The sequence below is a fragment of the Oryctolagus cuniculus genome, chromosome 1 (assembly GCF_051225735.1).
Source record: "Oryctolagus cuniculus isolate XC-2025 breed Fujian yellow rabbit chromosome 1, ASM5122573v1, whole genome shotgun sequence".
In the NCBI taxonomy this organism is placed as follows: Eukaryota; Metazoa; Chordata; class Mammalia; order Lagomorpha; family Leporidae; genus Oryctolagus; species Oryctolagus cuniculus.
This window is the reverse complement of record NC_142867.1, coordinates 163,596,997-163,669,085: the sequence shown is the minus strand read 5'-3', so window position 1 is coordinate 163,669,085 and position 72,089 is coordinate 163,596,997.

Below are 72,089 nucleotides of genomic sequence, written 5' to 3'. Positions count from 1 at the left end.
TTCCTGAATGTGTGGGGGTCATGAAAGAATCTTAATCCCAAAGATGAGAAGATCTGTAGGTTTTAGGTAAGTTGCTGTGACTGTGTGAGAAGGAGAAATTAAATGCATCCAGAGCAAAGGCCTTGAGCCTGAAGGCTTAATCCTGCCATTTTCCAAGCCATGATGAAATGATGTGTGCGTGAGCTGAAAGTGTGGATGCTGACGAGGGGGAGGAAGACGGAGGAGATGACTGTGGTGCTCACATGCCCTGGTCTTTCCTAGCCATCTGCCTTGGGTAATTGGACAGAGTCCTGGCAACAAGACAGTCTTTTTTTAGTAGTGTGACATGCTTATGGAAGATCCATGTCATGTTAGGAAGGCAGCTCATGCACATTTTTATCAGCGTGTATACTGACTCTCTAGGCTGTGTCAGGGATGACTGTTGATGGTAGTATCAGTTACAAGAAAGTACAAATCCTGACTTGTGCAGACTGCATTCTTTGTAGAGGGGAGAAAAGAAACCAATCCATTCATTGTAGTAATAGTCTAGTAGGTTGGACACTGCCGTTCCCTTGCCCACAAAGGAACAACGATACTCGCAGCTAATCGGTCTTCAGTAGACTTTTACTGAGAAAATAACAGCAACAGAGAAAGCATGAAAGGAGGAAGAGAGGAGAGAGAAAAAAGCCCCCTCCTTCCTGAACACACAGCTTATATACAAAATTCAACCAATCGCAAGCGGACTCTAGTCCATGCACGGAACACTCCAATCCGCTCCTTGTTCACGTGGTGTGCACGCGTCCTCAGGCCAATCAGATGAAGTGTCAAGCAGCAGGCAGGCTCACTGCACAGTCCTTGGCGCCATCTTATTGTTTACGAGACAGGCTCAACTTCTCTGGAAAGTCCCGACCGTTGGAAAGCATTGCCCTAACCGAAACTAGCAATATCCGCCTTGCAATAAAGACACAACAACAGCTATCAGACCAAGCCCTGACATGGGGACCCCATGGCTGGCCAGCCCATGGGGCCCCACAGGACACTCACAGATGGTTCGGCAGTCAAGTAGCTTGTGGAGGATTGAGACGGTGGGTGTGAGGGGCAGGAGTTTCTGTTAGAACTGTGGACCAGACAAAAAACCTCACTGGAAGGAAAGCTTTCAACAAAATCCAGAGAGGCTGTATGGAATCAGTCACAGGCTGATTCTAACAACTGGCATCGGGAGCCTCTGGTGTTTGGGGTTCACAGTCCTTGGCCACAGCCACCACTTTCCCTGCCTTTCACCACAGCTGCTCTCTTATGCTGAAAACTGCAGTCAACAGGCAAAATCAGAGTATCTGATGTTTGTGGAGCACTGAATGTTGGCTGTTCCAAAGATGTGTGCATGTCCTAAGGCTTTGACCTCATTTGTCAAAAAAATAGTGTTAGTAGATGTCATTATGTTAAGGATCTTGAGATGAGATTTCACCTTGGATTACCTGGATTAAGCCCTAACATGCCTATTATCCTTTATTTAGAAATGTAAAGAAGATAATGGATACCCAGAAGAGGAGGTCATGTGAAGACAGAGATTGGAGTAATGACACCACAAGACAAGGGAGCTGCAAACAATGGAAGTGAAAAGAATTAAACAGATTCCCATCCAGAGCCTCTGTAGGGGACGGGGTCCTGCTGACATTGGGATTTCAGATTTCTCTTCTCCAGATAGGTAAGAGAGCAAATTCCCATTGTTTGAAGCCATCACATGTGTGTTAAATTTCTGTAGAAAAACAGAACTCAATATGGCAAGTAGGAAAACCTTCCTTGGCCTTTAGTAGTTTCCAGCATGAAGCTGCCTGGCCTACTATTTTGTAAGGTGTTAGGGCCAAACTGTCCCACCACCCATTAAGCCTCAAGCAGAAAACTATCTTCCTTGGCAGTTCCTACACACTTTTGTTGTGGATGTTTTCTCCAAAATTTTACACCTTTCATTGTATTTTTCAGTGATCCCACTAAATGAACGAAACATTCAGTTATATTGTTGGCCCTACAGTAAGTACAAGACCATTATTTCTTCAACCAGATGACCTCACAGCTGAAGGCAATATTGGGTGGGTTTACCAACCAGTGATACACAGGATGGCAGAACTCATTATTCAACTCACATTAAGGGGAAATAAGGGAATCGGGGAAGCTAAGGCTCTCCAGTGAATTTATTTGAAAATTTCAAGATATGTCTCACTAGGCTAATCCTCTGCCTTGCGGTGCCGGCACACCGGGTTCTAGTCCCGGTCAGGGCGCCGGATTCTGTCCCGGTTGCCCCTCTTCCAGGTCAGCTCTCTGCTGTGGCCTGGGAGTGCAGTGGAGGATGGCCCAAGTGCTTGGGTCCTGCACCCCATGGGAGACCAGGAGAAGCACCTGGCTCCTGCCTTCGGATCAGTGCGGTGCGCCGGCCGCGGCAGCCATTGAAGGGTGAACCAACAGCAAAGGAAGACCTTTCTCTCTGTCTCTCTCTCTCACTGTCCACTCTGCCTGTAAAAAAAAAAAAAAAAAAAAAAAAAAAAAAAAAAAAAAAAAAGATATGTCTCTTGTCCACCCCAACGGGAGAATACCCAAAGGAGCCCTATATTTTTTTTTTGCTTTTTGTTTATGTTTTCCCTGTATTATTTTAATACAGAAATCTTTTACTTATGGTATACAAACTTCATGCATTTTATATATACAAATTAAGAACATAGTGATTTCCCCATCCTACTGTTCCTGTCGCCCTCACTCCCACCCTTCTTCCTCCTCCCTCCAAGGAGCCCTCTTGATAGGACAGAAACCTGTGGAGCAGGGCAGGAGCACGCCCAACTTACTGCCCTTCCCCCCCGCAAAAAAAGTCCGACCCAAATATAAAAACCATCAGCAACTTCTTTAAACCAAGTTTACTTGTAGTGCAATAAGAACCAGTCACAGCTTTTTGCACACACACAAAAAAATTAACAGCTGCTTATACAACTCTCCAGAAACAGAGAACCCTGCACCCACTTCAAAGGTAGGATGTAGACTAGTATGCTTTGGGGTTTTCTCACCAAGCACACACAATTTCTTTACTTTATCATCTAACTTGCTTTGTGGTCGAGCCCTACTCTCATCCATGCTTGTCTCAGATTAATCCTAAGGATAGAGATGGAAACAAAGATACAAGGAGGGAAGGTATAAGACAGTAAGAACATGGTGGGCCTGTGCTGCGGCTCACTAGGCTAATCCTCCACCTGCGGCACCAGCACACCGGGTTCTAGTCCCAATTGGGGCATCTGTTCTGTCCCAGTTGCTCCTCTTCCAGGCCAGCTCTCTGCTGTGGCCCGGGAAGGCAGTGGAGGATGGCCCAAGTGCTTGGGCCCTGCACCTGCATAGGAGACCAGGAGGAAGCACCTGGCTCCTGGCTTGGATCAGCAATGTGCTAGCCGTAGCAGCCACTTGTGGGGTGAACCAACGGAAAAAAGGAAGACCTTTCTCTCTCTCTCTCTCTCTCTCTCTAACTCTTCCTGTCAAAAAATAATAAAAAAAAATTAATTAAAAAAAAAGAAGAACATGGTAACTGTTGTTTTGTTTAGTGAAGTATTCAGAAGTTCAGGTGTTCATTTGGCACCTGTGCAACTTGCTTGCTGTGAAGTAGTGCTGAAATCTCCCATTACTGAACAATATTGTAAGAATTTCAATATTCCCTTCAGTTGGTTTGGGAACCCAGGCAGATCTCCTTGAACTCTCCCTCTTGTGCTTTCACTAGGCTCTGACCACAGGGAAATAAAAGACGTAATTCTTTGTCCTATGAAACTGTTACAAGGTTTGGCAACATTGAAATCGCAGCACTGAATATCAACAGGTGTCTGGCATATAGCATGAAATTTGAGGTGCACACCAGGTACAGAAAGGGGTAGTGCCTGAAGACGATTCTCGGAAATGAGTCTAACCAATAACTGAAGGTGTTTGAGCACAGGGTTGAGCATCACCCCTGGCCTCCCAGGATGCACATTAGCAGAAAACTGAATCAGAACCAGAGCCCGGACTCCAACCTGTTACTCCTATGTGGCCTGCATGGGCCCCAAGCAGTGTCTTCATTGTTGAGTCCTATTCATGTCTTTTGTCTTGAAAAATTTTATCTTACCAAGTTTACTATTGCCGTGCCAAAAGCTCTCAGAATAACTACTTACAACCTATTGTTACTTTGCCTTACAAAAACAAGTCAGAGAATATTCTAGATCTCAAAGAAAGCATCTGGTCCATCTATTTCCCTTTGACAAGAAATATTGAGAAGTGGAGTTTTGTGTACTACTTTTGTCCCAATTACCTCTTATTGCCCCAAAGCCCCTGCATTCATCATACCTGGGGTGACTTTTTCTCCTTTTGTGAAAATATAAATAACATGACTATAATTTATTTCACATATATGTGGCATGTGATCCTTTTTTTGGAGTTTCTGTAGGAAATTATGCTAAAACATGTATTAGCCCGTTCTTCTCATCCAAACAAAATCATGCTCCTTATTAAATTCTTCTCAAAAGATATCAAGGAGTTATAGTTAAGGGCTGTAACAGTACTTAATTTCCACTCCAAGGGGGGGTATAAAAGGCTTATAATAATTCTGTTTTCACAAAGAATTGAGATGTTAGCAAAACCTTTTATAACCTGCCAACATCAAAGAGTATTGGGGGTAGATGTCCTAATTTGTTCTGATGCTACTAGGAAAGGAATCTGTGAGCAGAGGGCTAAAACCAGTTTTGGAACTCATAAATTTATTTGTTAAGTACCATTTTAAATGGATGTTTAAATTAAAAAATACAGTGAGGCCGGTGTTGTGGGACTGCAGCTTAAGTTGCCTTTTATCTATACGGACTAACCCACTGGCACATTTCCATCAGGAGAGACCAAACTGGATCTAAAGTATAGTCTTTACATATTTTCTATGCTTCCACCTAGGCCAAGAGGAACATTTGGGCTGCAAGGCTCCTTCAGTAAAGAGACATGGGATGATAGCATGTGCAGCTAGTGATGCTGTCCCAGCACTTCCAAGGAGATTGGAGCTACACATGCTCATGATAGTTCTGCCATGGTGCCAAGGACCCTAAATAGTATAGAAACCCCAGCCATGCCTGATGCATAAAAGACAAGGAGGCAGCACATTTCAGAGTACATGATCTGCAGTCACAAAGCCTGGGGTCAGAGCCATTTGGGTGACCACCCTCTGTGTGACCTGAAGGACAGTGTGAGGACTGTGTTCAACCTCATTGGTAGATAACAGAGAGGAGAGCCTGCTTGCCAGCAACAGCTGTCAGGGGTGACAGCACCAAGTCAGGTCAGGGCTCAGGTGGCTCCTGGAGAGGCTGATCCCACTGCTCTTACCCCTGCAAGGCTATAACAAGACCTGCTTTGCAGCACAGCCTCCCTTTTCACCCACTTTTTGCTCTCTCTCTCCAGCCAGTCAGGTTTCCCCCAGCCGACAATAAACCTTCCCATGACTCCGATGTTTAGTCTCTTTCATAGTAGCCTTTCAACAGGGCCAGGTGGGAACGTGGAAAGCAGAAAGAAATGGAGCCCCTTTTGGATTTGGGAGGCCTCTGAAGGACATTAGTCAGCCACCGAAGAGATTCGTGTGATAGGATTGGACTTGCTGTGAACAGGATCACTCTGGATTCCCTGTAATTTTACTAAATCGTAATTTTGATAGGCAGCCTGCATCAGAGACACCAAAGCCACTGAAACCTGTGGGGGAATGTTTTTGCTTCAAGGCCACCAACAAGGAACCAGCAGCTGTGCTCAAATCAGACCGCTCCTGACAGTTTTGCAAGAAAAGCTTGTAAGAAGAAGGAGAGTCTGTTGGTGAGGATCAGCCTGGCAGTTGGTCGGTTGGGGGGGGGGGCTGGTCTGTCTGCACCTGTGCCAGTCTGCAACATGCCTGTTCATGAGGGGTGTACCCCCTTCTTAACATGTTTACTGGTAGTAGAACGTGGCAGTAAACTTTGTAAACAGAGTGGTTAGTAGCTTACATTGCACTTTGCTGTCCCAATGTCCTGAAAAGTACTTCCCCAACTGTAGTTTAACAAAGTTTCATTTTGTTTAGCCAAATGAGCCAAAAGGTTCAGTTAGTTCCCTCTCCCTTAACCCTGCAGCAAAAGATGTATGTCATAAATAAACAAGGACTTGCTGGTTTAAAACTGCAACACAGTGGTCATTTTGTGAACGGTTAGATGGGCTAACTGGCAGTTATGTCTGTTGGCAGATCAGTTAACAGCAGTTGGTTTGATCAAGGCTATACATGAGGAAATACCTGCCCTCTGATTGGCCGTTATTTTATTCCTGCCCTGAGAGGTTGAATCTAGGTCTGGTTGTCAGAAAGCAGCCAATCAGAGAGAGCCACTGCATGTTCACAAAGGGCAGACACTGGGAAGCTTCTTTGGCAGCTCCTCCCTTGCAGTGGCCTCCTGACTGCTGTGGCAAGAGGTTTCTCGGCTTCAAAAATCTTGCTAGGCTCACTGCCCTGTCCACATGGAAATTCTTATTTGATGTGAGGCAATAACAAGATCACCTTCATCTTCCCATAACATTTCATGAAGAACTCAGAAGTAATTTAATAATATTATTTTCAATAACTTAAACTACTCTCCATGTGTCTGCTGTTTAAATTGTTTCACATCGTCGCAGGTGTAGAAAGAAACTGCATAATCACTTGTCTAAACTGGCCAGGAATCTTTAGTGGCCAGCAACAGAAACTGACCCTAACTACTGTAAAGGGGAATTTTCCTGGATGGATATGGGCAACCATAAAACTGATGGAAGAGTAGAAGTGGGCCTCAAGGAAGGTGGGGCAGCTCAGCAGATCCAGGTAGTCAGTGTCAGAGTGTGGTCTCTAAATGGGTGCTGCTGCTAGAATCAGTGTGCTTCCCCCATTTTCTGTTAGTGGTGCCCACCTTTAAGAGAATACCATGTTTTTCCCCCCACTCACCCAATTCTTCCTCACATATTTATCTAGTGCAAGGGACCCTCTTAGATGCTAGGGTCACAGTAGAGAAGCAAGCAGACATCCCTGCCAGCATGGTACTTCCATTCTAGTGAGGAGAGGCTGGCAATGGCTCACCAGAAACAGGGAATGAAATCCTGTTCATAAAGATGGAAATGCACGTTATGGACAATAAAGGAGGGAAATGGAGACGGTGCTGCAGGGTTAAATTGAGCATCCAGAAAGGGTCGACCTTAGGAGGTGGTGTTTGTTTGAAGACCTGGCAGAGGTTGATGTTTGCGTGGGGAGTGACTTTCCTGGTAGGGGGGCTGGTGCTGACTTGCGTTTTACAAGGTTCCCTCTGACTGCTCTGTTGAAAATACACTAAAGGCCACATAAAGCAGAACCAAGGCCAGCCATGAGAAGGTGTCTGCAGTCATCCACGTGGGAGATGATTATGGCTTGGGAGAGTGATCCCGGTGCAGGGGAAGAGAAGTGATTGGGTTCAGATTTTTTTTTTTTCAAGGAAGAACTGAGAGACGAGTAGTTAGGATATGAGGTTGCTCCAGATTTTCTGGCCTGAATATTTCTGAAGATAGAAAAGGTTATGGGAAGCAGCAGGTTTAGTGGGTGATTGGAACTTGTTTTGGATGTGTTAAGGGTGAGACTAAGTAGAGGTGTCAGGAGTAGGCAGGTGGACATGCTGGTAGGCAGTGCAGTGCAAGGGAAAGGCTTGTGCTGTGGATATTCATTTGGGAGACATCAGTAGATGCCTGGTATTTAAAGCCACAAGACTGACTGAAGTCAACATGGGAGTGAGTTTGGAGGAAAAGAAAAGAGACGTGAAGCTGTGACTTGAGGAGAGAAACTAGAGAAAGGGAGATAGGAAGGAGTGACCTAATTAACTAAACAGCTATATTTTGTGGTCATCCTTGGGTCTGGGAATGGGAGTACCGTGTTTCCTGGGTCACCATGCTAGTGGGCAATGTTGCATGTGGTTCCCCAAGTCCCCCTTCAGAAGGAATGGACCTTGTACAGGCATCAACATGTGACTGCCATACTCAGCTTTCCAGAGTTTCTTTCATGTTCATGCAACTATTTTCACAAAGGCTGTGAAAAGAAGTTCCTTACTGAGTATCAAGGGACACTGATCTGGGTTATATAAAATTCCTGAGTTATTGAGCAAATATATACTCTTTTATTTCTTAATACTAAGAATATCAGACCTCCCCACTGTTCCTTGAACTCTAAGCACTTTCTCTGTAAATATGACTTTCAAATGAGTTTAGCTTTGAGAGAGAAAAGGAAAGGGGAGAGAAGCTGAGGAGAGGGGTGGGGAAACTGAAGAGGCAGCAATCCCAGCGCTTGAGTATGGTGAAGACCTAGCAGGATTCCTATGATTTGTATCTTGGGCCTGGGACAACAGCCTCATGCATTTCGCTGCCCTCCTGAAGGCTCAGAAGGCTGAGGCAGCCTGGAGCTCTGCCCAGAGAACACGCTGTTAAATGCAGAGCTGAAGGTGTAACAGGGCTTGGTGACTTCTTTTAAACCGGGCACTTATCACAGGCAGTGGACCTGCAAACTTGACCTTTCAGCTCATTCGAGACCTTAGGTACAGGGACATGGCCACCACCTCCCCCCAACTTTTAATGCTGTTGTTGTCAGCTCCCCTCTCTGCTCCCATGGTGTTGTGCCCAGATCGTTAGATCCCCGCAGAGACACCCAGAGAGTTGATCACCAGGAACTATAAAAGCAAAGTTTATTTGGGAGTACAAGCACCACAGGAACCCCATCCAACCAACCAATGCAGCAGAGGAAGGAGTGAGGCCCCGGTCTTTGTTTGGGAGAGTTCTTAAAGGAAAAAAGGGCTACATCAGCAGGAAAAAAGAGTTACATACAGCATGGAAGCTATGGGTACAGGGAGTTACAGCGGGGGCTTACAGCACGGGAGCGTTGGGTACAGGGAGTTACTTTGTTTAGCAATCTCTACTGTGCTATCCTTGGTCTACCGAGCTAGCTGTCCCTGGTAAGATTTGATACCTCCGGAATGCCTGAATGCCTGCTTTTACAAGGACTAGGGTCTGCTATGGGAAACAGAGGCTGCTTTTTTTATTCTTTTGAAATGGAGTCACTTTGGCTGTTCAACGGGAGCACTGTCCCCTCTCCCCTGTCCACGAAAGTGTGGTTCAGAGACCCCATGAAGAGACACAAGGCACCAGCCAGCTTACACTCTGGATTCCCACCTAAATTGACCCATCCCTTTAGCCCTGAAACTGCTCTTCAGTCTGACTTTAGCACACTAATGGGCAGGAACAAAGAGACTCTCATCAATTCTTCTGAATTTACAGCCATCCCAAAATGTCTCTTGCAGTCCCCACACCCTAGCAGCCAGTACCTCTGCAAGGCTGCTGACCAAGTGGGCAGGGGCAACACTCATTTGAATGAGGCTGGTGCTTCACCTTTTGGTGCTTTCTGCTGTGTCCCTCAGCCCCCCAAACCCATAGCCCTGCCTGGAGAGCTGCAGACAATGTCTGCCTTTGTCACAGCACCCATCATTGTCACCTGCTATGACATGTCTTCACAGGCATTCAGTCCAGTGTTCAGCACAAGGCTCGTGCGCCACAGGCCATGGATGCAAGCATTTCCTCCACTATCTAGGAAAGCAGTACATACTTTCCTGAAAACAGGAAATTGCTTAAAAACACAGCAATGACCCTAACGTTGTGGCACCTGCTGCCCGGGGTGCGGCGGCTCCCAGAGAGACTGAACTTGGGTTCCTGCACCCAGGCCCCAACCTGACCCTGCTCCTGGTCTCATTCCCGAGGCTGCTCCAGGTTCTGTTCCTGCTGAACCCCACTGAGAAGCCCCATACCCAGGGTCGGTACCACCCGTTCTTGACCCTGCTGGGCCCACTGTACTGTTCCAAGAAGCAGGTGTACAAGCTCTGCAAGTGCCGGCACAAATAGGATATGTGCACCGGTGTGGCCAACAGACAAGGCCAGGCAGGCAAGCCTCCGCCAAAGACTGCACCCCAAAGACTCTGACCAGGGTCATCGAGCTGCCCTAAGAGGAGGCAGACAAGGAGGAGAAGCAGGAGGAGACAGTAGATAAAAGTGGACTCTCCTGTCCATGCCAAGACAACAAGGTCAAGACAACAAGGACCATGAGGACAGAGGAAGACATCTCTTGGGACTCTGGGAAGACAACTCCAGCCAGCCTCCAATGTACATTGGAGGCGGAAAGGCCCAGGGCCCTCCTGAGCATGGCCAGGGCAATGGCTCTGGAAAACCAGCATCAGGTCTGCTCTCCCTGCCAGAGCCCAGTGACACCGAGGGACCTGCCTTTGAACAGCAAGAGGCAAGGCCAGAAAACTAGGCATCCGATGAGGACCTGGACATCAATTAGGCTCTTTCACGTTCAGGAGGAGTGTGGTTAGCTCCTCAGAGACAGAAGAGCTTTTGCCATGACCGTGGTCATTTCTCAAATGGAAGACTTTTCTTCTAGCTGGGAGGCCCACAGGAATGAGAGTGCCCTTGCTGATCCTCTTTCCAGTACTGTGGCAAGAAACCATCTACACCACTCTCACTGGGTGGACACCCTGTGTGAGGTGGTGGCAACACTCATTTGAAGGAAGCTGCCATCCTTCCTGTGGGGAGCAGGGCCTGTCTCCCGCAACATGGCGAAATAAGTACTGAGACTTCCGAGACTAGGCTAGACCACTGAGACTATTAAGGCTGACTCTATGCATCTGATTTCCCATCATATGGCACTGAGAGAGAGTAACAAATCTTACACAGCTGCTTCGTTAATTAGCTGATTCCTGGCCCAACCCCTTAAAAGGGGAGAGAGACAACATGCGCGGCTGCGCCCCCCTGAGAGAGTCCGTTGGAGAGCTCGCTGGTGCCACCCCTCCGCGGAGGTGGGGGAGCGGCAGCAAACCCGGGAAGGGCCGGGGAAAGAGAACAGCGCAGGGTCTGGTGTCGCTCCTCCGCGAGCGGGGGAGCCACACTTCCAAGTCGGTCATCTTCAAAAAAAAAAAAAAAAAAGGCAGCCATGACGATGGCCTCGCGGCACCTGCTGCCTGGGATATGGCAGCTCCCAGACTGAGACTGACCCACCCCATGTTACTGAACCCAGGCTCCAACCTGAACCTGAACCTGGTCTCGTTCCCGATCCTGCCTCCACCTCTGTCCCCTTCTGGACCCCACCGAGAAGCCCCATACCCAGGGTCACTTCCGCCCTTTCTTGACCCTGCAGGGCCCACTGTACTGCTAAAAGATGTACAAGCCGTGCAAGTGCCGGTGCCAACAAATATGTGCACCGATGTGGCCAACAGACAAGGCCAGGCAGGAAAGCCTCCCCCACCACCCTGCACCCTGCTCCCTGCACACTCTGGCCAGGGCCATAGACCTGCCTCAAGAGGAGGCAGGCAAGGAGGAGAAGCAGGAGGAGGCAGCGGATCAAAGTGGATTTCTCATCCAGGTGTCAAGCCAGCCAGGGCCATGAGGGTAGAGAATTCCTCTAGCAGTGGGCAAACTCTTGTGACTCTGGGAGGACACCTCCAGTCACGGCACCCAACATGCATAAGAGGCGGAGTGACCCAAGGCCCTCCTGAACACGGCCAGGGCAATGGCTCCGAATGCCCAGCATCAGGTCTGCTCTCCCTGCCAGGTTCCAGTGACACCAAGGTTTGACACCAGCTTTGACCAGGCCCAGCCCTCCAGCAGCCACGGTTCCCAAAGCCGTCTACCCAGGGTCCCCGGGGCCAAGCTAAATGCTGGATAAAGTGGGAAGGAGCCCACAGAGCCCAAGCCCAGGTTGAACGATTGAATGAGCCCTGACACATCGGCCCCTCAGGCCTCCCAGAGGTGGGCTACTTAGTGCAGCCAGTGGCAGGATGGCCCCAATGCATTAGAAAGGCTGGGCCTGGGGTCGTTCTGGCTGCTCTGCCTCTTGGCCCCTTCTGTTGTGCTCCTCATCCCAAAGCACTAGCCCTGCCTGGACAGCTTTAATCACCCGCTGCCTCTGGCACAGTGCCCTTCATTGTCACCTACTGTGACTCCTCTTAACAAGCACTCAGTCCAAAATTTGTGTACAAGGCTGGTACGCAACAGGGTATGGAAGCAAATATTTCCTCCACTATATAGCATGCCAGCACACGCTTTCTTGACAACGGGATGTTGCTTGAAAAATGCAGCCATGAGCATGACCTCGTGGCACCTGCTGCCCGGGATGTGGTGGCTCCCAGAGAGACGGACCCCAGGTTCCTGAACCCAGGCTCCAACCTGATCCTGAACCTGGTCTCGTCCCTGAGCCTGCCCCACATCTGCCCTCTGGCTGGACCTCTCTGAGAAGCCCATTCGCCTGGGACGCTTCTGCCAGCTATTGACGCGGCTGTGCCCACTTCCCTGCATTAAGCTACAGGGCCAAAAGATGTGCAAGCAGCAGCACCCACACAAAAGGCACGGCGACGTGGCCAGTAGACTGGGCCCGGTGGGCCTGTGGGGATGAGGATTTGAGATCGTCAAAGGAAGGAGGCTGTCAGCTCCTCAGAGACTGAACATTCAATAACGTGTAGCGTCACTCACACATAGAAGAGCTTGCTTCTATTTGGGAAGCCCACAGGAACGAGGAGGCCCTGGCTGATGTCCCTTCTGGTACTGTGGCCATAAACCAGCTCCGCAAGTGCCACTGGGTGAATGCCCTGCCCAAGGAGGTGAAGAAAAATCCTTAAAAAAAATAAAAAGAAATAAATAAAGAAACATTCTCACAAAGTTTCAGGCTGTTACAATCAGAATAATTTTGCTTTCAAGATTATAAAATTATTACATACAAAGTCTTATTTTCAAAATACACAAATAACTGGAATAGAATTGAGAGTAAAGGGATAAACCTATGCATTTATTATCAACTGATTTTTAACCAGGGTGCCAGACCACTAAATGGAGAAAGAACAGTCTCTTCAACAAATGGTGCACATAACAAAAGATAAAGTGGTTTATACTGGACTTTGGTAAAATTAAAAACACTTTCATATATCAAAGAACATTATGGAAAAAAACTAAAAACTAAGTTACAAAATGGGACAATATATTTTCATATCATGTCTTTAACAAAGGGCTAAGTATCCAGAATAGCAAAAGAACGCTTACAACTCAAAATAATAAAAGGTCATCAAAAAATAGGCAAACTCTAAATAGGACTATAAAAACTGGGCAATGGGTTTAAACTGATTTTTACTTTCATTTTTCTATTTGAAAGAGAGAGAGAGAGAGAGAGAGACAGAGAAATAGACTGGCAAAGAGAACTTTCCCACGCACTGGATGCCTACAACAACTGGAGCTGGGTTAGGAAAAAAATAAAACGCTGGGAACTAGATTGGTCCTTGACTCCTGGCTCTGTCTCTGGTCCAGACACAACCATGATAGGCGCTTAAGGAGTTAACTAACAGATGGGAGTTATCAAATAAATTAATTTTTTTAAATAAACCACAGAATTATTCCACAGCACAACACTTCCAGTTCTAAGTATATATTCAAAAGATCTGAAAATAGTCCAACAAATATTGTACACAATTGTTCATAGCAGAACTATACAAAATAGTTAAAAACAAATCTTTATCAGCAGGTCAATAGATTTTAAAAATTCAACAGAGGTATATATTGAATAATACTCAGCCATAAAAGTAATGAAATACTTACATACGCCACAACATGGATGAACCTTGAAAACATCAAGCAATGTCAAAGACACCAAGGGTCACCTTCTATAACACTGTATCAAAGTTAGAAAATAGGCAAATGAGAGAGATCTTCAAAATCGTCTTGGAAAATTCATATTATGAAAAAGTTATGGATGACTTCAAAATAGTTTGGCATCAAAATAAACTTGTCTTTTAATTCCATTTCATCCCAAACATTTGAAAGTATACTCAGACAGAAGTAGAAAGTAGATTTGTGGTCACTAGGGGTTGAAAGAGGAGGGGAAGAGGAAGTAAGTTTTGAATGCCCATGGGATTTTATTTGAAGGTGATAAAAATGTTTCAAAAATCAGCAGAAGTGGTAGTTGCATAACACTGTAAATGTACTGACACTGAATTTTCCACTGTGTATATTTGTACATACACAACTCAATATAAAAATCCTTAGAATTTCTCCCAAAATTCAATGATCCATTATGAATTTTAACTTCCAATCAAGTGATAATTCTTTACTTTCTCCTTTCACTTTGGTAGATGTTTAATCATGGGTATAATTGTTTCCCATACACTTTGGTAGAAGAGTAACAAACAGCCCAGAAGATACTGTCAATGACAATAGATTTTACTCCTCCGGAAGAGTCTTAACCATCTTCCTTCTTAGTTGTTTGAATGTCCTCAGGGAAGCAATTGTTCTTTTTTTTTTTTTTCTAGACTACTATCAGCCTTGTCTATCCCCATGTATTAATCAGGATTGTCCAGAAAAGCAGGGCCAATAGGAGGTGTTAGGGAACCATTCATGGAGAAAGTAATTGTAGTGGGTTTGAAACAAGCACAGTTTGAAACAAAGTAACTGTAGCACCCTTTGAAAAAAAGTAACTGTGCACTCGAGCAGCTTGAAGGAAAAGTAAAGTAGTAGCCACCCTAGTTGGTAAGATTTGAAAGTGGACAGCCTAACTAGATGGCCTAACCACAAACTGTTGTTGCCATGATGACGGGACCCTGGGGGGTCAGAATGTGGTCGGGGCTAGCCTCTAGAAACTGTATATAAGGGGACCCTCAGACACTGTAAACCAGAGGTTGCTCAGCCTCTCTCCCTGGTCCGTAGTGCCTAGTGCACGCGGGGAGAAGCTCCTGGTCGGTAGTGCCTAGTGCCCGCAGGAGTAGGCTTGAGCGATCTCTCCTCCTAGTCGCCTAGAGTATCAATAAAGTGTGTTTAGTTTGACCTTCCTCAGTCTCCTCGACTCTTCCTTCGCGGTAACCTGGCCAGTTCCCGAAGTGGGGAGATCCTGACAGCTGGCGCCCGAACAGGGACCTGAAGTCAGACGGTGGTGAGGAGACGAGCCCTTGAGGAATTGTCAAAAGGGTGAGTAGTGGTGGTTGAAAGAGACCACGATGGGTGGGACGTCCCAGTTAAAAGAATATAGGCAGGCACTAGTGAGTATAGAGAAGGTGAAGGTCCTTCCAGGCCAGGCACCAAGAGGCAAGAAAGTGAAGTGCTACTCACCAGGAAATGTACATGGGCTTGTAATCTGGCAGCAGCTTGTATAGGACGGGACCTCCAAGATCTGCAGACCTTGGAAGAGGCAGAAAACCTCCTGGTGGAATTTCTACAAAAAGGAGAAGGCGCCACAGGGAAGAGATTATAAATGTGCAGTAGACACCCTTAAGGTGTTAATTTGTTGTGGCAAGGGATTAAATCCAAAAAATACAGGAGACGCCTGTAAGCTCTACGACGCCATAGCAGAATTGTAGGCAAAAACCTCAGGTTGTTCCCAGAGAGCTAAGCAAGGAAGAAAAAGCAAAAGAACAGTCAGCGTACCCGATAATGTTAAGAGGTGGTAGATGAGAATATGAGCCTGTGGGACCTGGACTAATAGCTGCTTGGCTTAAACAAGTTCAGGAACACGGTCTCATGCACCCGGCTACCATCACTTATTTTGCAGTAATTTCAGTAAACTGTACATCGGTAGACACATCAATATGCTACTGAATGTAACTCCTGGCTTTGCGGCAGAGAAACAGCTAGTCATAGATAAGATAAAAGAGAAGGCGATAGCATGGGATGAGATGCATCCCCCTCCCCCAGCCGACGCGGCTGGACCAGTGCCACTAACATCAGATCAAATTAAGGGAATTGGATTATCACCAGAAGAAGCAGCTGGCCCTAGATTTGCTGATGCCAGAACCCTCTATAGAACATGGGTTCTTGAGGCGCTTCAAGAATGCCAGAGAACTATCAGTGGGGCCCCTAAAGCAGTCAGCATCAGACAAGGGCCCAAAGAACCCTACCCTGAGTTTATTAATCGATTCTTTACTCAGATTGATATGGAGACATCTAGAGAGGATTTGAGAACATATTTAAAGGATACCATGAGCCTTCAAAATGCTAATGAAGAATGTAAAAAGTTGCTTAGAAATTTTTTTTTTTTTTGGACAGGCAGAGTGGACAGTGAGAGAGAGAGACAGAGAGAAAGGTCTTCCTTTGCCGGTGGTTCACCCTCCAATGGCCGCCGCGGCCGGCGCGCCGCGGCCGGCGCACCACGCTGATCCGATGGCAGGAGCCAGGTGCTTTTCCTGGTCTCCCATGGGGTGCAGGGCCCAAGCACTTGGGCCATCCTCCACTGCACTCCCTGGCCACAGCAGAGAGCTGGCCTGGAAGAGGGGCAACCGGGACAGAATCCGGCGCCCCGACCGGGACTAGAACCCGGTGTGCCGGCGCCGCAAGGCAGAGGATTAGCCTAGTGAGCCGCAGCACCAGCCCTGCTTAGAAATTTAAGACCAGGAGACTCGTTAGAAGAAAAAATGTATGCCTGTAGAGAATTTGGGTCCACCTCCTATAAGATGGCCATGCTGGCAGAAGCCTTAAAGGCTGGAGATAAACAGCAAGGGTCAAGAAGTTTTCAGGGAACTTGTTACAGATGTGGAAAAAAGGGGCATATGGCAAGAAATTGTAGGAGTGGAGAAAAAACTCCGCTAAAATGCTATAATTGTGGGAGAATAGGACATATGGCAAAAGTATGTGGACAGCCAAAAACCGGGAAAGCGGGGGGCAATGCCCCCCGGACCATGATGGCATCTGCCCAGAATATCCAGTCATCTATCCCGCCATCTGCCCCACCCCTGGGGGAAACACAGACGGAAGCCCCTGCGACAGGGATCTATCCGAAACTACCAAAATAGGATTAAAACAAAGACCTACCTTAAAGGTAAACCTAGGGGGGGAAGATATAATAGGGCTGTTAGACACAGGGGCTGATTTAACTATAATAAGTGAACAAGAGGTTAAAGGAATAAAAGAAGGGATAACAGAAGGATGGCAAAATATAGAGGGGGTGGGAGGGTGCTCTAAATTACAAAAAATATCACAGGTTACGCTGAAAGACAAAAAAGGAAGGAAGACGAAGACATCCATTCTAATATCCCCAGATATTCCCATCAATATATTTGGAAGGGATATCTTAACAAAGTTAGGGGTAGCCCTAATTATGGCACAACTCTCTACCCAAATTACCCCAATAAAGATAAAAATGAAAGATCCTAATAAAGGTCCCTTGATTCCCCAATGGCCTTTAACCAAAGAAAAATTAGAAGGAATTAAGGAAATAACAAAAAGACTACTAGAGGAAGGGAAGATATCTCCAGCAGACCCAGATAATCCCTGGAACACCCCAATATTTGTGATAAGGAAGAAATCATGCAAATGGCGAATGTTAATAGATTTTAGAGAACTTAATAAATTAGTAGATAAGGGAAGAGAAGTTCAATTAGGTATTCCACACCCTGGAGGATTACAAAGAAGAAACCAGGTTACTGTTTTGGATATAGGGGATGCTTATTTTACCATCCCTCTGGATAAGGACTTCAGGCCTTTACTATCCCAAAGGTTAATTATCAAGGTCCAGGCCATAGGTATGTTTGGAATTGCCTCCCACAAGGTTTTGTATTAAGTCCCTTGATTTACCAAAGTACACTAAGGGACATACTAGAGCCCTGGAGACAACAACACCCAGAAGTAGATCTTTATCAATATATGGATTATATATATATTGGGTCCGATCATTCTCCAAAACAACACAAACTGATCATAGAAAAACTCAGATAAATGCTTTTAGAAAAGGGATTCGAGACACCAAATGAGAAATTACAAGAACAATATCCCTATTCATGGATGGGGTACTTGTTGCACCCAAATAAATGGACACTGCAAAAACTAGAGTTGCCAGAACTTCCAGAGAAGCCCACCCTAAACGAACTACAAAAGTTAGTAGGACTCCTTAATTGGATGACCCAAGCTGTTCCCGGAATTAAGACAAAACCTTTTATTCTTATGATGAAGGGAAACCAAGAGTTAAATAGCATCAGGGAATGGATCCCCGAAGCAAGACAGGAGTTACGGACTATAAGGAGACTATTAAGCTACTGGGATGCCAGCAAGGAAGTTTACTGTACCGTTATGATGGGAGGTATAAAGTGCACCAAGGATCTGATACATTACCAAGAGAGCTCTACAGATAATACAACTTCAAAATATAAGATAGGTCAAGTCAGAACAGTGGAACAGACAATAAATACTCTAACTGATGCTTGCCTATCTTACAGCACCTCTTATCAATTGGACAGAATTTCGCGAAGGGATACCTAGTCCTCCGAGAGGAACCCAGCCCACCAGAAATAGAAGAAGAAGAAGAAGAAAAGGAAGATCCCGAATCTGGAAATCAATCTGGAATATGCTCAGGAATGTTCATCCCCTTGGCCCAGCAGCTCAACGGGCTTTGCAGGGCCACTAGCGCATTTAAAGAAAAGGGAGGACTGTTAGGGAACCATTCATGGAGAAAGTAATTGTAGCACGGTTTGAAACAAGCGCTGTTTGAAACAAAGTAACTGTAGCACCCTTTGAAAAAAAGTAACTGTGCACTCGAGCAGCTTGAAGGAAAAGTAAAGTAGTAGCCACCCTAGTTGGTAAGATTTGAAAGTGGACAGCCTAACTAGATGGCCTAACCACAAACTGTCGTTGCCATGATGACGGGACCCTGGGGGGTCAGAATGTGGGTGGGGCTAGCCTCTAGAAACTGTATATAAGGGGACCCTCAGACGCTGTAAACCAGAGGTTGCTCAGCCTCTCTCTCCCTGGTCCCTAGTGCCTAGTGCCCGCAGGGAGAAGCTCCTGGTCGGTAGTGCCTAGTGCCCGCAGGAGTAGGCTTGAGCGATCTCTCCTCCTAGTCACCTAGATTATCAATAAAGTGTGTTTAGCTTGACCTTCCTCAGTCTCCTCGACTCTTCCTTCACAGTAACCTGGCCAGTTCCCAAAGGGGGGAGATCCTGACAGGAAGTAAAGAAGAAAGGGAGCTGGGGAGAGGGGAAAGAAGACAGGTGGGCAGACAGGAGGAGAGTCATAATAATCACTTCCTAGATTACAGAAGTTGACATGTCACACAACATACCAGTTGAAAGCTAGCAATGGTGTAACTCAGTTCAGGACCAGGGCCAAGAATCAGGAGCTGACGTTTGAGGGCATGAGAAGATGTATGTTCCAGGTCAGGAGGACAACAACAACAAAAAAATCAGTTTGCATTTTCCTTTCCTTTGTGTTCTCTCTACATTTTCAATAGATAGGATGAAACCTGCCCATAAGAATGAAGGTAAATATTCTTTACTTAGTGTACTATTTACTCAGTGTAATCTATTCCAGAAATACCCTCACAGACACAGCCAGAAATGATGTTTTGAAAGCTAGCAAGGTTTCCTCTAACCTAGTCAATATCACACATGAGGGGCTGGCATTGTATCATAGTAAATTAAGCCTCCACCTGTGATGCCTGCACTGGTTCAAGACCTGGCTACTCCACTTCTGATCCAGCTCTATGCTAATGTGCCTGGAAAAGTAGCAGAGGATGGATTGAGCCCCTGCACTCACATGGGAGACCCAGAAGAAGCTCCAGGATCTTGGCTTCAGCCTGGCCCAGCCCTTGGTATTGTGGCCATTTGCTGAATGAACCAGCATATGGAAGACCTCTCTCTCTCTCTCTAACTCTGCCTTTCAAATAACTAAAAAAATTCTTAAAAAAAATCACACATGAAATTAACCATTATGAGCTCACACACCTTGTCAACTTGGCACCATAAGTGTCTTTATAAACCATACTTAGTTTCTATATAAGAACAATAACATGGTTATGATTCCAACTAACACAAAGCAGCTAACCTACACACAACTGAAATATGATTTCCCTGCCCCAGACAACAAGGTAAGGTCCTAGAGTGAGCTTTACTCTTCTACTGATCTCCTGTGATCTAGATATTATGATGTAGGTAAGTAATACTTAAATGTTGATAGAAGTCAATACCTCTATGTACCTAAAAAACATTGAGAGAAAATACATACATACATACACATGCATACAGAGAGAGAGAGAGAGGAGAGAGGAGAGAGGAGAGAGAGGGGCAGTTCAAAACTCTTGTGTAGGCTAAGTGTTTGGCATAATAGTTAAGACCATATTTGGGACACCCACATCACACATTTGAGTGTCAGAGATCAAGTTGTGGGTTAGCTTACAATTTCATCTTTTTTCAAAATTTTATTTATTTTAGAGGTAGAGTTACAGACAGAGAGGGAAAGACAGAGAGATAGGTCTCCCATCTGCTGGTTCACTCCCACAAATGACCGCAACGGCCCGAGCTGAGCTGATCCAGAGCCAGGATCCAGGAGCCAGAAGCTTCTTCCAGGTCTCCTATGTGGGTGCAGGGGCCCAAGCAATTGGGTCTTCTTCTACTGCTTTTCCAGGCCATGAGCAGAGAGCTGGATTGGAAGAGGAGCAGATAGGATACGAACTGGCACCCATACGGGATGCCAGCACTACAGGCGGAGGCTTAGCCTACAACTCCACAGCACCGGAGTTCCAGGTACTAAAAGGGTTCGTCAAAGTACCTGGCTAGAGAATTAGAGAGTAAAATAAACACAAATGGTTTCTTTCTTCTTTTGGTACCAAAAACAAAATACTGAAAACCATGCACAGGAAGAAATTTCTTTAATTTTATGAAAAATATGTACAATGAAAAAAAACCATGTATACATAGATTTCAAACATTTTTGCACCAAAAATTTATTTTCATACTATTTTCCCCCAATTTTTGAAGTACCCTTTTACTATATATATGGACTTAAGGTCCTTGTCATCTATAATTTTTTTATTTGACAGAGTTAGACAGAGAGAAAGGTCTGCCCTCCGTTGGTTCACCCCCCAAATGGCTGCCACGGCTGGAGCTATGCCGATCTGAAGCCAGGAGCCAGGCACCTCCTCCCAGTCTCCCACGTGGGTGCAGGCACCCAAGCACTTGGACCATCCTCCATTGCCTTCCCGGGCCACAGCAGAGAGCTGGACTGGAAGAGGAGCAGCCGGGACTAGAACCAGAGCCCATATGGGATGCCAGCACTGCAGGAGGGGGATTAACTAAGTGAGCCACGGCGCCAGCCCCATCATCTGTAATTTAAGTGAATGAGATACTAGCTCTTCACCATTCTCATCACATCCCCAAGACAGAGCTGATGTTGAACTTCCTTGTGGTAACACTTAAAATTTGAAATGTGTGGTGCAAAAGGTCAGGAAAACTTAAAAGAAACAGCTGTAGAATAGCTTGTGGGCACATTGCCAGTAATCTATTATAAAATTCACTATTGCAAAATCAATATAATTTATCATGTATGTAATCTGCAATGCTAGTAATAGAATTCCTAGATAACAAATTCTGTCTTGCTTGGTATATACTGGCCAATTAGATTTTGTTCCATGAAAGCCTTTTGTTGCAGGACACTGTATTGGGTACAGCTATGGATCCAAATGGCTATAAAGCTTTACAATAATCATGAGACAATTTTCTGAGCCTGAGCCTAAAGAAGTGTTTATCTTAAGAAAACAAAGGGTACCAGAAATACGTTAGACTTCAAAGTTACTGACTTCCTGCAGAAGGAAGGAACACTTATTATTAAAAACTATATAATAGACAACACCATAATTTTAATTATCACAAGCAGCATGTGGGAACATACCATTAGTCACATCATTACACACACACACACTCACAGAGAGAGAGAGAGAGAGGGAGAGAGAGAGAGAGAAATTTACCCAGGGTTATATATAAACTATAGGATTCAAATGTGGTAATCACTACCACTCCATTCCTTTCTTAAATAAAAATCCCCCCAAAGCTTTGATTTCATTGTGTATGCCATGGCAGAATTTCAACAACCCCAGGGTTGGCATTAAGTCCAGAAAAATGGAATTTTAAGGTAATTTTGGTGCCAACAATGTGTGGAAACCCGTGCAGGTTTTCTTGATGCATATCTCCCATGAATGTTTTGAAGACTCCTTCTATTCATGGATTTAAAAATGTTTTCCCTTGTAATTCCACTTTCCTGACCCTTCTGAAGTACCCTTGTATATACCATATAAGCACACCATGCCCTCAGTGCTCTCCCTGGAGGTCATTCTTAAAATCAACTGTATTTTTTGTGCTTTCTCGTCTGGAAGATTTAAGTCTGATGGAAGGAAGCACAATGGGAGTCTGAATGTTTGGCAATTTGGGTAGCTGGGGAACGTGACCTGGGGGTAGCTGAGGAGCAACAGTGGAACCCAACATTTCGGGGTGTTCAGTTCTCCCTTTGTCATTCCTCCTCCCTGGACTGCAGAATATGCCAAGGTGATTTTAAGCAAAGCTTCAAATTCCAATCTTAATGAAACAGACAATATTCATTTTGTATTATGTTTGCAAAAGGCAGGAGTGAACTATAAGATGGCAGAAAAGGTGAAGCAAACTGTTGGTGTCATCTGTAGCAAAGGTTTTTGAATGATAGAATTTTCTTGTATGCATGGCATTGTGGAGAGTGACATTTCAAAAAAATGCTTGGCTAAAACACAAATCTTTCAGATGAGGTGAAGTCATCAGACTTGAGACAGCTTTGGACAAACCTTAATGGCCTAACAGCTAAGCTAAGCAGTCCCTCCAGCAACATCTCTGAGCTATGCATCTTCTTTATTAGAATGCTATAAATACCAAGTTGGCATTAGAAATCTCAGCATTCAAAATTGCAAAAGCCATTAAACATGTGATAAAATAAAGCCTATGTATAAGCTTACATATCAAATAAGTATTTATTTATGAAGGAGTTAATTAAAACACTTATGGAAAATTCACATTGTCTTTGATTCTTATTTTTCACAAGCTTTTTGAAATACCCACATGTACAAAAAAGGTCAGCAGAGCTATCTTGGTTAAAGTACAAGTGTGGGCCAGAGACCTGGATGCTTGGTATCTGTCGCCCTGCCTCTCTCTCTCTCTCTCTCTCTCTCTCTCTCTCTCACACACACACACACACACACACACACACTCTGCATTCCTTTCAGGGATGCTTTGAAATCCGAGGTACTTGTAGACTACATTTTATGAACCATCCTAAAGAAATATCTAAATTTCCCAGATGACAAAATAGAAGCACAAAGAGGGAAAGTGCTTTGTCCAAGGTTACTCTGCATTGGGATTAGGGACCTCGCTCTCTGGGTTCATCATTTCCTCCTTAAAAATGGCTAGATGTCGTTTTTCAAAAACTCTCGGCATGATGAAATGGAGTATGTTCTGGCACTAGTGTCAGGTGATATTAGTTCAAGTCCCAGCGCTACCATTCACTAGTGTGACACTGCCATATGTAAAAATTAAGCATTAATGTGACATTACATGAAAACTGAATTTGTACATTAAGTCTATATCTGAGACTCTTCTATTAGAGGAGGAGCAAGAATGATACTTTTATATATGTTTGCTTTTAGTTTCTCTATAGACCACCTTTTAGCTGTGATACTTTTTTTTTATTATTTATTCTTCATGCATTTGAAAACACGGCAGCATAGAAGATGGGTGGAGAGAGAGAAAGAGAGAGAAAATCTTCCACCCTCCCATCCACTGGTTCCATCCATTGAAGCCAGGAATCAAGAACTCCATCCAGGTCTCCTAAGCAGGTTGCAGGGATTTGAGTAATTGGGCCATTTTCTGCTGTTTCCCAGGCACATTAGCAAGCAGCTGGATAAAAGCAGAACAGCCAGGACTTGAACAAGGGTTCTGATGTGTGATGGCACTGTAACAAGCAGAAGCTTAACCCACTGCACCACAATACTGTCTCCGTGATACTGTTTCTTTAATGACAACACAATGGCTCCTCTGCATCCGAAAAGGCTTTGGGGGAGGGTTTATATGCATTAAGCTTGGAGGAAACAAACATGGCTTCTGACCATATGCCATTTTCAAATCTCACTCTCATGGTCTTAGAGAAATAAAGAGGGAACTTGGAAACACAGAACCTATACAAGTTGCAACATGGGAGGAGAGTCGCAGGCTTGTCAATTTGAAGAGATACACTACTGGTCACCATTCAACAACTATCAGGTAAGCATGTGTTCTAAAGAAGCAGCAATTCTTTGTCAAGCTAACTATAGAGATAAGAAAAAGACACAAGAAGAATTAACAGCTTTTCTGCTTATATAATTAAATTGCTTTTACATTCATTTATTTGAAAGCCAGAGAGAGAGAATGAGAACGAGAATCTCACCTACTCATTCACTCCCCAAACATGCACAACAGCCAGAACCAGGCCAGGCTGAAGCCAGGAGTCAGGAACTCAGTTCAGGTCGCCCACAAAGGTGGAAGGCCTCCCAGGATGCACCTGCGGCCTCCCAGGATGCACATAACAGGAAGCTGGAATTGGGCACAAAGCTGGGACTCAAACCCAGTTACCCCAAGTGCACTTCCCAAGTAGTGTCTTAACCACTGTGCCAAATGCCTATCTTTAGACAATTTTTTACAGGAAATTTCAGTCTATCCAGAAGATAACATACAGATGTAGAAAAGAAATGCTGTACATCCACGAGTCTGAATCCTGTATGGGGAAAAGCCTTGCTGCAGAAAGGTTAAAATAGGAGTCCTCTGTTTCCCAGGTGGGGCTACCAATGATTTTGCTTCACAACATCTTGACCATGATTTACTCTCTCCAAATATTCACATTTTCTCTTATTCCTTGATGTATTTGAAAGAGATTTTTTTTTTATCTACTGCACTCATAAGTTTATAAACTATTGTTTACAGACTCCAAGTTCCATGGGTATTAAAGGGACCATTTATGGGGAATATAATTACAAATTAAAGTCATTCTTCATCCACAAATTAATTCTCTACACATGATTTGTTAAAGTTGGTTAATCAGGAAATCCTCTGCAAACAGGTGTAATCATGGTTTTCCAAAGTGATGTAACATGCAAACAATTCCAAGTACGTGTTCCATTCACGGTGCTTATGATATGTTTCTCTAAACTGATATTTTGTTTATGTGAGCAGACCAAAATTAACAGCTGGAACAGCCAGAGGCCAAGGCATTCATCTGCCCTGGAAGTCTTCCCGTGTTTCTTGCTGTTGATCATGGAATTATCTTGCAATCTGCCTGTCACAGGGCAGCTCAGTCTACTCTCTATAGGATGGCTCCTGTCTTATGCAGCCACTTACTGAAATCAGGATCCTGTTCTCCAGGTCCTATTTGTTTATCACCCTCCTGCTGTGCTAGGAAACTGTTGCCCTGAGTCCTGCAATTCTTCCCTTTGGGGAGCTGTGCCAGTTGCTCAACATGCTTTTACATTCATTAATCTCCTGTTTCAAACCTCTTATAATCCTAGGAACCTTCCTTTCTTTTCCAGGGTCAAACTAGTTCTCTCCACTATTGCATAGGAGTAATGTTTTTTCTAACAAAAATTTTTATTCCAGTGTAATTTATATATAGTGAACTATATATATATAAAACACAATGTACTACTCATCCCGAGTGCCTGATTGGATGTGAAAAAAAAAAAGGTCCCATTATCTCTTACAGTAAATCCCAAAACAACTGGAACATGAAATGTCCTTGTATTCCTCTATATGAGTGTAAGAATACTTGAGATCTACCCTATCATACAGTGTCATCAATATGTACCATGTTACATAGGAGACCTTTACAACCAAATTCTCTTGTATAACTTAAACTTTATTTCCATTGAGAAACTCCCCATACCCCCACCTCCCAGTTTCTGGTAACTACTGCTATTCTCTTCTCTGTTGCTGTGAGTTTGGTGGGATCATGCAATTATTTGTCCTTCTCTGTCTCAATTTGTTTCACCTAAAATAATCTTCCAGGTTTGTCCATGTTGTTGCAGTTGGCAGGATTCAAGGTTAAATAATTCCATTAGGTGTATATACCTTGTCTTCTTCCTCCACTCATTTGTCGATGGATATTGGGTCTATGCAGTGGTGATTTGGTTAACTGGGGGAACACCACTGAGCACGCTCAGGCCTAGCACTGTCCTAAGTGTATTTCCATGAATTCTATTTCTTAACACCTGTTGACAGATGTTACCAAGAGAGGTGAGTGTGGTTCCCATTCAAAAATAAGTTTCAGAAACACTGACTGAAAAAAATTAAGCACTTCTATTGCTGTGGGGCTTTCCAATGTCCAATGTATATTATTGTTATCATGATACTCCAAGAAAGGAATATAGCAGGTGGTGCTTCCCCAAATGATTTGACTTTAGCATTCCTTTTGCTAAGAGTTTCTCTTGGAACTAACGAAGATGGAAAGACACACTAAAAACAGTTATGTAAGCGGTTCTGCCTCAATATGGCAATTCTACTCATCCCTAAAGAACCTTATGATGATCCTCTGCTAGGAATCACTCCACTCTTGAGGAAGCAGTCTCACAATTATCTATGTGATACTACAAGGGTAATTCCAATGGTTTTGAATGGAATTAAAATATATGCCTATTCTGCTATAAAAAAACCTTTGAAATTTGTACATAGAGGAACCTTCAAAAAGTTCATGGAAAATGTTGTGTTCCAGAAACCTGTGCACAAATTCCTAACAGTTTTACTACAAATAAGCTGCTGTTGACCCCATTGTCCCATAAGCTATACAAAAATATTCTCTTATTTCATACAGTGGCAACTTCTGCAAAAAAGCACATACAGAAAGACAAGACAAGGAGCTGCTCCTTCAAGGGAACACTTGCTGCTTAGCTACAGTGAGCAAACAGCCTCCAGCTATCAAGCTGGCTTCAACTGCAGAGAGCCACATCTACCAGTGGCTGGGAACAGCAGCAATTGACAAGCCCATCCTGTTTGGCTTAACACAGGATACTCTGATGTGCAATGTTCACTCCCTGCCTTTTTTTTTTAACAGGCAGAGTGGACAGTGAGAGAGAAAGACAGAGAGAAAGGTCTTCCTTTGCCATTGGTTCACCTTCCAATGGCCGCCGCAGCCGGCGCGCTGCGGCCGGCGCACCGCGCTGATCCGATGGCAGGAGCCAGGAGCCAGGTGCTTTTCCTGGTCTCCCATGGGGTGCAGGGCCCAAGCACCTGGGCCATCCTCCACTGCACTCCCTGGCCAGAGCAGAGAGCTGGCCTGGAAGAGGGGCAACCGGGACAGAATCCGGCACCCCAACCGGGACTAGAACCCGGTGTGCCAGCGCCGCAAGGCGGAGGATTAGCCTAGTGAGCTGCAGCACCGGCCCACGCCCTGCCTTTTAATTACTGCTTTTTCAGCCCTATGTTGCAGTTTAGCTTCCTCCCAATCCAAACTCATTTCCTCCACTCCCTGTCACAGCTGCTGAACCTTAATTCATATCATGGGTCCTAAAATCCAAAAGAACCCAACAAGTCAGAGTTGTTACTTTAAGTGATCCCAGGAAGCATTGATAAGATGGATTTTTTTGGAGTTGGATCATTCACGCCTCAGCCAGTAATTGAGGACCTCATCACTAAGTGGTAGCTAGAAAACAGGCAGCTGCTGGCCTAAGTTGGTTACCCAGTTGCTTAAACAGTCACTCAAAGTGAAGTACATGGTGAACTTTGGAAGTGAGGTCCTAGTGGGAGTGATAGATCAGGCATTTGAGACAGGTGGAGCAAAGAGGAACTGTCAAGATATTGGTTGATGACTTTTGCAAAAATACCACTGGTATGATGCAGGAAAGCAACAAATATCTGAGTAAGAATGTCAGTTTTAAGACATTGAACGCCAATGTGAATGGCCAAACTCCACTTTAAATACAAAGGAATGAACAAGAAAGTCAAGAAATGATCACAACAGAAGGGCTGAATTTAAATGTGGAAAGTGGGCAATCAAGGCAGGGAGGTTAAACAAATGTCAGGACCTTCTCTGCAAAAAATTAGAACTTAGACTGAAGAACCTTAAAAATCAAACCAAGATGGAGTGACTTAAGCCAATACCATTAAAAACAAGAAGTTACCTTTGCCCCAAATAAAATTAAAGTTTAAAAATTATTGCCCTATGTTGGATCACTCTCCCCTTTATTTATTCTATCGGTTGGTGTTAGCAGATACTAGACTTGTTTATGTGCTCCCTTTGACTCTTAGTCCTTTCATTATGATCAATTGTGAACTGAAATTGATCACTTGGAGTAGTGAGATGGCATTGGCACATGCCACCTTGATGGATTGAATTGGAATCCCCTGGTATGTTTCCAACTCTACCAATTGGGGCAAGTCAGCCCGAGCATGCCCCAAATTATACATCTCTTCCCTCTCTTATTCCCACTCTTATGTTTAACAGGGATCACATTTCAGTTAATTTTCAACACTTAAGAATAACTGTGTGATAATTACAATTAAACCAGTCATATTAAGTAGAACAGACAAAAAAAAATACTATGAGGGATAATGTATTAAGTTGTCCATTAGCAGTCAGGGCTATGCTGATCAAGTCACCATTTCTCATAGTGTCCATTTCACTTCAGGAGGTTTCCTTTTTGGTGTTCAGTCAGTTGTCACCGATCAGGGAGAACATATGGTATTTGTCCCTTTGGGACTGGCTTACTTCACTCAGCATGATGTGTTCCAGATTCCTCCATTTTGTTGCAAATGACTGGATTTCGTTGTTTCTTACTGCGGTATAGTACTCTAAAGAATACATATCCCATAATTTCTTTATCCAGTCTACCGTTGATGGGCATTTAGGTTGGTTCCAGGTCTTGGCTATTGTGAATTGTGCTGCAATAAACATTAGGGTGCAGACCGCTTTTTTGTTTATCAATTTAAACTCCTTTGGGTAAATTCCAAGGAGTGGGATGGCTGGGTCGAATGGTAGGGTTATATTCAGGTTTCTGAGGAATCTCCAGACTGATTTCCATAGTGGCTTGACCAGTTTGCATTCCCACCAACAGTGGGTTAGTGTCCCTTTTTCCCCACATCCTCGCCAGCATCTGTTGTTGGTAGATTTCTGTATGTGAGCCATTCTAACCGGGGTGAGGTGAAACCTCATTGTGGTTTTGATTTGCATTTCCCTGATTGCTAGTGACCTTGAACATTTTTTCATGTGCCTGTTGGCCATTTGGATTTCCTCTTTTGAAAAATGTCTATTGAAGTCCTTGGCCCATCTCTTAAGTGGGTTGTTGGTTTTGTTTTTGTGGAGTTTCTTGATCTCTTTGTAGATTCTGGTTATTAACCCTTTATCTGTTGCATAGTTTGCAAATATTTTTTCCCATTCTGTCGGTTGTCTCTTCACTCTCCTGACTGTTTCTTTTGCAGTACAGAAACTTCTCAATTTGATGCAATCCCAATAGTTGATTTTGGCTTTGACTGTCTGTGCCTCCCGGGTCTTTTCCAGAAATTCTTTGCCTGTGCCAATATCTTGAAGGGTTTCTCCAATGTTCTCTAATAACTTGATGGTGTCAGGACGTAGATTTAGGTCTTTAATCCACGTTGAGTGGATTTTTGTGTAAGGTGTAAGGTAGGGGTCTTGCTTCATGATTCTGCACATGGAAATCCAGTTTTCCCAGCACCATTTATTGAATAGACTGTCCTTGCTCCAGGAATTAGTTTTAGATCCTTGATCAAATATAAGTTGGCTGTAGATGTTTGGGTTGATTTCTGGTGTTTCAATTCTGTTCCATTGGTCTATCCATCTGTTTCTGTACCAGTACCATGCTGTTTTGATTACAACTGCCCTGTAGTATGTCCTGAAGTCTGGTATTGTGATGCCTCCGGCTTTGTTTTTGTTGTACAAGATTGCTTTAGCTATTCGAGGTCTCTTGTGCCTCCATATGAATTTCAGCATCATTTTTTCTAGATCTGCGAAGAATGTCTTTGGTATCTTGATTGGGATTGCATTGAATCTATAAATTGCTTTTGGGAGAATGGACATTTTGATGATGTTGATTCTTCCAATCCATGAGCATGGAAGATTTTTCCATTTAAAGGGAGCACATAAACAAGTCTAGTATCTGCTAACACCAACCGATAGAATAAATAAAGGGGAGAGTGATCCAACATGGGAAGTGAGATACTCAGCAGACTCACAGAATGGCGGATGTCCTAAATAGCACTCTGGCCTCAGAATCAGCCTTAAAGGCACTCGGATCTGGCTGAAAAGCCCATGAGAGTATTTCAGGCATGGAAAGCCAAGACACTCTGGCAAAAAGATCTCTGTGAGTGAGATCCCAGTGGAAAGAACAGGTCTTCAAAGAGGGAGGTGCCTTTCTCTGAAGGGAGGAGAGAACCTCCACTTTGACTATGACCGTGTCTAAACAAGATAAGAGTCGGAGAACTCAAGGGGCTTCCATAGCCTTGGAAACTCATAACTGGTGCATAGGGAGATTACTGATGCCATAAACAGGAGTGTCAATTGGTAAAGTCAACAACAGGAGTCACTGTGCACTTACTCCTCATGTAGGATCTCTGTCCTTAACGTGCTGTACACTGAGGCTTAATGCTATAACGAGTACTCAAACAGTATATTTCACTTTGTGTTTCTATGGGGGTGCAAACGACTGAAATCTTTACTTAATGTACACTAAACTGATCTTCGGTAAAAAAAAAAAAAAAAAAAAGAAAGAAATTATCAATTCCCAACTTGACTCTCACTGGGATTAAACATGACAATAGGTCTGATCTGATTTCATCATCATTTAAAAAAAATCATCTATTATTTTTCACTTTATGTTTCTGTGTGGGAGCAAACTGTTGAAATACTTACTTAAGGTATACTAAGCTGATCTTCTGTATATTAAGATAATCGAAAATGAATCTTGATGTGAATGGAAGGGGAGAGGGAGTGGGAAAGGGGAGGGTTGTGGGTGGGAGGGACGGTATGGGGGGGGAAGCCATTGTAACACATGAGTCGTACTTTGGAAATTTATATTCATTAAATAAAAGATAAAAAAAAAGAAATAAAAAAAAAGATTATCTTCAATTTTTTTAAGCTGTGAGACATTACTCAAATAGTAATCAACCACAAGGATGTCAGAGTCACTGAATGAAGGCAACAACACACTTAAATTGCGTATTTTAAGGACATATTACTAAACAAACTATTTGCAAATATGTGGGCTAAATACAGAAAAGTCACAATAAATTATACAGTACCCCAGGGAGGGCAAGTGACTCAGGAGTACTCTTCCCACCCCTAATTCTGAAGTAAGGACAGGAAGAAATGGTGACAGGAACCCAGAGGCAAACACAGCAGGATATCTGAAGGTTGAACAGGATCTGAGACCTTAGATTGATAATGAAAGGAAAGAACAACAACAACAAAAAATTCCATGTAGAGTTGCTCAGTTTCCCTATCTTCCCTCCCTCTTCCCTCTGTAAAATGCTCCCATTGGTTGAGCCTAACCAGAAGCCAGAAGTCCAGGCAAGTTGGCCTTCTCAGGCAGAAAGCCAGCTGCAAAGAAAGAGGAATGGATGGGAGGGGCCAAAGGAAACCCTTCAGAGCACAGAGTGAGGTAGTGAACAAGGAGACAAATTGAGAATCAAAGAACAACCTCAAACAAGACCTCACAGTTTTGGTAGCAGAATCAGGACTTAAATCCTCTGGTTATTTCTCTACATGTTTTCCAAACCCACAGTTTCATGGAATAGAACAATAATGTTCTTGCCACATCGGAATTTTTAAATTACAGGACAACATACAGCCTACAGTGGCTTCTAATAAACTTACACAGACTCATATTTTTTTTTATTGTCCTCCAGTTCTCAAGTCATCCTTGTGGGTTCCAGCTGATTTTTAACATCATGACAATCTACCCATGTAGTAGAAAAAGACTCCATGGACCTCCTTAAATAACACATCTCCATTTTCTAGAGACTTAACACATCAAGAAAATATGAGGCATCTTCTACTAAAATGTGAGAATATGTCCTTCCCTTAAGGGCTAAAACCATGTGTAGAAAGAAAGAAAACTCATAAGCCTGGAACTGAGAATTCAGCAAGTTCTGGTCCCTGTGGCGTCAGCACCCTGGGTTCTAGCTCCGGTCGGGGCGCCGGATTCTGTCCCGGTTGTTCCTCTTCCAGTCAAGCTCTCTGCTGTGGCCTGGGAGGGCAGTGGAGGATGGCCCAAGTGCTTGGGCCCTGCACCTGCATGGGAGACCAGGAGCAAGCACCTGGCTCCTGGCTTCGGATCAGCGCAGCATGCTGGCCGCAGCACACCAGCCATAGTGGCCACTTCAGGGGGTGAACCAACAGAAGGAAGACCTCTCTCTCTCTCTCTCTCTCACTGTCTAACTCTGCCTGTCAAAAAAAATCAATTCAGTGATATTATAGAGAGAAAACAGAATTGGTCCTAATAGAAAGGCAAGAAATGGTGGTACAGTGAAACCTCATTTACCTACAGTAAGTCAGGCTATGTGCTACACAAATACAGTCTTAATTCTCCTCATGAGACTTTACTGTAACAAGTATATATAATGGACACATGAATTTGACGACTCAACATTCATTCCCCCTCAATCTAGAATCAGAAACTAGAATCTGCTTTGGGAAATCTGTGTTTCTTGGTTCTTAATCATCATGATGAAAGAGGCTGACGACACTGTCCATTCCGGGATCAGGCCTCAACTAGTTCACACTCATCAGTGTATCCTGTCTCCCTCTATTATTGGGACCAGGCTGCCACAATAAAATACAACAGGTTGGGAGTCATTAAGAGAACAAATTTATTTTCTTACAGTGTGGGAGGCTAGTAATCAAAGATCAAGTTGTTGGCAGGTTTTATTTCTCATGTGGCCTCACTCTTTGGCTTGTGAGTGTCTTCCTTCTGCTCTTGTTCTAATCTTACCTTCTTACAAGGACATCACTTGCCTTGAAGGCGGCCTTGCTCACATAACCTCATTTTACCTCTATTACATATTTAAAAGCCCTATCACCAAATACAGTTCCTAGGGAGTAGTTCTTCCGCACATGCATTTGAGGGAGGACACAGTCCAGCAGTGTTTGTCTCAGGGATGGAAATATACTCCTATCACAGTGCATGAGACCCAAGGAAACGTATGTTCAGTCTTCTGGGAAAGAGGTGTTTCCAACTTTTAGTGGACTTGGTTGTATTACTATTATGAGACTTGGGGCTCGTCAACCATCTATACCATGTGAAAGTCAACTCAAGATGAAGTTATCACACACAGGAAGGCAGAAAAAGAGGGTCAGTGAAATTCTACGAAACACTATAGTTTGAAACTCTTGACTACCTACTGACTTAGAAGATACTTAAACACATAATTTTCCTTGGTGCTTAAACCAGCTTGAGTTGGATTTCTGTCGTGTACAGTATCAGTATTCCTAATTGATATTAAAGACTGTATTTTTAGAATCTCACAGCTAAGTTCTAGAAGCTGAGCTCATCTCTAGCAGATGCTAAAATTCTGACATTTTCCATCAAACAAAGTTTATTGTTTTCTTTCTTTACAGAACCTCAAGAATGTAAGCCATTTACAACCATAGCAGAAACTCCATTGTGCCTCCAGTATCAGAATATAGGAAATTTCCCATCCTCCAAGAACCCATACATTCCCCAAAACATCCTGCCAATCCAGCATGTAAAACACCAATTTTAATGTGAGTCTAGCCAGTGACTGTCTTTGCCCAACTCCACAGAAAAGTCTGGGTTTCAGAAATATTCCCCTTCTTGGATAGCACTCCTAAAAACATTGAAAAGATTAAATTTCTCAGAGATCCAGTTATTTTGAGAGAGCTAAGACACTTTGCCATGTGCTATATAATACCTTAAGATGAGCGTGACACGATACCTATGGATTCTCACAATAAGAGAAACCAGCAAACAACTAACAAGATACAAATAGGAATAACCAGAATTGGAATCTTTTAAAATTTGACAATCTTTTAAAAACATGATGAAGAACATGCTGCTTCAGATTCATGCTTGCTACCATCTTTGGATGGGGAAAATATCTTTTTATGCAGTGTCTACTGACTTATGAATTCTATTGCATCTACATAGTGTTTTGCATTTTTTCATCAATGCTTTTACTAGCCGGCTGATTAGCCTGATGATAAGACTCTTACATTCCATATCACAATGCCTGGGTTTCACTCCTGGCTTCAGCTCCTAATTCCAGTTTTCTGCTAATGCAGATGTTAGGAGGCAATGATGATGTCCAACTAATTGGGTTCCCTCTGCCCACATGGGAGACATGAATCCTCGCTACTTGCTTCTACCCTATCTTAGTGACAGCCATGAAAATATCAGGAGAGTAAAAAAGCAGATGAGAGCTCACTCTTTCCATTTTTCAAAAAATAGTTTTTCCACAGTATACAATGAAAAGGGTACAAAAGCACATAAAAGTATATGGAAATCTAAAATCTCACATTCTGTCTCCTTTACCAAAAGAATAAGGCTGGAACCATAATCACAATGTAATCTAATGAATAGAGAATATTATAGAATTAAGATAATGTAAAAATATTATCTTTATACATAAAGTCTTTTTTTTCCCAACAGCAGCATGTTTCTCTTCCTAAATTAATGTGATTGTGTGTTTTATAAAATGAAGCTACTGTTTTGGCTGTCCTCCATTCAGTGTTAAAGTTATGTTCTCAGTATATAAACTGAAGACTGAAGACTCACGGCCAAAAATAAATGCTTCAGAGTACCCTGGACATGAAGTATTTGAAATCTAGAGTGCCTGAAAACTTTACAATGATAGTAGCCAAGAGGCAACTCAATTATTTTCCTCTCTTAATGTTTTTATTATAACCATTAAATATTTAACTGAACAATATACTGGACAGATTAAATACTATGTTAACTATAAAATTTTACTTGACCAGTCTCTTCTATTGCAAAGCTTGCAGTTTGGAAAAAACTTCATTACTTGGTAGTGATCCACTGAATCATTTGAGAAAAAGGGTAACTAACACTCTACCCAGAAAGAAAGGAACTTTATTGAAGTAGCATTCTTTTAAGAGATGTATCTCACTTAAATTAAGCCTAACCCTAGCAGCAGTATCAAAACTATAATAATCAAGTCAGGCGTACCAGATTTGTTCCTATTCAGAGCAGTATCAGCAGGAATGCTTTAATTGAGGACACAATCAACTTTCTACAATGAATGAGAATGGTGTACAATGATCTCAGCATAATTATGCCCCACAGATTATACTGTGCAATGTGAAATACTGTAATTTCTCTTATTAAAGTCCAAAATATTTAAGTGATATTGCTGAACAAATGACATAGGACAAAAACCATATTTACTATAGCCCTAAAGTTTCTGGCTAATTCTAGATAAGAATTTATCTACTTTCGTGTAATTCCTCAGTTGCTTTTAACTTCCACTTCTCAGCACCAGCATATTTCTTAATGGGAAAAATGTCATTTAAAGAAATATTTAATAAGCAAGTTGCTATACTCACAAAAATGAGATATGAATTATGAACAGTAAATTGGATTTAGTCACCATCCATACATTCTAACTTCTTAGTTCCTGGAGCTTGCGATGAAATATCAAATTTTAGATTACCCTTCATGTACTTCTCATGTGGCTGAAAATTGGATTTAAAAATTATTTTGTTGGAAAAGTTTTGAAATCCATGCGTACTCTTTGCATAATATGTATTTTCCTTGGACTTTTTGAAGATCCCTCATAAACATGAATTTCAAAAATTTTTGTACCAAAATATCTTTTAATTCAAACCTGTCAGCTTTCCCTCCACCAACAACTGGCCAGGTCGCTGATGGAGGGTTCACAGAGGAAACTGAGAAGAATCAGGTTAAACACTCTTTATTATTACACTGGCACTAGGAGGGAAGGCCACTCAGCTGGCTCCTGCGGGCATTAGGCTCTACAGATCAGGAGCTTCTCCCCATGGGCACTAGGCTCTACAGACCCGGGAGGGAGGCTGAGTAGTGCTCTGGATTACAAGCGTCTGAGGGTCTTCTTATAGACCCTTGGTTAGGGTTAGCCCCGCCTGTGTTCCCTCCCTTCGAGCCCCGTAGTCACGGCAGCAGCGGTTATAACAGTTTGTGGTTAGCCCATTTCCTCTTGCAAGCTTTGCTACAGCGCAGTTTCTTTCCCCGATAAATAATGAGTTTCGTTTCTTCGTGAGTGGATCCCTAACAAAGCCATTTACCACAGATTTTTTAAAAAATTATTTTATTTTATTATTATTTTTTTTGACAGGCAGAGTGGACAGTGAGACAGAGAGACAGAGAGAAAGGTCTTCCTTTTCCATTGGTTCACCCCCCAGTGGCCACTATGGCTGGCACGCATGCACCAATCCGAAGCCAGGAGCCAGGTGCTTCTCCTGGTCTCCCATGTGGGGTGCAGGGCCCAAGCACTTGGGCATCCTTCACTGCACTCCCGGGCCGCAGCAGAGAGCTGGACTGTTAGAGGAGCAACCGGAACAGAACCTGCCCCAACAGGGACTAGAACCCGGGGTGTTGGCGCTGCAGGCGGAGGATTAGCCTATTGAGCTGCGGCGCCGGCCACAAGTTTTTTTTATAAAGATTTATTTATTCATTTGAAAGTCAGAGTTTTACGAGGGGGGGTCTTCTATTTCGGGGCTCACTCCCCAATGGCCACAACGGCTGGAGCTGCACCTATCCAAAGCCAGGAGCTTCTTCTGGGTCTCCCACGTGGGCGCAGGGGCCTCAGGACTTGACCCATCTTCCACTGTTTTTCCAGGCCATAGCAGACAGTTGGATTGGAAGTGGAACAGCTGGGATATGAACTGGCACCATATGGGATGTGGCACTGAAGGTGGTGGCTTTACCCACTATGCCACAGAGCCATCCCCTATAGCATTTTCTTTCAGAGCATTTGTACTTACACATTCTAAGCTGTTTTGGAAATCTGGACAGTTTTTTGTCATAGTGATGATTATGGGGGCTCTAGGATTCCCATTACTGATATTTAGTGGATGTGCTCAAAGATGCCAATTCTTATATAACATGTGAAATAAACTTTCCCTATGAAGATGTTCATTCACATCTTCCACGACTTCTGAGTGTGTTGTGAAACATCTATCCAGAACTAAACAAGCTTAGACTCTAACTCCATTCTAAATACAAGCATTCTAAACACAAGTATCATGTATTTTTCCTAGTTTTAATATATGTGGAAATTTCCAGGAATGCACCACCTTGCAAACTGAGAAAAGATTACTATTATGTTACTGAATATTTACCAAGAGTGACTCACCATTTCAATAAAATCACACTACCAACAGCAATCCCACTTGTGATATTTGAGTGCCCCAAACAGCTACATTGATCTGCACTTCCAGAGTAGTGTTGATTACATATATAGGTATCATCATGCATTACAGTTAGCTTCCTTGCACCCAAAAATGCATGTGTTCCAAACAGGTTATATTTTATAATTTACTTTCTTCTGATTTTTCCTTTATTTTACATGTAGAGCATTACACCAGCTTCTGTGAATGAAGGTGCATGTATATTATTTAACACATTTCCATTTCAGGATAGAACAGGGGGAATACAAATATTCATTAAAAAAAGAAAGGTGTTCAGTCTCACAGAGGTTGGCAACTATGACTCAGAGGTAAGAAAAAGGTAGTTTTTGCAAGGAGGCTCACAAAGATATCTTGGCAGAGGCAGCCAGATGTTTTCCATGCCCATGATTCTTAATGTTTTCAAATACCCTCTCCTAGCCTTAACTTGATGAATTTATCCTTTACTGAAGAACCCCTGGTGAACTTCTCAATTATTCCTTTACAAAATGGAGTCTTGGAAACCAATAGCTAATGGGCCATGAGACACCTGGGACTCTGGGTTAAGCACACAGCTTTTTGGCTAAATGGACCAAAGCTGTCAAACCTCTTCTAGGACTCCATGCAGCTGTGTGCACACTTGCTGTGTGCAAGCTGCCATAGGAGTCCAAGAGGTCAGAGCTGCATGGTAACAGCAGAGCGTCTGGAACCTATCAACTTTCCACAGCGCAATAATGGATCTCACTTTCTTTGAACCAGATGGTCACCATTCCCAGATGTTACCTTGGTCTCATTTACACCTAATCCTTGAGGCTGCCAGTTTCTGGAGTCTACACCATGCTAGAAAAATTAAGTTACACCTTGGGCTAAGAGCTGTTATGAGATCAGAATAATTTCTTACAAGATAAGTGGAATATTTTATGTGCAATTCAATCCCTCTGACTCCAATAAACATTTATAAAGTGCCCAAAGGGGGCTGTTCAGTTCTAGGCATGAGGGAATGGGATGTAAGAAAGATTTGGTTTCTTCACTTTTGGCATGCAGCTTAGTAAAGTCAAACCAAATGAGTATCAGGAATAACAAACCTTTAGTCTAAGACGTCTTACTGAGTTAGGAGCAAAAGTAGTATCCCCCTGTCTTGCTAGGATTTCTTAATTCTATTTTTTCACTTTCATAGACACACCCACCAGTACAGATACTCCAAAGTGGCACCAGAGGACTAAGATCTCAACTGAATGGCTGAGGAGGTAGTTTTAGCCTGCTGGCCTTCCATGGAGGTCAAAGTCCTAGCAGCTTGCTCTCATCTCTGTTGCAACATTTGCTACCAAAGATTAGGTTCCTGGATTTTAAGTCATTTCCTTCACCGCCACAAAAAGACCCTATGAATTAGCTATATATTTACACTGGTGACTATTCATCCTCTTTAATAGTAATCTAACTTGAATTTTACAAAATTATGCTAAATGCTATTATATTTGGCTTCACATAAAATTTACACTATCATGATAATAAGTCTAATAATTGCCTATTTCTTGCTTTGTGGGATAATGTGTCTTTGAGTTAAATATTTGTTGTTCCTTTCCCTGGAGCAAAGTAGCTAACACACTTTTTTATACATTTCATCTTCTGACCAAATGTAGAGGCTCAGGTGGCCTCTGATTAAACTTCAAGCCTTCCTTATACAGGTCACATATTTCTTCCCTTTCTTCTCTTATATCTTGGCCACTATAGATGTCTATCATGTTGCAAGTTCAAGCCACAATGTATTACTCTTTGGGTTTATCAGCTTCTTATCAAATGGGACTGCATCTCTGAAGTCTTACTTATTTTTATCTCCTGGCACCTCACCATTTTATACAAAGCAAAAATCAAGCAATGTCATATCTGGACCCAAAAGTGAAAAAAAAAAAAAAAACAGAGCTAACCCATAGTTAACCATTCACTAGCCCCTCTCCTGTATCTCTCTTGCTATCAAGAATGGGGCTGTTATCTTCATTCAATATTCTTCATTAGCTAAAAGTCTTACCTCCTCTTTCTTAGAGAAAATAGAAAAAAGAGGTTCTCTTCCCAATAACCAGTCCAGGTGGACTTTCTCCTTTTGTTAAGAGGTATGTGGTCCAATAGGAGGAATGAAGAAAATGAGAATTTATTCGATGTCTACTGTGTGGCATATATTGTTAGCATGAACATGTTATTTAAAAGGAAACTGAATCAGCTGGTGGGAGTAACTTCACTATGGTCAAGCTCTAGCAAGTCACAAACCCGACCCTGTTTTTTCCTATGATTGCCTCAAAAGAAATGGGAAAGTAAATTAATATTTTAGAAAAAAATCCACAAGAGTAGTAATCATAACAAACATTTTGAGCACTTGCTAAAACCAGGTACTGAATGGTTTCTTTATAAAAAACCTAATTTTATTAACAAGTCTCCCTAACCTGTTTTTTCATCTGTATGATGCAAATGAGGAAGGTACCAGGCTTCACTACTCCTCATCTGCCATTACAGTGGAAGGATAGAGAGGTCAGGTTATTAGGCTCACAGACCTAAGAAGTAGAACACTGAATTAAAATGCAGCCAGCCAAATTCCAGGGGCCATGTGCCTACACTAGCTTCTGTAAAAACAGAATAGTGCACAATGTTCTGCTTAAAAAAGTACACCAGGGTGAGCATTTGGACTAGCAGTTAAGATGTCAGCAAAGATACCCAGGTCCTATATATGAGTTACTTGAGTTTGATTTCTGGTCCTGGCTCCCAATTCCAGCTTCCTGCCCATACAGGCTCTGGGATAGAGCAGGTGATGGCTCAATTAGTTGAGTCCCTGTCACCCATGTGGGAGACCTGGCTTGAGTTCTTGGCTCCTGGCTTCAGCACGGGCCTAGCCTCATCATCATATATGTTTGGGAACTCAACTAGCAAATGGAAGCTTTCTCTGTCCCTTGAAAAACCAACCAACCAATGAACCAACAAATCTTAAAAGAAGCATAAAACCAGTTTTAATCTGAATGTAAAAGTCAGTGATAACTGGAACTGGCTGTGGATATTATGGTGTTACTTAGAGTCTTCTCATAATGTGAGTATTTGGAAACAGAGTTCCCTCACATTACAGATTTTATATGCCACAGGAAGCCAGTTTACTTATTGGCATGTACTCTAGGCCAAAACTTAACCCCAAACACCCCAGAATATGTAGATTGCTGCAGTCCTTTTTCATTAAGATGAGCTGCAATTAGGTTTAGAGAGCAGTTTTGTCTACATTCTGTGTATTTTGATTCAAAGGCTGTGCCCTCTGGTTAGATAATGTCCAGTGTGAAGATCACTGGACTTGGAGCAGCCTTGAAGTTTCATTCTCAACCACAAAGTGTTCCGTTCCAGAAAACAGTAGTCACCAACCCTGTTCACATTCATCTATTATTCTGTCCTTTTAGTTTTCCTCCAGCTACTTATGATCTGAATCTGACTACAGTTAAGTAAACTAGAAAATCCATAAAGGAGTGTAGAAGCAGGATGCAAGGATGCCACAACTCTAATGAACTATTTTAAAAATGACCTTAATCATTATCCTTTTTTTTTTTTTTTTTGACAGGCAGAGTGGACAGTGAGAGAGAGAGACAGAGAGAAAGGTCTTCCTTTGCCATTGGTTCACCCTCCAATGGCCGCTGCGGCCAGCGCGCTGCAGCTGGTGCACCGCGCTGATCCGATGGCAGGAGCCAGGTGCTTCTCCTGGTCTCCCATGGGGTGCAGGGCCCAAGCACTTGGGCCATCCTCCACTGCACTCCCTGGCCACAGCAGAGAACTGGCCTGGAAGGGGCAACCGGGACAGAATCCAGCGCCCCGACCAGGACTAGAATCGGGTGTGCAGGTGCCGCCAGGTGGAGGATTAGCCTAGTGAGCCGCGGTGCTGGCCAATCATTATCCTTTTTTATAACATTAGTTATTTTGTTTTTTGGGGTTTTCTTAGTTTTTTTTTTTATTTCTTTATTTGACAGTAGAGCTACAGACAAACAGAGGGAGAGCCAGAGAAAAAGGTCTTCTATCTGCTGGTTCACTCTCCAAATGGCAACAAAATGGCCAGAGCTGAGCCAATCGAAGCCAGGGGCCACGAGCTTCCTGTGGGTCCCCCACAAAGGTGTAGGAGACCAAGCATTTGAGCTATTCTCCACTGGCTTCCCGGGCCACAAGCAGAGAACTGGATCAGAAGTGGAGTGGTCCAGACACAAATCAGCACCCATATGGGATGCCAGTACTGCAGGTGGAGGCTTAACCTACTCCACCAAGCTGGCCCCAAACATTAGTTATTTTTTTTTTTGACAGGCAGAGTAGACAGTGAGAGAGAGAGACAGAGAGAAAGGTCTTCCTTTGCCATTGGTTCACCCTCCAATGGCCGCCACGGCCGGCGCACCGCGCTGATCCGATGGCAGGAGCCAGGAGCCAGGTGCTTTTCCCGGTCTCCCATGGGGTGCAGGGTCCAAGCACCTGGGCCATCCTCCACTGCACTCCCTGGCCACAGCAGAGAGCTGGCCTGGAAGAGGGGCAACCAGGACAGAATCCGGCTCCCCGACTGGGACTAGAACCCGGTGTGCCGGTGCCGCTAGGCGGAGGATTAGCCTAGTGAGCCGCGGCGCCGGCCATTAGTTATTTTTAACATAAAATGTTCAATGAACTTTCTTAGCCTTTATTGCTGGACTACAACAGATCAATTCTAAACTATGCACCTTTGGGTCTGCCCATGTAAACTCAGTGTGCCTAAAACTATCTTTGATAACCCTAAGTGTTGGGGTCTTAAGCCTGAGACTGTCCCCTGACCAGCAGGGGACAAGGTGAACAGGAGAGCTAAGGTTGACGGGTCAAGCACCCGTGAGTTCTGTTGAAGCAGGAACTACTTTATTGAGGAAGTGGCAGGCTTATAAAGCTTACGAAGGACATGTGCAGTAGGGGAGCCAATCAGCAAAAAGGTCATGCAGGCATGGGTGGACCATGCACAGGCACATCTTAAGTGAGGTATAGGGATCATGCACTTTTCACGTGTCCGGAACTAAATCAGACCTATCCCTGCAGGTGGTCCCATCTCATGCAGTTTAACCGCAGTGGCCACAGACATGCCCCCCCAAACATCCACCAGGCGCCATGTTGTTAGGTACTATTTTAGGCAATGCCCAATATTTCCCCCTTTTATTTTATATTAAATAGAGAAAGAAGAACTGAGTGGAGAGTGTGCCTGTCTTAGGTTGCCCCCTCTGACTGGGATCAGCCCCTTAAGGAGCATGTCTGTCTTAGGTTGTCCCCCTCTGGGGATCTTACCCATCTTTGACTACTACTCCAGCTGTTAGGGGCTGTCCCAGGGTATCTTACCCGTCATTGGCTACCACCTCAGCAACTCAGGGTATGATGTATTATACCTCTACATATTGGCAGTGGCTGTGGGCAGATGTATAGGGTTCCCAATCTGGTGCTTAAAAAGCAGCATAACCTGGTTCTTAAAGAGTGGCATATTGTTGTCAGACCACCATTAACTGGACTGCAAAATGTGATCTTAGACAAATTTACGAGGACAATGGAGATCAAGGGGCCCACAAAGGGGAGGAGATAAGAAGCCATCCCCCAAGGCTCGACCACAGGTAACTAGAGCTACTTGGAGGGTTGTGATCTTGTCCTGGACGATGCTGGAGCGATTAGCCTCTTGTTTTGTGATCTGGCCAAGACATCATACAATATTTCATAATCTTGCTCTTTGGGCCTTATGTTTGAAGTGAAGTATATTTTTAGGACTGATTTTTCAGAAGATTACACAGACGTCTACTGAGAGAAGTGGATATGAGCCTAAAATAACTCAAAAACAATAACACCAACTTGAATAACACACTCATCTTTGCTAATTTTGATTATCAGTTAAGATAAAGAGGGTATGCTGCAGTAATAAATAATCTCTACAGGACAGTCCTCCAAGTGGGCTCAGACCAATACTTCCTCACTTTAGTTCTCAAAAACAACCATAGAACATGTTGGGAATGCAAACTCCTGGGCTAAAGAGACTAGCTGGAATAGCCTGGATTTTATTCTGGTCTCCTGCGGAAACAGAATGAATTTCTGCACTTTATCCAGTTGTAGATTTCAGATTTTGACAACAGGTCTACAAGCAAGAGACAAGAATCAAGGGATTTACAGGTCTTTTGGTTATTACACTTAAAAGAGTATCATGGGGGCTGCTGTCATGGCACAGAATAGCTGCCTCTGCCAACACTGGCATCCCATAGAGATGCTGGTTCAAGTCCTGGCTGTTCTACTTTCTACAACACTCCCTGCTAATGAGCCTGAAAAAGCAATGGAGGAGGGCCCAAGTGCTTGGGCCCCTGCCACCCACGTAGCAGACCAGATAAAGCTCCTGGCTTCTTGTTTCTGCCTGGTCCAGCCTTGCCCATTGTCACCATTTGAGGAGTGAACCATTGGATGGAAAATCTCTCTCTCCCCCTCTCCCTGTGTGTGTGTGTGTGTGTGTGTGTGTGTGTGTGTGTAACACTGACTTTTAAATCAATGAATGGAATGCTTTAAAAAGATATTTTATGAAAACAAAAAAATGGTTAAATCTGTTATAAAATAAAAAATTGTGTGATTTACTTGAAAACAAGATTGAGCTTTTGTCATCCTGGAATCCTCATACCCACACTCACAACCTACTTAAATATTTGGTTAAATCTTGACTCAAGCACAGCCTGTAAAAGTTTAAAGTCATTCCTGATTTTTCAGAATTTTCATTTTTGTCCCTCAAACAATCTATATGAAGGGTAATGATTTAATGTTCAGGTTCTACTGTTAATTCAGAACGTGAGGGCCATGGACAAGTAACAACCTCACTCAGTATTGATGTTGATTTGCTGGATTTTCCCCTTTGTCACTGCTCTAACTACTTTGCTTTTGCCTCCTTCTTCCCCACCTCCCTTAGAACAAAACCCAACATTTTTTTATCGTGGCCTTGGAAGTTTTATGTGAGCTTTCTCTATTTCTCTGCTCTCAGTGCCTGCTATTCACTCACTCTTCTCCTGCCACCACAGCTTCCCCTTTCTTCCTTAAGATGCCAACTGCAATCTCCTCTCTAGTCTTGGCAGTCTCATCTCCAGCCTTGACATCTAAGGCCCATTTCCTGAAATAGTCTTTCCTCAGGTATGAGCCACATGACTTTTTTCCTGCCACCCATCCAGGGACCTGCTCAAGTATTGCCTTATCTGTGCTCAGACCACACCCTAAAAAATAGTATTTTTTTTTTTTTTGGTCTCTGCTTTACAGCGAATCCTATTCAACAATACATAATTTTTTTCATTTCTTCTGTCTCCCACCCATGGCATGTAAACTCTAGGAGAACAAGTACTTTATCCGTTTTTTCCATTGTTATACATGGAACATCAAATACAAGGAGTAACACAATTGTTACTTAGTTATTGAACAAACGGAATGAATGAAAATTAATCTCTGTTTTATAAACTCTGTATGAACAGCTGATTATTACCAGGGGATTTTTTGTTTTGTTATTTTTTTTCTGCATGAGTAAGGTAGTATGATATATAAGCATCCCAAAAATCATTCTGACAAATGTGTTTTCAGATACTGATGATCTCAGAATTCACTTAGTAATTCAGCAATGTTTGGGGACAAAAGGAGCACCTTATTGCTGGGAAGCTTAGCAGTGCTTCCCAGAAAGACATTTGCTTCCACTGTCATGCACTTGAGAAAATTGCTTGTACAAATGTTCTCTGTCTAGGTGGGGTGAGCTCTAATCCATAACCGAGGGAATATTATACACCAGTCTAGGATGTGACTGTCTAGGAGTATGATGTAAAGGCGCTGCAATGAGTTCTCTATTCAAAATGTTGCATTAGAAATAGTCTTTCCATGAAAATCTGCCTGGTGAAGGACATGAATCGAGCTACTGCTAAAGCAATCTATCTTTCTTGAGAGATGTGTTTTAACACAACAGAAAATGGAGACCAGGTAGGAGCACTTAGGCACCTATAGAGAGGAAGGATCACGAGATAATATAAAGAGAATGATGGGATTTGCTGAAACTGAAAGCAGAAATTTTCTTGCATAAGGAAAATGATCTAAGTAGTGGAGAAGAAAAATAAAAACCTCTAGTTCACTAAGCCTAAAAATGTTGAGAATTTTTAATTTTTTGAAAATGCTTTAATTGAGTATTGGGCTAGAGTCTTGTCTTTTTTTATATTCTCCATTATATTTATTTATTTATTTTTATTTAGTAAATATAAATTTCCAAAGTACAGTTTATGGATTACAATGGCTTCCCCCCTGCCATAATTTTCCTCCCACTTGCACCCCTCCCATCACCTGCTCCCTCTCCCATTCCATTCACATTGAGATTCATTTTCAATTATCTTTATATACAGAAGATCAATTTAGTATATATTAAGTAAAGATTTCATCAGTTTGCACCCACACAGAAACACAAAGTGTAAAATACTGTTTCAGTACTAGTTATAGCATTAGAGTCTTTTCTAGTAGAGATGATAATTCAATGCTGTTTTAGAGCTGTGAGATTCCTCCTTGGGAAAAATCTTGTTAACCTAAAGTGCTATGTGAGTACAGAGAATGGAGTAAAGAATTCAGATGTATGTCCTGGTTTTCTCATTAAACAATTTGGGGGCTCAGGACATATTGCTTGATTTCTTTGAGCCTAAGTTTCTCCATCTATAAAATAAATGGGTTGGTTAAGATGGTAACTATTGTTACCTTTCACTCTAATCTCTTCTTATCTGATCTCCCAGTTTTGCTGAATATAGAATATCTTTGCTTCATGCCAGGTTTCCTTATCTGGGTAGAAGCTCATCAGAACATGAACTTGGGAGACCATTACTGGCACTGAATCAAAGGCTCCAAAGAAATACAGAGAAATTAGTCTACATTGCCTATAGCTCAGAAGGTGGTAAATTGGCCTCCTTTCCCCTGAGATGTGGAATAGCCAATCTAGGGTTTGGTTTGTGGTTTTAAAATAGCTTTACAGGGGCCAGCACTCTGGCTTGGTGGGTGGAGCCGCCACCTGCAGCACTGGCATCCCATATGGGTGCCAGTTCGAGTCCTGGCTGCTCCACTTCTGATCTCTGCTATGGCCTGGGAAAGCAGTGGAGTTTAACCCCAGTCCTTGGGCCCCGGCACCTACATGGGAGACCCAGAGGGAGGTCTTGGCTCCTGGCTTCGGATCAGCCCAGCTCTGGCCTTTATGGCCAATTGGGGGTGAACCAGCGGAAGGAGGGCCTCTTGCTCTCTGCCTCTCCTTCTGTCTCTATGTAACTCTGACTTTCAAATGGATAGATAGATCTTTTATAAAGAAAAAAAAAAGAATAGCTTTACAAACAAATTTGATTCATTAAGCCAACACAAATTATAGTTCAATTCTACTTCATTCCTGACTCAATCCATTTTATTATTACTAAAATAAGTGGAATAAATGCAAAGAATTTATGCTGTATGACTGTGGGGGTGGAGATCGAGAAAAAACAATATGTCCCAATTGCAACCTACCCATTGGGTGCCCTTTGCCCAGACTTGCTGGTGTCAGATGACTTCAGACACAGGAAGCAGGGAGTGACTGTTGCCCATTTGGAACAAACTCCATTAGCAATGAAGCTGAATGCAAGCTTCTACATGCTGACCACACAGCACCCACAGTGAGAACTCTTCGTGATATAGGCATTTAAAGCCAAGCACTTCAGTCATGGCTCCATGTCTGTTCATGTAACCACGGCCACGGATTTGTCAAATAAAGAGAGAAGCAGTTCCTCTGTAATTTGTGAAATCTATCACTGGCTACCTTTGGGTTACCCACCTAAATGATGTCTGTTTGACACAACAGCTTTATGGAAACACACGTACAGTGTTGCACGCCTATTTCTTGGATTTAACTTACTGCTTGTGGAGTCTTCACCCCCAATACAACTTCAAGTTTCCCATGCCTGGGTAAGAATTATGGAGTAGGGGTGATAGGGCAACTGCTGCCAAGATGCTTGGGTTACGGGTCTGCAAAGCCACGGGATGAAATCTCAGAGCTGACGGACTATGGACTATATTGCACTTCTTGAAAGAGTGAGCTACCAGTGGCAAGGGAGTCATAGCTCATGAGATGTGGGCAGGTGGGCTGGGCCCCTCCTTGCCATATTGGACCTCATGCTCTGACTTACACTAAGCAGCACTTAATGTGCATACATTTATAGAAGCACGTGTGGAGGGTGCTGGGAAAATTCCAACCAATTGCTCTTTTGACTGGGCTTAGTCTCTTCTTTACTGCAGACACTGTGCGAATTGATACTTTAAGTGACAGCTGATACAAATATCTTTCTTGTTCTCCACCTCCCTTTTATTTTCCCTCCTTGAAATTTTGCTAACTGCATTCCGTCATTTCAACTGTGTATTCATACAATAGGTCAAGTTATTTTTATGTTTCTCCCACTGTATCATCTTTCTATCCAGCACATAGATTTTTGCTTCCATCTCTCCCCTTTGCCATGTCTTCATCTCTTCATCTATTCAAAGTTACAGCATCTGCAAAAGCTTGCAAGTATCCTGATTTTGTTCAGCATTTAGAGAACTGAATTATTTTTCTTTGGGGAAGACCATCTACACAAACCTCCTAGGAATCCTTCATCTCTTTCTCCCAACACCATTTCTTCCTTCCAGCTCCCATCACCCATATGATGAACCCAAGATCTTATGATGCACAGGTCTCTGTGACTTTCCAGCAGCTACCTCCCCAGATTTCTTACTCATCAATTATAGGGCTACCCATCACCCTCTCAGCTGTGGTGTCAAACCACTGTCTGCTCCCCAAATAATCAAGAGTGATGTACACAGCCATGCTTTAACACACACACACACACACACACACACAATCTTCTTGTGCCCAGCCCTTATCCACCTGAGAAAATCCTCATTCTTCAAGATTTGACTCAAAGTCACATTTCTGAAGTCTTTACTTAATTCCCCAGAAGGGGCAGAACTAGGTTTTGTAAAATTCCAGGGATCAATTGTAGGGAAGAAGGCTCTCCAAAACTAAAAGAACACAAAAGATATTCACTAATTGTCATTCACATTCCTTAGCTTTGCAAAATTTACACAAATATAACCAACTAGGATCCTCTTAGGAAAATTTTATTTAGTTGAGAGATCCTGATCCTTAAGAATCATGAACTTCATGACAAACTCAACTCTAATTGACTTGGCTGCCTCCTTGTTTGGCTTTTAATATTCTCTGCTCTCATTTTAACTACTGCATTTGTCAAAACGAATAAATTAATGACTTTAAATTTGGGGGGAGGCAGCACTGTGGCACAGTAGTTCGAGTCCTGGCTGCTCCACTTCCAATCCAGCTCCCTGTTAATCTGCCTGGGAAAGCAGTGCAAAATGGCTCAAGTCCTTGGGCCCCTGCACCCGTGTGGGAGACCAAAATGAAGCTCCTGGCTCCTAACTTTGGCCTGGGCTAGCCCTTACTGTTGCAGCCATTTGTGGAGTGAACAAGCAGATGGTAATCTCTGTCTCTCCTTCTCTTTCTGTGTAACTCTGTGTTTCAAATAAATAAATAAATAATAATAAATCCTATTTAGAACTCCATCTACATTTAAAAATTTGCTTCCATAAGACACAAATCCATAGCAAAAATAGACAATTTGACCTGCAGCATATGATAAGAGGGGCTTGGATGACTTCTCTTTGTAACTGAAGGATCACCCTGCACCCTTCACACTCCTTTTAGTCCTTGAGGCTGACTTCAAGCAACACATCATCCCAGCTTTACAACAGCCTCAGTTGATGGAAAGCACAAGCAAGAAATCTAAGAAAAGACAGAGAGTAAGGCATTTATTTCTCAGCTTGCTCTCAACATAGCTAGGGTTGGAGTATCAATAGTAGAAATTGGGGCCGGTGCTGTGGCTCACTTGGTTAATCCTCCACCTGTGGCACTGTCATCCCATGTGGGCGCTGGGTTCTAGTCCCGCTTGCTCCTCTTCCAGTCCAGCTCTCTGCTGTGGCTCAGGAGGGCAGTGGAGGATGGCCCAAGTGCTTGGGCCCCTGTACCCGCGTGGGAGACCAGGAAGAGGTACCTGGCTCCTGGCTTCGGATCGGCACAGCGCCGGCCGTGGCGGCCATTTGGGGGGTGAACCAACAGAAGGAAGACCTTTCTCTCTCTCTCCCTCACTGTCTAATTCTATCTGTCAAATAAATGAAAAAAAAATTTAAAAAAAAAGAAATAGTAGAAACCAGTTTGAAAAAATTTTCAGCACTATTAAATTGGAATTCATTTATAAGCTAGGACCTAGACTCTCTACCCTTAGCTATATGCCTATCAGGTATGTAGACACTTATTCTCCAAAAGGCCTGAACTAGAATCACCACATTATTCTGGCATTAGTAACTCCAAACCAGGAAAGCAACCAACTGACCATCAACAGACATAGAAAATACAACTAACAGAAAAATATAGTCACACAATACATTATTACACAACCATGAAGGCACATTCTACAAGTTTAAGTAACAATTTACAAGGTCCAATGTCCCACACAACACCAAATTCAGGAAGTGAGACACAAATGGACTATCTTGTATAACTCTATTGACAAAGTAATAAAAAGAGGCAAAACTCATCCAAGGTGCTGAAAGTCACAGTGGCTGGTCTGAGGAGTGGCTGCTGACCTGCAAGATGCGGGAGAAATTTCTGGACTGCAGGAGGGAAACCCTATCCACCTGGTGGCTGGCAGCAAGATAGTATTCGATTGTGATAAAGTCAATCGAGCCACAAGCCAACATACATTTTTCTGTACATACATTATGGATACTATAGATTAAGGTAAAATGGAAATTGTTTTACTTAAGCAGATATTCCCTTCTCTACAGAACAGAAATAAAGGATCACACCTGGATCCTGTCGTCCAGAGCTGGGGAGACTTTCAATCCACGAAGGCTCAGTAACCCAAAAATGAAAACAGTCATTTCATTTTAAATGATTAATTTGGAGAATAATTTTTTTTATTTTCCTAAATTCATTAATTTATTAATTTGAAAGGTACAGCAACAAAGAGAGAGATTGAGAGAAGCAGAGAGAAAGAGAGAGAGCCATCTCTCATCAGTCTGTCACTACCCACAAACGCCTAAATCAGCTGTGGCTGGACCAGGAAAAAACCAGGGCTCTGGAAATCCACATTGGATTCCCATGTGGGTGGCAAGGACGCATGTACCTGAACCATCATCTGTTGTCTCCAAGAATGTGCATTAATAGGAACCTGGATCCAAAGTGGAGGTGGGATTCCATCCATGCACTCTAATAGGGAATGGGGGAGTCCCAAGTGACATCCTAACTTCTATGTGACAATGCCAGCCTGTCTTTGCTTTTCAAAAATAAATATTCAGGTAGAAGATGGATTATTGCACTTATATATTTACAAGATCCAAGTTTGCTTCTCAATTCTACTCACCCTTAGCTGATGAAAATATCTAAGTTAATTCTTCTCATTTCATACATGAGAAGCAAAGGATATAAAGGGATTAGTAGTAACCTCTCTACTGCCATGGAGAAATATTCTGAATCCCAGATCAGATCACACAGTGTGTATGAAGCTGGCTGTAAACCATACAGTGCTATAGACATACAAAGTCTGCCAGCTTTTAGAATTAAAAAAGAAAAATATAAAATATGATGGGATACAAACTACTTTAATAAAAAAGCCTGGAAAGGAAATAGACTAAGGACCCAAGAAATGGTTTTAAGCTAAAAATTCCTTATTCAGTTGTGTAGTATATTTTATTAAACCAGTAAATTATTTTGCAGTGATTCTTAGTGGCACATTTTTAAAATCAAATCATATGAATCATGAACTCATGAACAAGTATTAACATCCAAAGTTTATATTGTAGGAATTAAGAAGCTATATTGTCTTAAACTCATTGATGAAGAATGCCATCAATAACAATAGTACACTGATACTGTTAAAACTTCAAAATTTGCTGGTGTCATGGTATAGTGGGTTAAATTGCTGCCCATGACGCTAGCATCCTATATGAGTGCAATATCAACTCCTAGCTGCTCCCCTTCCAATCCAGCTCCTTTCTAAAGTGCATGCAAAAGCAGTGGAAGATGGCCCAAGTGCTTGGGCTCCTGAACCCAAACAGGAGACCCAGATGGAGTTCTAGCCTACTTAGTATGGCCTAGCTCTGGCCTTTTAAGTCATTTGGGGAATCAGTTAGTGGGTGAATGTTCTCTCTCTCTTTCTCTCTCTCTCTAACTCTGCCTTTTCAAATAAATAAATCTTTCTTCAAAAATTTAAAATATAAAAATAAACAGAACATCTACTAACATGTCAGAAAAAAATTTTTATGCCCACCCTCCCAATCTCCGGCACCTTTCTCTCCAAAAAAAAGTAGCCATTTTTAAAATTACCATAATAACCACTCTTTTTATTTTTATTTAAAGTATACAAATTTCATGTATTTCATCTTACAGATTTGCAAACATGGTGATACTTCCCACCCCACCCTCTATCCTGCACACAATCCTACGCTTCCTCCTCCTTCCTCTTCCATTCTAATATTTACAATGATCTACATTCAGTTTACTTTATACTCATAAAATTAACCCAAAAGTAATGAGTTCAACAATAGTATGAAGAAAAAACACTGTTATCCAACAGTAGTGACAAGGGCTGTAAACAATCGTTAAATCTCAAAATTTCATTTTACTCCAATACATCACATTTTAGGTACTCTATTTGTTACTCCAGATCAGGGAAAACTTGATATCTGTCTTTTGGGGACTGGATCATTTCCCTATGTATAATGGTTTCCAGTTGCATACATTTTGCTGTAAATAACAGGATTTTTTTTTTGACAGGCAGAGTGGACAGTGAGAGAGAGACAGAGAGAAAGGTCTTCCCTTTACGTTGGTTCACCCTCCAATGGCCGCTGCGGCCAGCGCTCTGCGGCTGGCACACCGCGCTTATCCAAAGCCAGGAGCCAGGTGCTTCTCCTGGTCTCCCATGCAGCTGCAGGGCCCAAGCACCTGGGCCATCCTCCACTGCACTCCCAGGCCACAGCAGAGAGCTGGCCTGGAAGAGGAACAACCGGGACAGAATCCAGTGCCCCGATTGGGACTAGAACCCGGTGTGCCAGCACCGCAAGGTGGAGGATTAGCCAATTAGCCATGGCGCCGGCCGATTTTTCCATTTTATAATGGATCTTTGATTTCCTTGGTTAAATGTATTCCGACGTATTTGATTTTTTCTGTAGCTACTGTGAATGGGATTGTTCTTACAAGTTCTTTCTCAGCTATAGCATGGCCTGTGTACACAAAGGCTACTGATTTTTGGGTGTTAATTTTATATCCTATCATGTTACCAAACTCCTTTATGAGTTCCAATAGTCTTTCAGTGGATCTCTTGGTTCTCCTCTATATAGGATTATGTTATCGACAAATAGAGATAATTTGACTTCCTCCTTTCCATTTTGTATGCCTTTGATTTCTTTTTCTTGCCTAACGGTTCTTGCTAAAACTTCCAGGACTACACTGAATAGTAATTTTGAGCAGGGGGCATGCTTGTCTGCTTCTGAATCTTACTGGGAATGCTTCCAACTGTTGCCCATTCAGTAAGATTCTGACTGTGGGTTTGTCATAAATTGCCTTAATTATGTTGAGGAATGTTCCTTTTCTACCAAATTTGCTTAAGGTTTTCTATCACGAATGAATGTGATATTTTATCAAATGCTTTCTCTGCATCTATTGAGATAATCATATGGTTTTTGGTTTTCAGTTTGTTAATCTGATGTATCACATTGATTGATTTGCAAATCCCACTTTGTGTGAATGATCTTTCTGATGTGTTGTTGGATTCGATTAGCTAGTATTTTGTTGAGCATTTTTGCATGTATGTTCATCAGGGATATTAGTAACCACTTCTTTATATTTTGGCCATTTAAGCAAGACTTTCCCCACTTTATTTCCTGTGGATATATTTCCATGGTAATAAATCCATCACTCATTTTAATGATTCTAGTTTTAAAAGAGAGATGCATGAATACATTTTACCTGCTCAGACATTCAATATCTATGTGTCATCTGTAGTTATGGGAGCTGTTTTACTGTGCTATGACGTACTCAGTGCCAGTTATTTGAACAAGCATGGCCAACTGTCCCCAGTAAAATAGCCTTAGGCCTTTGAATTACTTACGATCTGATTCTTTTTTTTCCTTTTCTTTTTTGGTAGAAATACTATCATTTGATAATTTTGTAAACCTACTGCTCACTTCTAGCACCTCTTCCCACATGAAAACCTTACCCTAGGATCAAATAATCATATAAACCCATCTTCTTCTCAGCCTGTAGAAAGTAATTACTCCACAAATTTAACACATAATTCTGTCATTCCTGGTCTCACATACCAGAACTGAGTAACCCTTGCTCTATAGAATTAACCAGTTCTGTGCTCAAGCCATCCATCTCATTATCCATCCCATAACCTCGTATATACAATACAGATGAGCCCCCACAGAGAAGAGTAAAGTCTGCTATCATTCCAACATCTGCACATGTTGGGATTCACTTTAGGGGAATATCACTGTGAAAGGCCAAGAGCAATGTTTTTCTGAAACTGACAGTAAACATTTAAGCACAGAGCTCTCTTCCGTTTTCTAGTTTGTAATTTTTAAATCTCTAAAGATCTTTAAATATCGGTTAGGACAATGGGTCAAGAATGAGAAGGAAGTGAAGAAAAGAAAGGAAGGGAAAAAAAGGGAGAAAAGGAGAAAAGGAGATTTCTTGAAAAGGTCTGCTACAGAAGGAAACCAAAGGCAATCTGTTGCAACTTCCTGAGTGGAAAAAATATCTGGAAGAAAACACTACAGGATTTCAGTTTGAATGAAAAAGTGGCATTCAGAAATTTAGTGTGGTGATGCAAAGAAACTTAATTTTTCATACACTATGGGTGGGAATCTGTAGTGGAACATCCAAAAGAGTTCAGCAATTTCTTAAACAACTACACATTTTTCCCATATGATGCAACAATCATAGTTAAGTTATCCTAGAGAATCAAAAATATGTACACATAAAAACTTGCACAAATATCTGGTATTATTCATAACTGCCAAATACTGAAAACAACTCAACTATAATTTAACAGGTAAATAACTGAACATTGATGTAGCCATTCAGTGGTAAAGCACTCAACTATAAAAAGGACTTAATTACTGATGCATACAACAACCAAGATAGACCTCAAAGGCATTACCTTTAGTGAAAAAGTCAATCACCACAGATGCAAAGAATCATAAAGCATATTTTTATATAAAATTTTAAAATTACAAAATTAGAGGGAGGAAAAAGCTAGTAGTTGCAGGGAATAAAGATTTGGTTGGGGGGAAGTGGGAGGTTCATACAAAGAAGTAGCACAAGGATTTTCTTTAATGGTGATGGGAAGATTCTGCAGCTCAACTGTGGTGGAAGTTGCATGAATCTAAACATGAAATTACAATTGTATAGAACTACATACACACAATTTTTAAATAGGAAAAACTGAAAATATCTATAGTCAGGTTAACAATAATGTATCAGTAACAATTCTCTAGTACTGACAAGATGCTAATTTGGTGTAAGACCCAAAAAACACAGGCAATAAAGTTGAAATTAGACAAATGGGATTGTTTCAAACTAAGAAGCTTCTGCACAGCAAAGAAACAATCAATACACTGAATAGAAGCCAACAGAATGGGAAAGGACATTTGAAAACTGTGGATCTGATAAAGAATTAATACTCCTAATATATAAAGAATGTAACAAACAAACAATCCAGTTAAGAAGTGGGCAAAGGTTCAGAGTAGACATTTTTCATAAGACAAAACACAAATGTCCAAGAAATATATGGAAAACATACTTAGTATCACTAGCTATCATGAAAATGCAAATGGAAATACACTGAGGTATCATCTGACTAAAGTTATAATCAGTAATATCAAAACAACAGAAAATAACAAATTCTGCTGAAGATGTTGAGAAAAGGGATTCTTAAAAGCACTGCTTGTTAAGTCAATAAATACAGCTATGATGGAAAATAATATGGAGGTTCCTCAAAAACTAAAATCAGACCCGCTGTAGGGTCCAGCTATCCTGCTTCTGGGAATACAACTGAAGGAAATGAAATCATCCAATCAAAGAGATACCTGCACTCCCAACAACACAGCAACACTATTCAAAATAGGAAAGACTGAGATTTACATAATAGTCCATTGTCGATGAACAGATAATAAAGATGTACTATAGACACATAAAAGAAGGTTATTCATCCATAAGAAAGAATGAAATCCTGACATTTGCAGCAAAATGAATGGAAGTAAAGATCCTTATGTTAAGTGAAACAAGCCAGACATAGAAAGGCAAATACCACATTTTCATGTGGAAGATCCAGTATATTTGAATTAAGAATAGTGATTACTAGAGTTTGGGAAAGGTAGAGAGAAAGAAAATAAAGATAGGTTGGATAATAGGTACTAAAAAAGAATTGGACACAATAAATAATTCAGTCATCCACAGCAGAATGGAGTGACTATAGTTCATAATAATATATTACATACTCTCTAATGAATTGGAAGAGAAAAGTTAGTAGGCTCCAGGCACAAATATAAGGAAATGGAAAGGCTAGTTGCCTGATTTGACCTGCTGAACCTCTGCCAAAATATTACACCATATCCCATAAGAATGCACAGGAATGGATGTTAATGAGTTAATCCAAAAAGTTAAAAAGTAAACAGTGATTTTTTCTAAAGTTTGTCACAGGAACAAGATTGTTGAAGGATACAAAACTCCATGCTATTTTCAAAACTTCGAGTCTACAATTATTTCAAAAGAAAACACGCTTTTAAAAATAGAAATAATGGCAGATGTCCTAAACAGCACTCTGGCCTCAGAATCAGCCCTTAAGGCATTTGGATCTGGCTGAAGAGCCCATGAGAGTATTTTAGGCATGGAAAGCCAAGACACTCTGGGAAAAAAAAGACCTAAATGAAAGATCTCTGCAAGTGAGATCCCAGTAGAAAGAACGGGCCATCAAAGAAAGAGGTACCTTTCTCTGAAGGTAGGAGAGAACTTCCACTTTGACTATGACCTTGTCTAAATATGATCAGAGTCAGCGAACTCAAAAGGCTTCCATAGCCTTGGCAACTCATGACTAGAGCCTAGGGAGATTTCTGACGCCATAAACAAGAGTGTCAAATTGTTAAGTCAACAATAGGAGTCACTCTGTACTAACTCCTCATGTGGGATCTCTGCCCTTAATGTGTTGTCCAATATGTATTAATGCTATAACTAGTAGTGAAACTATTTTACACTTTATGTTCTGTGTGGGTGCAAACTGATGAAATCTTTACTTAATATATACTAAATCGATCTTCTGTATATAAAGATAATTGAAAATGAATCTTGATGTGAATGGAATGGGAGAGGGAGTGGGAGATGGGAGGGGTGCAGGGGGGAGGGAAGTTACTGGGGGGAAAAAGCCAATGTAATCCATAAACTATACTTTGGAAATTTATATTTACTAAATAAAAGTTTTAAAAAAATAGAAATTGAGGGGTGGGCATTTGACCTAGCAGTTAAGCTACCAGTTAACATGACAATGACTCTTACCAGAGTATCTGAGTTCCATGTTCAGGTGGCGATTCCAGCTACCTGCCAGCGCACAGCCTGGGACTCAGCAGTGATGGCTCATCTAACTGGATCCTGGCCCCGACATAGGAGACCTAGATTGAGTTCTCAGCCTCCAGCTAAAACAGTCATGGCTGTTGCAGGTACTCAGGGAGTGAATTGGCAGATTGGAGTCAGAGAGAGATACTGGCACTTTTTTAAAAGTTGTAAAGAAATATAAACAATGCCAAAATTTGAAAATACTTATAGGTATAATTAACCTTTTTTTTAAAAAAAAATTATTTCAAAGAGTTTCACAGAGAAGGAGAGGCAGAGAGAGAAAGAGATCTTCTATCCACTGGTTCACTCCCCAATTGGCCACAATGGCCGGAGCTGCACCAATCTGAAGCCAGGAGCCAGGAGCTTCTTCCAGGTCTCCCACATGGGTGCAGGGGCCCAAGAACTTGGGCTATCTTCTACTACCTTCCCAGACTATAGCAGAGAGCTGCATCAGAAGTAGAGAAGCTGGGACTTGAACCGACACCCACATAGTCTGCCGGCACTGCAGGAGGCAGCTTTACCCACTATGCCACAGCACCAGCCTAGAATGACATTTTTAATTAATTTTTAATAAAAAAAATCTTTTCCATTTAAAAGCAAAGATTTTTAGAAATGTTTGGATTTGGAAAAAAATGTCTATGTAAATCAATCTAAGCATCCCAACCTAAACCCACAGTCTTTTGTTTGCAGTTTATTTGCATTTTATTCAAAATCATTAGCAAAGTTTTAAAGTTGTCAATGAATGGAGGACACAAAAATTTTAGTTTTTGCTTTTAATACATTGCATTTATTAAATAAAAAGCTTTAAAACTGCAACACACTGAAATTTATACTGTGTAATCTAATGAAACTCAACAAATTACACAGTGCATGGTATACAAGAGTTAAATTTTGAAATTTTCTATTTTATAATATCTTGACTTGTTGCTTGTCTTTAACAAACTCCTTTTTCAATTGTTTAAATTACACTTTATGTCAGAATAAAAGGAAACTGAGAAAGCCTACATTCTACAACATTTACCTTTGGTAAAATAATTAACATTATAGTAAAAACAAAAATTTCATTATATTTTCAGTACATTTATTAAAGAAAGAAAAACTGCATGAAGACCATATGACAGTACCTGGAAAATATTTTTAAGTACAAAAAAAATCACAATTGGAAATATTTTTGTCTAATAAAACTTGCTGTGAGCTTCTCCACAGAGCAGCTTTTTTTTTTTTATCAAATATCTTACAGTCAGGGGTGGGCACTGTCATGCAGCGGTTAAGCCACTGCTTGGGATGCCCATATCAGAATGCTTAAGTCCTAGCACTTCTGCTTCAACCCAGCTTTCTGCTAATGTAATGTGGCAGATAATAGATAATGGTTCAAGTACATGGGCCCCTGCCATCCATGCAGGAAACCTGGGTAGAGTTCAGGTTCTTGGCATGGCCCAGCTCGGCTGTTGAGGGCATTTATGGTGTGGACAGGTAAATGGGAAATCTCTCTCTGATTCCATCTCTTTCTCACTGTCTCTCTCAACCTTTCAAGTATAATAAATATTTTGCAAAAATCTCAGATAACTGTAACAGTTCTAGTGTTGCACAGCACTACAGTTTATAGTTATATAAAGTACTTCACAGTATATAATGTTGACTGTCAAATATAAAGAGACAGAAAAAACTAGTTGCCTGGTTTTATCAGTTTATGCTGTGTGTGTTTGTGTATGTATATACATATAGATAGATAGATAGATAGACAGATATAGATACATATATGTATATTACACTGGGGCCATGGTGTGGTGTAGTGGATAAAGCTACTGCCTGCAGTGCCAGCATCCAATATGGGGGCAACGATTCAAGTACCAGATGCTCCTCTTCCAATCCAACTCTCTCTTATGGCCTGAGAAAGCAATAGAAGACAGATCAAGTCCTTGGGCCCTGTACCTGTGTGGGAGGCCTGAAAGAAGCTCCTGGCTCCTGGCTTCAGATCAGCCCAGTTCCTGCTTTTGCAGCCATCTGGGGAGTGAACCAGTGGATCCAAGATCTGTCTGCATCTCTGTCTCTGTCTCTCTCTGCCTTTCAAGTAAATAAATCTTAAAAAATATTACATTGTACCTCATAAAATATATGTTTTGCATATCAGTCAAAAATTTTAGTAAAATAAAAATAGCTGTATCACAGCATGCAGCATCTAGTCCTATTACAAAACATATTTTCTGGAGAAAAATCAGTCACATGGTATTAGAAACATTTATTGCCATGATCTGAGGAGGGAGGCAGCTTTGGTACTCTCCTGTATGAAATAGCTGAATGGAAAAAAAAAAAAAAAAACGTTTGTTGAAAAAAAATTCAACTCCTTGAACAGTATCAAGAATTATTTTACAAATTTTTAGTATTGTTATAACCTGTACAAATCTTTTCTAAATTTTTGTTCATATAAACTGATTTTTATTTTGTATGTGAAATGTTCTAATAGAACTATTTACATCCAATTAATATTTCAAGGTTATGTAATTTTTGTTATCACTACTGCCCATTTATAACTTAGATATATGCCAACTTTGACAATAAATTATATGGTATTCCTGCCCAAAGTGTTTTCAACAAGAGAAATTCAGAGCAGTTATCAATTTGGAGTTATCACCCTCCAAATTTCATGCCAATTCTGTTGAGGCTTGGAGACAAAGCTAAGACTGCATGTCAGAGGCAGGGATGGGTGGCTCTGTTCTACAAAGGAATGTGACACACTTGGCTTAGAGGAGAGGCAGTGCAGCAAGCAAAGCCAAACTGTAGAGTTATGATCCGAAGACTTTCCTAACAGTGATAGTTGTCAACCTGTGGCCTTTGGACAAATCAGGTAATATCTCCAAGTTTCAGTTTCTTCATGTAAAAAGGGTAAGAGGAACAACAGTTAGTGCTCAAGGTTGCCAGGACAGAGTGTGCTGGAGAGTGTTTGGTGAACAGTGAAGTAAGGAAAGCAAATGAGGTGTTGTGACAAGCAGCAGGAGCAGCTCACACTTGTCAAAAGATCAAGTTAAGGAAGAGCATCTGGTGTGGCCTATGGCTAACTGCACAGACTCTAAAATGGAGGGGGTTGGCAGAGAGACTATCTAGGACTCAACTACTACAGGGCTAGGGTCCAGAGTTAGAAGGCAGCTACCACATGCATCCCTTCACTCTAGGTTTCTTCAGCTCTCCTAGGTCTACCTCTGCACAACACTCAGCTCCTGGCTCAGCTGTTCCTCAGCCCTGGTCCATGTACTGCAAAACCCACTGCTATCCTTGGCAAGGCAGCTGACACAAGCAAAACCCACCAAGACCCGTCCACAGCCATAATGCAGGCCAGGTGCTGCCTGGCGCCACAGAACCCTGGCGATAAGATCCTTCCCACCTGGGTGACTTGTCTCCCATGGCCACAGTCATTTCTGTGAGATTTGTAACTTGAGCCATGTTTGTTCCCCAGGATTAAGTTGTCAAGGCACAATTTTAATCTCCCCTAGTTAAATATAATCATGTTCCATTGTTGTATTGTTTTTGTGTCAAAGCCTCTGGATTTAGAATTGGTTACATGTTCATGGGAGCCCTCTACACACACTCTTCAATCCCAGCCATCACTACAGCCCCCACTGCTCTCTTGTGTCCTAGCTCCATCTGTTCTCAAACAAGCATCCCTTGCCTGGGCGGTGCCAGTCTTTGCTAATGATCTTAGCAGGTGAAACACTCCTGGGAATGGAACACACCCTTGCCAAAAAGTTTACTTTAGAGCCAAATTCAGAACTTCCTTGTATAGCTCACTTCACCTCGGTCTGGGAGAGACCCCACTTCCTCAACCATCACAGAGAAAAAACAAAAACAATTAAACAACAATCACCACATTCAGTGGCTTCAGCATTACCAACATTAGAGGGGAGAGATGCCCTCATCAAGGTTAACACTGGACACTAATCCAGAGTTGAGAACAACTGTAGCAAAAGGACCCTGGAGAGCATGGACTTTACAGTCCAAAGGAGTCACTTCCATTCCAGTCTGTTCTAATCTCTACTAGCTTGTGCAACTGAACAAGTCACTTTTCTTCTCTGGACCGTGTTTTTACTAATAGAATGAGAATGACACAGGGTTAGCAGTGACAATGCAGGAAGTAGTAACTTTCACAAGGCATTCACTTCATATAGTATCTGCTGGAGATCTATTTTGTACTATGCACTGTGCTAAGTAGTGGAGATGAAGAGTTGATCAAAAAATTTCAGCAGCCCTACTGAGCTCACAAAAGAAAAGATGAAAACCATGGGTGTAAATTAATATTTGGTAGGGAAATAATCGAATAGAATCCACTGGAATAAGTTTTTCCTCAGATAAAGTTAGTCTTCATGGTAGAGAATAAAGTTGATTCTGAAAGATGCATAACAAGCAAAGTGTAGAAAATGGTATTCTAGGAGAAACAACAACTTGTGTAAAAGGCATGTAATAAACCTACAGGTCTGAAACAGCTTGGTTCATAGGGAGAGTTCTAATATTCATCTTTATAAAAATTATTTATTTACTTGAAAGGCAGAGTTATAAAGAAGGGGGTGAGACAGAGATCCTCCATCTGTTGGTTCACTCTGTAAATGGCTGGAACAGCCAGGGCTGGGTCAGGCTGAAATCACAACACAAGCGTACACTGAAGTTGCAAGAGCAGCAAAAAGCTGAACCTTCCAAGCAGCTGGAGCTTCTGAAATCAGGGGAGTGACAGGATCACTGTCACCTGCTTCCTGCATGACAGCAGAATCAAACCTCCTAAGGACATGCATGACCTTGCTGGGCCTCACTATCCATTGACTTTCTAGACCTTTCTCTCCCTTTATGCTCTATGTTTTCCCAGCCTGCTCTTGCTCAGTTCTGTGAACAGACCCACTCTTCCTTCAAAATGTTTTTCCTGCTGACTCTCTGACCTTCAACGCTCGAGCTCAGTCCTCTGTGTGGCTTCCTGCACCTCATCCTTGTGTTGTCAGGTCTTTATTTTACCAGCTCAGAGAGTCCAACTTTATATCTCTATATTCCATCATATCATCATATATTTTTCTTTTCATAAGACTTTGCAAGCCCTTTATGTTTTCATGTGTTTATTCTGATGTTCCTCACTACCTTAGAAGATGGATTAAAGCAACCATCATATTAGTCTCAGCACCATTATGCACCCAACATCTGGCCCAATGCCCAGTATATGGAGTGAACGTTCAACATGTATGCTTGGAATGAAGGAAATGAATGAATTTAGGACCTTGTTTTTCTTGGCTAAGATAGAGACAGGATGGTACCAAAGGCAAGGCAGCCTATGGAGCCAAGCAGAACTAAGCTTTCCTCCTACATTCGTGCATAACCTCTTTGCCCTGAAGAAAACTTTTTGCAACCTACCTCAGAGTCCTCATCTCCAATACTAGGGTACAAATACTTGTAGCAAGGTTTTGAGATGAACAAAAATCTATTTAAAATCACCTAGCTCAGAACTTGGTATCTTCCATTTAAACCCTCACCCTTCCAGAGCTCAATCTTAAATCTCAAATTAAGGCTCATAAGAATTAATCTAATGAGAGAGACTCAGAGATGAGTCCCTGAAGTGACAACTGGAACATGGAAGCTTATTACAGAACAGAAATTTCATTTAGGACCAGCCCTGGGAATGATTAGTCTACTCCTTAACATATCTGGAGCTATTAAAGGTATTCCTGGGTTAAGGGTGGTTTGCTAGAGGGAAGTTTCATAGAACAATGTCAGTGAAGTAACAATCAGTGACTCTGACACAGGCCATATTTAAACTGATCAAAGAATGCAAACATGCAACTTTTTAGCACTCCCCTTTTAGTTCAGCTTTTTGCCCTGCTGGACACCACCATTAGTCCAGGACATTCACTCTGAGTCACCCCACTTTCAGCTACTGATTGTAAGATAATGCACCCTTGTAACTGAGTAGGTGCCACTGAAACCAAGGATGCATGGAAGGAAGCAGCCTCCATCCTCGCCCCAGCATCCTCATTAATCACCTGGACAAGGCACTGAGATCAGGTACATTCTTCCCTGTCAACAAGCAAACATGAGGGAGCTATGGGGTCACCCAAAACCAACCAATGGTTCGTTATACACCATTTCACCAACCCCTACACATACTACACACACCACACACACACACACACACACACCTTCATGGGAAAGTTGGCATTCACTTGTAACACTGCTGCCATCACTCCCACTTGACCAAATTTGATAACCACCACTACTTTCTGAGAGCTTTTCTTCCCCTCTATGGTGCCCTCTGAGGTCACCTGGAAGGAAGGTTGAGAAACAATTGCTTCCCCCTTTTCTCCCAGAAGCTCTGGAGCCTCCACCCAAAATGAATTGCTACAGTCAGGAGAAACTTTTTTTTAAACAAACAAACAACAAAAAAAGAAAGCAAGAAAAAAAGGCACCATTTCTACAGAGCTGTGACTAATATTGGAATTTAGCAAGAAGTCAGCTCTGGTTTCATGAGGCTGCCCTAAGAGTTTGGGAACATTTTGCTACTAAAGCTCATGATGAATGACTCTAGGAAGAAAGCTGCTGCTATTTCTTATGGTTCTTCTGTTTCAGTGTCCATTTCAAGCTGTAGATAACAGCAAGTGACAGGCAGGCACATAGCAAATATTTTTCTTCAAAGATAAGTAGCGCTGTATCAGTCCTGGCACCAGAGAGCTGCTAGACTGTGGGTCAAGTTTGATTTAGAAAGAGGGAGCTAACAGGAGAGAATTATAAATCATTTGCCTTCTCTGTCTTAGAGGGATCCCATCAGCACTCCAATGAAGGTAGGGAAGGGACGCTGAGCAATCAAAGAAACTCAACCCTGTGTGAGCCAATTCATTTTTTGTTATGTTTTCTTCATATAATTTTGACCTTTCAGCAAAGTTGCAAGGATGATATAATAGAGTTCTGTACATCCTCTTTCCAGATCCAGCAATTATTCACATATTCCCCAGTTTCCTGCACTGCTTGCTTGCTTGCTGCTTGTGTGTCACTTTTTAAACCTGGAGAGTATCAATTATGCATGTCATTCCCCTTAACCCTAAACCCTTTGGCCTGTATTTCCTAAGAATAAGAATAATCATAGGACAGTCATCAAAAATCAGGAAATGTAAAATTGCTGTTTTACTGTTATTTAATCCACAGTTCACATTCAAATTTTGTAAGTACTACTGTGATGTTCTTTACAGTTATTATTTTTTTCTACCCCAGTCCAAAATCTATTCTTGGATCATTTACTACATTTAGTTGCACTGTATCTTTTGTTTCTGTTGTCTAAGTTTTCTTCAGCTTTTCCTCTGTATTTCATGACCTCAGCATTTTAGAGCCGAGCCAATCACTTTGCATGTGATTCCTCAGGTGCGTTGTCTGCTAGTTGCTCATGATTAGATTTTTCATTTCCCCTGACCCTTCCCTTCCTCTCTCTTTATCTCCCCCAGAGCACCACAGAAGTACCACTTGCAATGAGGCAGAAATTTCCAGAGTGCACAGTGAGATAGTTATTATTTCTATAGGCAAGCACAGAAATACTCCCTCACACACAGGCCACTGGTCAAGACCTCTGCAGGCAAGTCCATAGTAAGATCAGGATTGTTTAGTAGTGGAGTCAACTTTACAAGAGACTAAAATAAAAGCTCTCCTGGACCTGCCTTGACAAAGTCCAAAAGCAAGTTTTAAAATGATCAAACTCATTCTAAATAACTGAGCATTGAAAAGAATCTTTCAGTGATATTTAAACCAACACAAGAAGATCCCACACCCAATAATGTGAAATTTAGAACTCTTTTTCATACAATCAGAAATAATCAAATCAAATGAAGCAGGAAAGCATGACTCACAACCAACAAAAGAAATAGCAAAAATATAAACAGACTCAGAAAAGGCATATTTGCTATAATTTGGTAGATAAAAATGAAATGCACTTTAAAAACTCAAAACCAATGATTGGAGTCAAATACACAACATATGAATTGAAAAATTATCATTAGATTAGACATAGGGGAAGAAAACATTGATATACTAGGAGACAAAGGAATATAAACTATGCATGAATGATCTATAGACATATTTGAAAACAGCCATAACATACATATCCTCAATCAGAAAGCAAACCCCAAACAGAACAAATAAATTCTCAATGATGTGTATCATAACCCAATTTTTGAAAGCAAATTTGGTAAAATCTTTAAGGCAGCCAAAGAAACAAGGACCAATCAGCAGACTCTCACCAGAAGGAATCTGTGTCAGAAAAGAAAAAACTTAAAAAAAAAAAATAACTGTTAGCCTGGAATTCTATAGTGATTGATCATCTTTTAAAAATCAAAACCAAAATAAAGACCTTCTGATTTAAGCAAGCTGAGATGAATCACTAACATAACAGTATTACTGGTATTATTAAAGGAATCTTTCAGGCTCAAGTAAATGACACCAAATGTAAAGTCAGATCTACACAGAGGGAAGAAAGGCTTAGTAAACTGTCGACAAAAAGTGACTTCTTTTCTCATTAATGTCCTGATAATTTTAATGCCTAATCAAAGCAATAATACTAACGTTTTGTGGGATTCACAATTTACATATCAATACAAGTGACAAAAATACTCTCTTGGCTGGCACTGTGGCTCACTTGGCTAATTCTCTGCCTGTGGTGCCAGCACCCCTGTTCTAGTCCCAGTTGGGGCGCCGGGTACTAGTCCCAGTTGCTCCTCTTCCAGGCCAGCTCTCTGCTGTGGTCTGGGAGAGCAGAGGAGGATGGCCCAAGTGCTTTGGTCCCTGCACCTGCATGGGAGACCGGGAGGAAGCACCTGGCTCCTGGCTTCGGATCAGCGCAGCACTGGCTGTAGCGGCCATTAGGGGAGTGAACCAATGGAAGGAAGACCTTTCTCTCTGTCCCTCTCTCACTGTCTATAACTCTCTCTCTCTCACTGTCTAACTCTGCCTGGCAAAAATAAATAAATAAACAAATAAATAAATACTATCTTTACTGTTGTCAATAGGGGGTTAACTATAAGTGTACCTTGCAATATTCTCACCACTTAGAAAGGGATATAATGTTAAGCACAAGATGAGCTCTGTAAACCTCAAGTAAGCCACTAAAAAACAATACCAAAACATATAAATGATAAACCATGAAAAGAATGAAGATTTATAAAATATACAATGTATTCCAAAGAACAAATGATTTGAGTACAAAACATATGGCAAGACGGCAGATTTAAACACAATCATATTGGTAAATCATTCAATGTAGGCATTCTAAATATTTTGGCCAAAACCACAGACTCCCAGATTAATTTTTAAGAACAAAGAACTAATAATACTTTGTCCACATAAGACCCATTGAGAAAGCATCTATGTTAGAACCAAAGTGGATTTTGAAACTAATGATATTACCACAGAGACAATTATTTCATAATGATGCAGACACCACTTTTTCAAAAGAACATAGTATCGTAAGTATATGCAGTCACTAACAGAATTCCAGAACTTAAGTCAACAATTAATAGAATCAAAAATGACAATTTCGATAGTTAACTGGAAAATACAAGTTTTGACTCAATAATAGAACAAGAGACCGAAAAATCTGTATGAATGTAACAGGCTTCGATAGCAAAATCAGCCAACTCTTCATTTATTGAACACCGTATACAATTAACATTGTTGTCAAGACATTCTCCTCAACCACACACAAAACATTTAAAAAAGTATCCCATATTCAAGGCCATAAAACAAGTACAAATACATATGAACGCCCTCAGCACACAGCACATTATCTGATCAAAATGTAATCCAGGGTCAGACACTAAGGTGTCTCTTAGGATGCCTTTATCCCATACAGGATCAGCTGAGTTTGGGTTCTGGCTCTGATCCCTATTACAGCTTCCTGTTAATGTGCATCCTGGGAAGCAGCAGGTGATGACTCAAGTAGCTGGGTCCCTGCCACCCATGCAGGAGACTAGGACTGAGTGCTTGGCTCAGGGCTTCTGTCTAGTTCAATCCCAGCTGTTGCAGGTGCTTGGGGACTAAACCTGCAGATGGGAGCTATTTCTACGTTTGTCTGTCTCTCTCTCTCTCTTTCAAATAAGTAAAATAAACAATAAAAATCATGTAATTAAACTAGAATTTGGCAAGAGAAACACATAAAAAATCTTAAAATATGTGAAACACATAACAAAAGTTGTTGGAGGGAGCCACAGCAATGCTTTTAACAAATTTTATACCATTAATGCTTATATTATTAAACAATAAATAAATCAGTTTTTAAGCTTCCACAAGTAGGAAACCAGACAAAGTGGACTGAGTTAAACTTGAACCAAGATTAAAGAAGGAAGTAATAAAGTGATGAGTAGAAATTAATGAAACAAAACCAAAAGCACAAATAAAAAAATAGTTGTAAAAATTAATAAACATGACAAAATCCTGGTGAGATTTTATAAAGAATTGACAACCAGAGGTAATCCTATCTCCAAATACATCAACATGTATACATTAATGATAGCTAGCTTTTTGTATGTCAGTCATTCTTGAAAGCATTTCAAGACAAATGGAATAAAAAATATTACATCAGGTAGGTATTAATTCAATAATTTAAACTGTAAATACTTTAAGGAAAAACCAGTGGCCTACTTCAAATAAAGAAAAAAATGATTGTGAAGACATTTTCAATGCTTGAGAATTATCTTTTTATTGCCATTAAAAGAAGGAATGAAGATTAAATATGTTCAAGAAGTGTATGCTCTATTTCTAATTCTGTCACTGATTGGTTTCACATTTTAGGACAATTTCTTAATACTACTGAGTCTAAAGTGAGTACATTCAAAGTTACTCTTATGTGTCCTCTGTGTATCAAAGAAAATAATAATTGAATATTTGCCTCCTTTTCTTGGCTCAATTTGTGACCACAACTTTTCTTTATAAAACGGGAGTAACAACAAATAGGAATTTTGTGAGAAATCAACAAATATCACTAACATTTTAAAAAAACTTACATATATGAATATAGTAAAACTCCTACTGATTTTATTTTAAAAGGTTTTCATGGTTAGAAAAATAATCATTCATTTTTACAGTACTGTATGAAGTAAAAAAGAAAAACTTCTAATGCTCACATATTTTGTAAAGAAAACAAAAACAGAAAAAATTTCCCTGCAATGAAAAGAGAGAAATTACCACTATTAGAATGAAATCATCATTTCAAATCCTGCATACATTAAAAATTCAATAATGGGGAGAGCAGCAAGATGGCGGAATAGGAAGGGAGCACACTGATAGTCCGGGAAGAGACAGTTTAATAAAAGTGGAGATACTGCAGGTTCAAGTAAGAGTAGAGAAAGAAACAGCAGAGGAAACTCTTCTGGAACTAGTGATTCACAGTGGACCTGCGTGGAGAGCGTGGGAGCCCACGGTTTGGGACACCAGCAGCAGACTCAACACACCAGCGCTGGAACACGAGCCATGCGGAGAAGGAGGAAAGGAGGGAAGGGAAGGAGGGAGGGAGGGAGGGAGAGAGGGAGGGAGGGAGGGAGATTTACCATGCCTAACCTGGGAGTGTCACCTTTGGCACACCCTTAACCCTGAGGAACCAAACAGAGCTCTCAGGCCACACCCATCTCAAGCCTCTAAGGCTCCATCAAAAGCAGACAGTCCACTTAATATAGTCATAGTATAACAAGAAAAAACACCACAGAGAGGGAAGAAGAATCCAAAGAATATCTCCACAATGCCAAGCAACAAACGCAGAAACCGAGGAAACAAGAACGAGGAAGACATCATGACACCTCCAAATGAACAAGACACCCCAAGCCAAGATTATGAAGATGATGAAATGGAAGAAATGCAAGATACCGATTTCAAAAAATTTATGCTAAGAACATTTAGAAGTTTTCAAAAACAAATGCTTGAGCTATGGAAATCCTTACTGGACAGCATAGAAAATCTCCTTCAAGAAAATGAAATCTTAAGGAGGAATAAAAATGAAACACAGAAACTAGTAGAACAGGAAAGTGTGATAGTGAAGAGAAGTCAAAATGAAATGAAGAACTCAATAGATCAAATGAGAAACACATTAGAGAGCCTTAAAAACAGAATGGGTGAAGCAGAAGAGAGAATATCAGACTTAGAAGACAGAGAACAGGAAAGGATACAGTCAAACCAAAGAAAAGAAGAGGAAAGTAGAAATCTAAAAAATATTGTTGGGAATCTACAGGATACTATTAAAAAACCCAACATTCGGGTTCTAGGAGTTCCTGAAGGCATGGAGAGGGAGAAAGGATTAGAAGGCCTTTTTAGTGAGATACTTGCAGAGAACTTTCTGGGTTTGCAGAAGGACAGAGACATCCTAGTAGAGGAAGCTCATAGAACCCCTAGTAAACATGACCAAAAGAGATCCTCACCATGACACGTTGTAATTAAACTCTCCACAGTGAAACAAAGAAAAGATCCTAAAATGTGCAAGAGAGAAACGTCAGATTACTCTCAGAGGATCTCCAATTAGACTCACAGCAGACTTCTCATCAGAAACCCTACAGGCTAGAAGGGTATGGCGAGACATAGCCCAGGTACTAAGAGAGAACAACTGCCAGCCCAGAATATTATATCCTGCAAAGCTCTCATCTGTGAATGAAGGTGAAATAAAGACCTTTCATAGCAAACAGAAATTGAAAGAATTTGTTGCCACTCATCCAGGCCTGCAAAAGATGCTTAAAGATGTGTTGCACACAGAAACACAGAAACAGAGTCATCAATATGAAAGAAGGTAAAGGAAGGAAACCTCACAGCAAAAGATCACAGGAAGTTCAAAGCATATATTAGAAAATATCTTTGGCAAATGGCAGGGCAAAGTTACTACTGATCAATAGTCACATTGAACGTTAATGACCTCAACTGTACTCAAACAGTATTTTTTACTTTGTGTTTCTATGTGGGTGCAAACTGTTGAAACCTTTACTTAATATATGCTAAACTGATCTTCTGTATATAAAGAGAATTGAAAATGAATCTTGATGTGAATGGAAGGGGAGAGGGAGCAGGAAAGGGGAGGGTTGTAGGTGGGAGGGAAGTTATGGCGGGGGGGAAGCCCTTGTAATCCACAAGCTGTACTTTGGAAATTTATATTCATTAAATAAAAGTTTAAAAAAAATGACCTCAACTGTCCCATTAAAAGACACGGATTGCCTGATTGGGTTAAGGAACAAAACCCATCTATTAGCTGCTTACAAGAAACACATCTTTCCAACAAAGATCCATACAGACTAAAAGTGAAAGGCTGGAAAATGATATACCATGCCAACAGAAATGAAAAAAAGAGCGGGCACAGCCATCTTATTATCAGACAACATAAACTTTACCACCAAAACTGTTAAGACAGACAAAGAGGGGCACTATATAATGATTAAGGGATCAATTCAACAGGAAGATATAATGATTATCAATGTATATGCGCCTAATTAGAGGGCACCAGTTTATTTAAAAGATTTGTTAAAGGACTTAAAGAGAGACTTAGACCCCAGTACAATAGTACTGGGGGACTTCAATACTCCACTCTCAGAAATAGATCAACAGAAGATCAACAAGGATACAGTAGATTTAAATGACACTATAGCCCAAATGGATCTAACAGATATCTACAGAACTTTTCATCCTACACATAAAGAATTTACATTCTTCTCAGCAGTACATGGAACCTTCTCTAGGATTGACCACATACTAGGCCATAAAGCAAGTCTCAGCAAATTCAAAAGAATTAGAATCATACAATGCAGCTTCTCAGACCATAAAGGAATGAAGTTGGAAATTAGCAACTCAGGAATCCCTAGAGCATACGCAAACACATGGAGACTGAATAACATGCTCCTGAATGAACACTGGGTCATAGAAGAAATCAAAAGAGAAATCAAAAACTTTCTGGAAGTAAATGAGGATAACAGCAAAACATACCAAAACTTATGGGATATAGCAAAAGCAGTGTTAAGAGGAAAGTTTATATCAATAGGTACCTACATCAAGAAATTGGAAATGCACCAAATAAATGAGCTTTCAATTCATCTCAAGGATCTAGAAAATCTGCAGCAAACCAGACCCAAATCTAGTAGGAGAAGAGAAATAATTAAAATCAGAGAAGAAATCAACAGGATTGAATCCAAAAAAAATTTACAAAAAATCAGACAAATGAGGAGCTGGTTTTTTGAAAAAATAAACAAAATTGACACCCCATTGGCCCAACTAACTAAAAAAAGAAAACACCCAAATCAATAAAATCAGAGATGAAAAAGGAAACCTAACAACAGAAACCACAGAAATAAAAAGAATCATCAGAAATTACTACAAGAACTTGTATGCCAGCAAACAGGGAAACCTATCAGAAATGGATAGATTCCTGGACACATGCAACCTACCTAAATTGAAGCAGGAAGACACAGAAAACCTAAACAGACCCATAACTGAGACAGAAATTGAAACAGTAATAAAGGCCCTCCCAACAAAGAAAAGCCCAGGACCAGATGGATTCACTGCTGAATTCTACCAGACATTTAAAGAAGAGCTAACTCCAATTCTTCTCAAACTATTCAGAACAATCAAAAAAGAGGGAATCCTCCCAAATTTTTCTATGAAGCCAGCATCACCTTAATTCCTAAGCCGGAAAAAGATGCAGCATTGAAAAAGAATTACAGACCAATGTCCCTGATAAACATAGACGCAAAAATCCTCAATAAAATTATGGCCAACAGAGATTGCTTCCAAACCTAGCTCTGGCTGGCTGCTGTAGGTATTTGGGGAGTGAGCCAGTGAGTGGGAGCTTGCTCTATCTCTGTTTCTCTGCCTCTCAAATAAATAAAATAAAATGGGATGCAAGTAAAGAAGTAGCAAGAGAGTCTTGGAATGAGTGGAGAGGAAAGAGGGTTGTGAGCAAGATTTTGTGGGGATGCTCTGTTCTCTGTCTCTGCCTCTCAAAAAAAAAAAAAAAAGAGGGTTTTCCGGCAAGATGGCGGAATAGGAAGGGAGCACACTGATAGTCTGGGGAGAGATAGTTTAATAAAAGTGGAGATACTGCAGGTTCAAGGAAGAGTAGGGGAGGAAACAGCAGAAGAAATGCTTCCGGAACGCGTGACTCACAGCGGACCTGCGTGGAGAGCGTGGGAGCCCACAGTTCGGGACATCAGCGGCAGACTCAACACACCAGCGC